The sequence below is a fragment of the Sander lucioperca genome, chromosome 10 (genome assembly GCF_008315115.2).
Source record: "Sander lucioperca isolate FBNREF2018 chromosome 10, SLUC_FBN_1.2, whole genome shotgun sequence".
Classification (NCBI taxonomy): domain Eukaryota; kingdom Metazoa; phylum Chordata; class Actinopteri; order Perciformes; family Percidae; genus Sander; species Sander lucioperca.
The window spans coordinates 37,620,840-37,692,928 of NC_050182.1; the positions used below are offsets into that span (position 1 = coordinate 37,620,840).

Sequence of the window (72,089 nt, forward strand, 5' to 3'; positions counted from 1 at the left end):
GTACATGTCATCAGGACGGACTAGAAGAGTTGGTCCGTGTGCAGTAGTGACCATTTTGAATTGTATGTACATGTTAATCATTGTGTGCAGTGTTCTGTGTCTCCATTTTTAAATAGTTATGTTTGTTTTATCTCTGCATTTATTTATTTTATGTTAGTTTTAATTTGTGCTGCTGCCTATCTTGGCCAGAATACTCTAAAAAAGAGATTTTTATTTTTATTTTTATTTACTCCTGGTTAAATGAAGTTTAATTAAAATAAAATAAATAAAAGTGGCCATTATGCATAATGAGAACATTTGCTATGGGCACCACTTTTCATACCTGACATTTTGCTAAATATACTAATTTATTTTGCTTAACTAAATTTTGAATACAGGGCATGAGTATGTTCCACTTGTATTTCCTTTCTGTAAAGGATTTGAAAACTTGATATAAATATATATATATATATATATATATATATATATATATATATATATATATATATATATATATATATATATATATAAGATAAAGGTATGTTTACATACAGCTCTATGCCTAGGAGTGATTTTTGTATGTTTTGCATCAACTTCTAACTTAATTATCCCAAAGGCAATTTGATCTGCAGCAGGCATCAAATCACATCAAGGATACAATCATAAAATATTGCTGTCAATACAGCAATGAATACAGAAAAATTCCACACCACAAATGAATACAAGGTACTCTTGTCACACTGAACCAGAAGCTAAAAATCAAGCTGAAAACGTTACAAAAGGCATGGTAAATAAATACATCTTAAGTGCTGTACTCTGAGATGTATGGAAGAGGATTAGGGCCACATGTGAAAAAACATTTTCTGACTTTAAACTCAGAACTCAAATACAATTTTTCACATGTGGCCCTTATCCTCTTCCGTAAAGATGTAAGGTGACCAGATCAAAAAAATCTTTTTTGAAATTTGTATTTTACTCATATTTCTTCTTCATGACTAATGGATGACATTAACTTTCACTTGACAAATCTTCCAGCAAAGTATCTTAACTGTTACCATTTTACAGCACTGGTCATGGCCTGTGGATCAGAGTCTCCGTTATAAAAAAGCCACATGTGGATTTGCGAAGTAGGCAAGGAGCAATTCTGCAGTAAGACATTAGCGCCCGACTCTCTGAGTGGCAAGACATTGACAGTGACAGTAGCCATGTCAAGGAGCTGAGGAGAGGCAGTTATGAGTGTGAGAACTGTTGTTGATTGTTGAAGGGCAGACGACGCCCTGGTGGTCCGTTCGGACATTTTGAGAACGGCAGAGAAGTGTGGTGTCAATGACAGAGTGATGTCTCTATCCACACTCAAGAATTTGTCAAGTTCGTCACCCAAAAAAGGAACGTGCAGTAGCAAGCAGGGCCTGTCATTTCAATGTCAGTCGCCACACGCGCACGCACGCACACACACGCACGCACACACACACACACACACACACACACACACACTCACGCAGCTGTGTAGCCAGGCTAGCAGAGAGGGCAAAGACTAATGGAGTATGTCAATGTGATTTTCCTCCATTTCTTTATTTACTCTGAAAGTGATTGTGGTTTAAATATTTCTTTCGCACACCAACTGCATGCTTGTCAAGCTTGTCCAGTGTTACCGCATATTCATGAATGCATATGTGGATATGTTTGGTATTTTAAAATGCAACAGGTGTATAAGTGTACACTTGCTTGCATGTGTGTGTGTGTGTGTGTGTGTGTGTGGGTCAATGCAAATGACTCCTGGCTCCTAACCCCTCCACCGTCCCAGTAATGCAGACAGGCAGTCTAAAGGCGGCCCTGTGTCCCGTGTCAGGGGGCCAGCTCCTCACTATGACCTTTTTAACACCTCCAGGACCCCTGCAAGCATCTGGCCAAAAGTCACTTTCTACAGCTTGCAGGAGCATGATCGCACTGAGCAAGTAACGGAAGTCATTTCAGGGCTGGCAACCTCAGTTTGGTCTCACATTTCTCTTTTTTCACTAGCCAGAGTGCCATAACATTTAAAAATTGCGCATAGTGTGTGAAATATGTGTAGTATTGTGGCTGTATATTGGATATTGTAAACATGACATATAGGGTAATAGGTGTTACTGTAAACACAATCACCACCACTTCACATGGAGAGGTATTCAATTCAATTTCATTTATAGTGTCAAATCATAACTTAAGATATCTTAGGACACTTTATTGATAGAGTAGGTCTAGACCACACTCTATAATTTACAGAGACCCAACAATTCCCCCTAATGCAAGCATTTGGTGCAACAGCGGCAAGGAAAAACTTCCTTTTAATAGGCAGAAACCTCGGACAGACCCGGGCTCTTGGTGGGCGGCTGTCTGCCTCGACTATTTGGGGAGAGAGCAAAAGAGAATAAGAGAGATGCACAAATTATACCTAACTACAATAAGTAAAGAAATATGACTCATAATAATTATAACTGTGGGTAAATGCAGTGAGAGACAGGGACATAAGATGCAGCAAAGGCCCTCCAGCCAGAACTGAACCCAGGACGTTGCAGCCACATGGCATGTGTCCCAACCACTCGGCCATCAGACACCCCCCATATACTTAGATTTTGATTTAATCATACAGTGGCCAAAAGAGCTCAACAACTGCAATGACAACAACAGTAGCACTTATAGTACCAATACAGATAATAGAACTATAATAATAATAATAGTAGCAGTAGTGGGTGTTGAGCAGGACCACAGCAGCAGCCGCAGCCACTATCCAGGTGCCAACCATGGTGCCACCACAATCCAAGAAATTTTGCGAGGCGAGAAAGCACAAGGACTCTGTGGATGAAGCTGAATTAGTAACATGCATTAATGGGACATGAATGCACACAAATGGAAAGAGAGAGAGAGAGAGAGAGAGAGAGAGAGAGGAGGAGGAGGGAGGAGCTCAGTGTGCCATAGGAAGTCCCCCAGCAGTTTTAAGCGCACTCTTAAATGTGGAGACGGTGTCTGGCTCCCAAACCAAAAGGAGCCTGATGGCTGAAGGCTCTGGCTCTGTTAGTGATGTGTTCTGGAAAACACAGTCAGGGTTGTGCAGCTCATATCTTGTTTAGGAGGAAGTCAAATATAGTTTAGATAACCAATGAGTAAAAAACGAATGAACTGTTTCCATTATTTGTTACGTCTTAGTAAACATGTTTAATAAAGGATCATAGTATGAGGATTTAAATGTATTGTTAAAACATAAATGCTTTACAGATACCACTCCAAGTAGGATAACTCTACATTCTATACACATAATTCCAGATTATTATCATCATTATAATTTTTGGCTTTTGCTTTTATTGTTGATAGTGATCGTAGAGATATAGACAGGAAATGCAGTGAGAGACAGGGACATGAGATGCAGCAAAGGCCCCCAGCCAGAACTGAACCAAGGACGTTGCAGCCACATGACATGTGTCCCAACCACTCAGCCATCAGACACCCCCCATATAATTAGATTTTGATTTAATCATACAGTGGCCGAAAGAACTCAACACACTGCAACTTAGGAAAACACAAATAAGGAAAAGAAACACAACAGACACTCAAACACTGACTTTTTGACATGCTGCAAGTTGTACTTATGACTGACCAACACCTAAAGTGTTACCAAAACATTTCTGCACAACAATCAAAAAATATCAATTAATAAAAAAAAGAGGACATAACAGACAAGTATCCTTGGGAAGTACTGTAAATTATAGGATAGATTTCAAAAATGTTATTGTTGGTGTATAAAGCACTGAATGGCCATGGACCAAAATATATGCTGGATTTGTTGGTACCCTATCAAGCATCCAGACCCCTCAGGTCGTCTGGGACAGGTTTGTTGAGCATTCCCAGAACTAGGACCAAACAATGTGAAGCTGCATGTAGTTATTATGCTCCTCACCTGTGGAACAAAATCCCTGAAAACCTGAGGCCTGCTAAAACAGTAACCTCATTCAAATCAGGGCTGAAAACTTTATTGTTCACTGCAGCTTTCAGTAATTCAATACACTAGTTTTTTTTAACTATTAATTCTTCTATTTTAAGATTTTAATGTCTATTTTAGTATTGATTTTAGAATATATTTTAATATAACTTTTCTAGAATTTAACTATATTTGTCTTGTTGTAACTGTGCTTTGTTTCTTGAATGTATTTTGATTGTTTATGTTTACAATGTATTTATATGCCTCTGTAAAGCACTTTGAGTTGCCTTGTGTGTGAATTGTGCTATACAAATAAACTTGCCTTGCCTTGCCTTGGTGGGCGGGCATCTGCCGTGGTTGAGACACAGAGACACTGATACAGATATACAGATCTAGAGAAATTTATACTAATTATAGCAGTTGGTATGATGAACAGTGGCAATTATAGAACAATAAAGATAATGGAACTATGACTAGAAGTAATAGCGCTAGCGACTTCCGAGCTGTTTCTGGTTAAACAGAAACGTCTCCAAGAGGTTTTAAAGGTCTATCTCTGAAGGGATCCTTTCCATAATGTTGTCAGACACTTAGAATATTAATCTGAGCCTGTCATTGGCAAAACAAGCACTTTTGTGAAGGTAAATACAAACTGGAATTTACTGTATACAGTTACAGTAAAATAAAACACAAAAAAACTATGCTGCATCCTCTCTTCTGTTTCGGTCTGGCCACAGCACCTCATCCACATCACAAGCAATGTTTTCCCTGGCCAAGCAGCGGAGGAAACATCGCCTAGCATGGCAAATCCAGCCATGAAAAGCATCAACTGCTATATCTCCACATGCGTCTTCCATAGCTTGGAGAAGGGGTATACGCGTTTGTGGATTTCGGTCATACATTTTCCATCTCCAGGCAGAAAAAAAATCCTCAATAGGATTGAGGAATGGAGAATATGGAGGGAGATAAACAACTAAAAAGCGTGGGTGGGCAGTGAACCAGTTATGAACCAGAGCAGCCCGGTGGAAACTTACGTTGTCGTACCTGAGCTGCTCTGGGCCGTCTATCTGATCTGGTGGAATGAGTGTGTTGTGTAGGGTGTCCAGAAATGTGATCAGATGGGCAGTGTTGTAGGGGCCAAGGGTAGCATGGTGATGGATGACGCCTTGGTGGGTAATCGCTGCACACCTCCGCGCTGGCCAGGGACTTCAACATGGCACACTGGTCGATGATATTCCTTCCCCTCCTTCATCTTTTTGTGAGGTTGAATCCAACCTTATCAATGAAGATGAACTTGTGCTCCACTGCAGCCACCTCTACCTCCAGGGCTCTCTGAAACACACATGACAATATCAGAAATAGACATGGAGTGGTCACTATTGTGAAGCACAATCATTATGATTACAATACTGAAATATGTATAATTTATACAGTGTTGAGAGTATGCATAGTTGTGGGATTGTATAGGACTCACTTGCACATAGTATTTGCATTTCTTTGACTCTTTCTGAATTGCGTTCAAATGGCACCTGTAGACCTGCTTCATCCTCAGATTATTTCTGCGCAAGACACGGTCCAGTGTTGATAAGCTTACCCTATCAATATTTTGAAATATCTCATTGTTTTCTATTATTTTTCTTTGTATTTGCTGTTATGCCGTTATTTTCTAGGATCATTCATGATTTCAGTTTCCTGTTCAGGAGACAGAAGACGTTCCCGACCACCTTGTGTTGGTAATCTTTCAGTTCTGCCAAACAAAAAAAAAAAATAAAATACTGTAAATACTGTGTAGCAATACAAAGTAGGAATACATTTCTCAAATACTTGAAACATTATTTTTACAGTCCTACAGAACAGTCCACAGGCAATACTGTACTACTGTACTCATTGAGTACTGTATTGATATGCAGTACTGCAATTTTCTAGTGAGAGTAGATTTCTTACCTATTCTTATTTCGGAAAGTCCAGATGATGGATGCTACAGTGTACCTGCTCAAATTTGGCTGTACTCTTTGCCCAGCCTCCCTCATTGTTAGACTATGGTTGACCACATGGTCGACCAAAGTGGCTCGGATCTCATCAGAGATTACGGTCCTTGGCCTTCCTCGTCATTGTCCTCGTCCTCCCTGTCCTCCTCTTACTCTCACTCTTCTGGCTCTGGCTCTGCCTCTGTTTCCAATGTTGGCATCCATTGCTCCAAAACAGAAGAGCTCACCTGTTGCCCTTTTATGCTAAAGCTCTGATTGCTAATTGTAAAACTGTGTGACAGGTGTTTACCCATGTGATGAGTCAGTGTGCATAGTAGGGCAATCTAACTTTAGAATTTGAATGACAGTGTGTTCCTTGTGAAAACAAGAGATTTTCTTCATGAAAATTGTGCCAAATGCAGAGAATTGTGTGTAGTGTTTTGAAAAAAGTGTGTTTTAGAACTTAAAAAAAAATTTGAGTGTAAAGCAGGAATTGTGCTTGTAGTTTAGCAGAATTGGTTCAGGGGGTTGGTGCATGAGTTACATGTTGTGGTCATTGTGTCTCAAGTACCAGTATTTGTGTGTAAACAATTGAGAAAAACTGTAATACTGGACCAATGTGAAAGGTTGTTGTTCCCATCAGTCACTTAGACACAAAAACATAAGAAAATAGGGCCCAGGTTGAAAAAAACAGTAGTTACCCTTTAACCATACCATTGTCATGCATAGATCTCGTAAATAGTGATAATTATGAAATTAAAAAAAAGTCATCATAAAACATTATCATTCAGCAAGGATTCACAGAATCATCCAATAGCAACGTAAAAGTGTTTGGTAAATCCTAAACCATACGCAACTAGAGAATAACTGAAAAAATATCTGCGCAGCAACTACCCAGGTACAGTTTCGTAATTCCGTTTGTAGTAGACAGTGGATGCAAACTAAAGCCGGCAGAAACATCTTGACATTTCCCTTCAGCTAGAGAGTGGACCCGCATACTCTGGCTATGATGGTTTACGACAGAAAAAAAACATCTGTTTTTCTGGATTTTGTGGTTTCTATGAACATGCAACATTTGCACTGTGAACTGAGTGTAGGTGGGTTCACCTTCCACTGAACTGCTTTTGTTTTTGGGGGCATGAAGATCTATAAACCTAATAATAGCAAAAGAAAAAAAGGTTTAAAGACTTTTTTTTCCAACCTGTGCCCGTACAGCAGAGTGTGCGTGTGTGTGTGTGTGTGTGTGTGTGTGTGTGTGTGTGTGTGTGTGTGTGTGTGTGTGTGTGTGTGTGTGTGTGAGTCTGTGGGGGGGGGGACATGCTCCCTGTGGTTTCAGAGTTTCGCAGGTCGTGGAGAGGTTGTGTCCAGGGAGCTGCTGCAGGTCTTGTTAGCACAATGAGCAGCAGTCAGGGACAGTATTTGTGCAGGTGGAAGCCCCTGCTGTCAGAGCACACATAAATCTGCCAGGGGTGGGAGTCCATGTGTAACCTGCACCTCAGCCAGGACAGACATGTTTACTGCCACAGAATAGCACAGCTACTGACCACACTGTGTCGGAGGTCGGACTTAGGTTAAACTGTTTGCATGAACCTCTGATTAACCTGTTACTTTCTTTAGTCACCAGACAGGCTGTTCTCATGAACTATTCATACATATAGCTACGAAAAGTAATGCACTGTAATTCCTATGTATTCCACATATTTATTACTGTATGCACCACAGTAATCTATATCGACAAAGTTTTATTTAAGGGATTTGTTCAGGTGCCGCCGGAAATTCCGCCGGATGTCCCTAATTTCAGCTGGATGTCCCTCACCTAGCGCTTTCATGAGGACTATGGTTAACTGCTAGCTAACTGATCTGAGATCTGAGGAGCTAGCTAGACTATCTGTCCAATCTGAGTTTTCTGTTGCACAACTAAAACAACTTTTGAACGTACACGTTTCACCAAAACTAGTTCCTTCCCAAGGCAGGAGCACCTTACTCCGTCAGGTGTTTAGCGCTGCCCAAGGCAAGCATGTTTTTCTCCCATCCCGGAATGCTGTGGGGACTAGCCAGACCCTCCTCTGCAGCGCTGTGGAGGAAGGTCTGGCAATGCCAGACTAGCACCCCAATGACTACCACTCTATAAGAGCACGGATATCTGCGTAGGGAGAAGGTTGGGGTGGATGGGTAAGTCCTAAAACACAGGGCTTTCAAGCGGTGTTGCGGAGTTTGTGTTGGTTTGGATTAAAACACCGGTCCCCTTGAGTAGTACTCCCGGGACACAAACAGCCTTTGCCCTTAACTTCTTCCGGAACACAAACTCTGCTTGAAAGCCATGCATCATTATTTCTACCTCCATAATACATTTTGAGTGAATATCCTCAAAGTTGATTGAACTGACTTTAATCAGCTTTTCTGTTAAGTCAGCTTGAGTTCAGGGTTTGAGTCAGAGTTTGTTAAACCTGCGTGTGGATATATATATATATACATAGACAAATCACACCCTGTATATATATTTATATATATTAATTCTTTTTATCCCCGGTTGGGACAAAATATATCCCCCCCTCAAAGTGATCAATGTTACTTCACCAATAGACCATATATATACACATATGTAAGGTGAACAATCTACACTGCGATAGAACAATAAATCAGAGCTGGTTGTATTTAGCGGCTACAGAGCTCTGGGACGCCAGCTACCATCGGCAGTTGTTTAGGGGCCAACAGGTGACTGTGAGCCGGCTACAGGCACCACCAGATGACGGCCCTTTCAGGGGCCGTGGCAGTGGAGTTTAGCGATGACAGTTAAGTTTAGGTACCAAAACGACTCGTTAAATTTAAGAAAAAGATCAGATTTGGATTAAAACAACCCCGAGGAGCGAACAAGCGTTTCCTGGGTGAAAGTATTTTTGTTTTCGCTGCAAAGTGAACTCCGCTCTCCTGCTTGTAGGCGCTGTGTTTTATGGTGACACCACGTTGTGCTATTTCATTATTAGATTATTTACCATTGGATACTGAAGTTCATAAATAAGTGTTTTGGCATGGCTATATATATATATTTAAAGAACACAGGAGCAGTGGTGAAAGAGCCTGAGTTGGAATGAGTCGATGAGTTAACATGTTAAGTTTTATTCACCGTAGTCTACTCTAGAATTTCTTTAATGGATGATAAAGTGCTCACATTACATTTTTAAAATGCAGGTGGAAGAAGCTGAAGATAAAACACAAAAATATCAAACACATAAGGCATTTTGCTGTAATCTCATACTCCGCTTCAGTAACATAGGTTTGGGAGATTTGCAATCGAAAAGGCACCTTGGTTAAAAGTGTACAATGATAGTCATTAATACAACCCAGTTTTTACATGTATAGCTCCTTCTGAAAAAGTAATGAGTGTAATGTAGTTGGCCTGGATTCCTTTAAATTGGAAAATTAAAGCAGTGCTCAGAGGAAATGTCCACAACAATGTTTGACAGAATAATGTGCGGAGTGTAATTACTGAGGCACACATTCAAGCTGTATTTTAAAACCTATTAACACAGTTCCTGTTCACTGACCACTCAAACATCTACTAATGACAGTGTTGAGTGGTGGCTTCTGGGAACAGTTTAACATTTAACTGTCTGTGTGTCATTGTTGTGCTTTATTAAGGAAAATGTTTAGTGAGTGTTTCCATTATTTAGCTACCACTAGGCCTTAGGGGAATAACTTCAGCGTGTGTTTTTGTGTGTGTTCTAGTACTTCTGTTCTTGTGAGAGATGGTTTGAGTTTGACATTCACAGTGCAAAATGTTTTGATGATCCACACACCTGTCACGGTCTTTTTTTTTTTTTTTTTTTGATGAAGCCTTAATACCTCAAAGTTGTGGAAACTAATACTGTGCACTATTTCTTGGGAAGATTATCTTGTTGGTTGACTTCTCCATCAGGTGATAAGAACAGAGACATCGTAAAAAACAAAATGTAGCAATGTAAATGTAGGCTACATTTACATTGCTACACTTGGTTTTTTAAGATGTCCAGGCTACATTTACATTGCTACATTTTGTTTTTTTAAGCGAAGTTCTGAGCCAAAAGCGCTCACATGCACATAAGTGTTTTTAGCTCCAGTAGAAGAGCTAATCTCTGTTTAAACTAACCAAAATATCTCATCAACATTCTGGTATACTGGGCATGTGCGTGCCGGTGTTAACAGGAGGCAGCATACTCAGCCCGTTGCTGGTAGTTGCCATGGTAATGTTAGTAGCTTAGTCTAAGGGAACGAGACGTCATGACCAAATCAGGCGGCAAAACATTGGCGTCAGTGTTGGTGTTGCCAAAGGTGTTGAGACTGCAACACAACCCTGTGGATTCCAAACCAAAACAGGGTCAGAAGTGTTTTCAAATTTCGAGGTTGGAATGCGAGGTGTAAACGTGTGTTTAGCTAGGTGTGTAAACCGTTCTCTTAATACATCCATGGTGTAAACGTAGCTAAAAATATTCGTATTTAAACTAATCAGCTAATGTCTGATTACTCCACATTGTCATTGTTTTGTGATAGTATGTCGAATTAAGTGATGTAAGAGTCATACTATAGCATGTCAAAAAAGTCATAGTAAAGTATATAATGTAAGAGTCAAAGTATAGTTTTAAAAAAGTTATAAAAAGTCATACCATATTATGTCGAAAAAAGTCATGTCAAAAAAGTGAGGAAAAAGTCATAGTATAGCATGTCGATAAAAGTGATAAAAAAAGTCATAGTATAGTATGTTGAAAAAGTCAAATTATAACATGTTGAAAAAAGTGATAAAAAAAAGTCATAGTATAGCATGTAAAAATAGTCACAGTATAGCATGTCGAAAAAAAGTGATAAAAAGTTAATAGTATAGCATGTCGGAAAAATGACAAAAAAGTCAAATTATAGCATGTCAAAAAAGTTATAAAAAAGTCATAGTATAGTATGTCGAAAAAAGTGATGAAAAAGTCATAGTATAGCATGTCGAAAATAGTCACAGTATAGCATGTCCAAAAAAATGACAAAAAAGTCATAGTATAGCATGTCGAAAAAAGTGATTAAAAAGCCATGGTATAGTGTGTCGAAAAAAGCGATAAAAAGTCTTAGTATAGCATATCGATAAATGTGATAAAAACGTCATAACATAGCATGTCGAAAAAAGTCATAAAAAGTCTTAGTATAGTATGTCGAAAAAGTGAAATTATAGCATGTTAAAAAAAAGTGATTAAAAAGTCACAGTATAGCATGTCAAAACAAGTGATGAAAAAGACACAGTATAGCATGTCAAAAATAGTTATTGTATAGCACGTCAAAAAATGTCAAAAAAAGTGATAAAAAGGCAAAGTATAGTATGTCGGAAAAAATGACAAAAAAGTCATAGTATAGTATGTCGAAAAAAGTGATAAAAAGCCATACTATAGTCTGTTGAAAAAAGTGATAAAAAGTCATTGTAAAGAATGTCAAAAATAGTCACAGTATAGCATGTCGAAAAAAGTGATAAAATAGTAATAGTATAGTAAGTCGAAAAAGTCAAATTATAGCATGTCGAAAATAATCACAGTATAGCATATCGAAAAAAAAGTGATTAAAAGGTCATAGTATAACATGTCGAAAAAAATGACAAAAAAGCCATAGTATAGCATGTCGATAAATGTGATAAAAACGTCATAATATAGTATGTCGAAAAAAGTCATAGAATAGTATGTCGAAAAAGTGAAATTATAGCATGTTGAAAAAAGTGATTAAAAAGTCACAGTATAGCATGTCAAAACAAGTGATGAAAAAGACATAGTATAGCATGTCAAAATAGTTATTGTATAGCACGTCAAAAAACGTCATAAAAAGTCATAGTATAGAATGTCGAAAAAAGTGATAAAAAGGCAAAGTATAGTATGTCGAAAAAAGTGATAAAAAAGTCATAGTATAGTATGTCGAAAATAATCACATTATAGCATATTGAAAAAAGTGATTAAAAGGTCATAGTATAACATGTCTAAAAAAGTGATAAAAAGCCATAGTATAGCGTGTCGAAAAAAGTGATAAAAAGTCATAGCATAGTATGTCGAACAAAGTGATAAAAAGTCATGATATAGTATGTTGAAAAAAGTGATAAAAAAGTCATAGTATAGCATGTCAAAAATAGTCATTTTATAGCATGGCCAAAAACGTCATGAAAGTCATAGTATAGTATGTCGAAAAAAGTGATAAAAAAGTCATAGTATAGCATGTCAAAAATAGTCATTTTATAGCATGGCCAAAAACGTCATGAAAGTCATAGTATAGTATGTCGAAAAAAGTTATAAAAAAGTCATAGTATAGCATGTCGAAAAGTCATATTATAGAATGTCGAAAAAAGTGATAAAAAAGTAATTCATTCAAACCTTTATTTAACCAGGATAAAAACTCCTTGAGATTACAAATCTCTTTTAAAAAGTGATTAAAAGGTCATAGTATAACATGTCGAAAAAAAATGACAAAAAAGCCATAGTATATTATGTTGAAAAAAGTGGAATAGTATGTCTAAAAAATGACAAAAAAGTCATAGTATAGCATGTTGAAAAAAGTGATAAAAAGCCATACTATAGTCTGTCGAAAAAAGTGATAAAAAGTCATAGTATAGATTTTCGAAATAAGTGATAAAAAAGTCATAGTATAGTATGTTGAATAAAGTGATGTAAGAGTCATAGTATAGTATGTCAAAAAAAAGTCATAAAAAAGGCTTAGTATAGTATATCAAATGAAGTGACGTAAGAGTCATACTATAGCATGTTGAAAAAAGTGATAGTAAAGTATGTTGAAAAAAGTGATAAAAATGTGATAGTATAGCATGTCGAAAAAAGTGATAAAAAGTCATAGTATAGCCTGATAAAAAAAGTGATAAGAGAAACTAAAAGGAACACAACGGTTCTCTACATCTATTTGTATTCTTCAGTCCTGTATGAAATTAATATACTAATATATTGAATACTCAACCTTATATCTTACAATCATTCTAATATCACTGTAAGCTATCTAACCAAATGGCAGAGTTTATGATTTGGGCATATATGTCTCTTTCACTTAGTGTATCAGACCTCAAAACATACAGGATTTGAACACACAACCTTCTGTCTTCCAATCATTCTCTTATCACTCTAAGCTACGTAACCTGACAGAAGACATGATGATTTTGGCTTATTGGTCACATTAACTTACTGTATTGGACCTAAAAAAAAAGTCTTAGTATGGTAAGTCAAAAAAGTCATAGTATAGCTTGTCGAAAAAAGTGATAAAAAAATAATAGTATAGCATGTCGAAAAAAGTGATAAAAAAAGCCATACCATAGTATGTCGAAAAAGCCATAGTATAGTATGTAGAAAAAAATTATAAAAAGTCAAGGGATAGCATGTCGAATAAAGTCATAGCATAGCATGTCGTTAAAAATGATAATTAAAAAAAAAAGTCATAGTATATTTCGAATAAAGTGATAAAAAAGACATATATATACGTATAGTATGTTGTATAAAGTGATGTAAGAGTCATAGTATAGTATGTCAAAAAAGTCATAAAAAAAATCATAGTATAGTATGTCGAAAAACGTTATAAAAAAAGTCATAGTATAGTATGTCGAAAAAAGTTATAAAAAAGTCATAGTATAGGCCTAGTAGTCAATAAATACAAGATACTAAATGAGCAAATTCAAGTGCAAAATGTTCTGTGCAACTTTCGCGCAAATGTCACTGAAAGTGTAATACTATGGAAGAAGATTAGGGCCACATGTGAAATGTTTTATTTGAGTTCTAAGTTTAAAGTCAGTATTCTGAAAAGAGAAAAAAGGCAGAATTCTGACTTTAATCTCAGAATTCTGACTTTAATCTCAGAATTCTGACTTTTTTAGTTTTCTTGTCATTTGTTTCATTATACTTTAATGTGTTGATCAATAATTTAAATCTGTGACAAAATACAACAGAGATGGATCTGCTTTTAGATGTTTCTTGTACTTCTTGTTTTCTTCTTCAAATATAATTTCTTCTGTTGTTTTTTTTTTTATGTATAAAAATCATCAAGAAGTGTTTGGATAGAATAGACAGCTGTGATCTTTTGTGAAAAAAAGAGCTAACAATTCCAGCCCATGTTGTTGATGTTGTTATAGGTAGAACCTAGAGGAGAAGGTATGGATTACTGACATGCACATATTACTAATACTTGTTGCTCACAGATGTTACTACAAGTATCTATTCCTGGGAAGAGTTGTATGTGTGCTGATTGTGTATGGTGGAGTAAAAGGACAGAGTGGCTGCTTGGCTTGTCCCCATGAGAACCACCTGCTTCAGAGGATGTTAAAGTGTAATCCAGCCTGCCTCTCCACAACCTCACAAAGAAAGCAGTGTGGAGTAATCTCCAGTGCCTAATCTCTAACCTTAATCACTGGGACACTGTGGAGAAAGAAAAAAAAGGCCACAGTCTTTTTGAACAAGCGCCGCCAAATGGTGTGGGCAATTACTCTCCAATTCAGCCACACAAAACAGCCAATTTGTATGTTAAAGGAAGGATGTTGGAGGAGGTACAAAGGGCCAGTTGTAGTTGGACATTAAGATCGGGACGTATGTGGTCTCCTTCAATAGCAATCTGCTGCCTGGTGAATAGTGGTGTTTTGATGGTGTGCCATGTGGTGGGACCATAGACTGTATAAAACTAGGGGGTGACGTAGAGGAGATACAAGGCCTTTTTGGAGGTTTTTGATAGACGCACAGGGGCAGACAGAGCAGGGAGGATGCTGGGATGGGTACATGTAGAGGTCAAAGGTCACAGTAAAGCATGAGGCATGATGGTTTCTTCTTTGTTCCCCATTATCTTCTAAAACACACAACTTGTTCTGGCACACTGCTGTTACACACTCTGCCATGGTGGTCCCACCAGCAGACAGATGGCCAAGAGCCCTTACTGTGGTTCAATCACATACTATTCTTTCTTCTCTGAAATGTGTAACAACATAGAAAGCTGGAGTTACTGCTTGCTTTGCAGATTTTACGTAGAAAAGCTCATAAAATACAACGGATTGCTGAGATTCAATAGCTGAGATCTGGCAACATAGTTACATTGCTTAAAATACATCTTGGATGCACTCACTTTCAGTTTGACCTCCAAATAATGGAGCATTGTAGAGCAGTGAAGTTGTGCTTGCCTTTGCTGACTGGCATCAGCTGCTTGATTCATGCTTCACAAACATTGCCTCATAGATCATCTGTTACCAGCTGACTAGTAATGTCCAGTCATATATATTTTTTCAGGGGAATATTTTGAGTTCTGGTGTTGGGGAGGTTTTATTGGATGTTGGGCTGCTTTTTGGCTGGTTTTGATTGCCCACTGGGCTGGTATTGTCATACAGACCTGGCAACCCTGTCCACCACCCCAACCTCCTCCTTATGTGTTTAACTTTCAGTATTGTTGATTTAACTAAGATTGAATGTTAGTATGTGTTTGTCAAGAGGGCATTAGTTCCAATAGTATCCTCATAACTGCTTTGAGTCTTTGAGTGCTTGCTCAAAGAGCAGAGCCTTTTCTAATAAATCTAATTGTATAACCATTTGATATAAAAGCTCAATGCCTTGGTGGAAATGTAGCAGACCAAAATGTAATTTAGGTAATCTTGCTAAACTGTCAGCTTGTTTACAGTTTGTTGTATCATCTGGCTGCTCATGTTTCTTGCCCTAATCTGACTTTCTATGATGTTACTGTGTTTCCAAATCTCAGCTAATAACTTGGTGAGTACAATGTTATTATAAGTAATAGAAAGGACACAAGTTGTAATAACCTGTATTTATCCTGTAAGCTGTGAGTGCATAATGTCCTTTGCTATAGCCTGAATCATTCCTATTGAGTGCATTAGTGACATTCAGGCTAGCTCGGAACCCTGCGGCCAATGTTTCCAGGTTCCAGTATAGCCAGCAGATATCCGGGCCAAGACTTCCTCCTCCGTGCACCGGTCATTGTTTACAGTCTGATTAGCAACTTGAGACAACTTGGAGTTGGAGTTGAAAGATGACGTCTACAACCGGATTCTTTCTCTGCATATGAATGCAGAAAATGTTCTTTAATCATAAAATGCTTAATTATCGTCAGACAGTAGCCAATGGGTTCAGTGAATGCAGTTTGGCCAATGCGTCTTTTTTGCTCTCCACACAGATTGTTTACCTGCATGCAACCAAAGCCCACTCAAACATAATCGGTTACAAAGTTACAGCAAGTGATATGAGTGGCTGTTGGCTCACCGTGGGTAATAGCGTGAAGTAACTAAAGTATGCATGATGTTACGGTGGCCAAATAAGCACCCATATCAGATAACATTGTTACTGTGTGTCATTCTAACAGAGATCTACTATCTAGTCGCTCCTCCAGTGTAAACATACTTCCACCGAAACACAGTGGAGCCAGATGTTAGCACGTCCTGAGCACGCACGCTGCCGGCCTCGCCTCCGAGTCTCGTAAAGATGCAGCCCACAGTCCAGAAGGGGCTTTTCATACCTCTTCTTGCCCTTAGCCTGGCTTTGATGAGGGGGAATCAGAGATAAAGCTGTCTTTGCCTGGCAAAAACAGAGACACACATGCAGCGGGGAGGAGGAGAAGGAGGGAAGGTGTTCCGTTTCAGGATTCACAGGAATTAGTAGTGAAAGGTTGTGAAAATAACACCGAGGCCCAAGCTGTCCGTGAAATTGTGAACAGAGGGATTAATGGGACTGTAAAAAGAGCATTAAAGCCCAACCCCACCCCCAAACCACTTCACAAAGGTTTGCCTGAGTGTGGGACAACCCGCTCTACAAAGGTCTCTGCTAGAGTGTGTGTGTGTGTGTGTGTGTGTGTGTGTGTGTGTGTGTGTGTGTGTGTGTGTGTGTGGTGGATGGGTAAAACAACACAGGACTTTTACCCCGGAGACCAGGGTTTGTGTCGCTCAATGGTGTTTTTTGCCCCCAACAGCGCCTTCCAGGCAACTAACCCTAACCTTAACCTTAACCCTAAACATAACCATTGCCGGGCTGCCTGGGAGGAGACGTTGGGGGCAAAAAACACCAAAGACGTTTGGCATGTCACTTTTCCTAAACCGAACTGTTGCGTTCTTCTTTTCCTAAACCCAGCTGTCCCGTTATTGTCCCACGTGTCACGGAAACGTACCTTTTATAAGCCTGTCCACGATCTTTTCCTAACTGCGTCAAAAGTCCCAATAGTCCAGACCAAGCACGTTTAGATATGACGCTAAAGGAGACTTTTAGCGTCAATAACAACACCAAAGGCACCTGACCAAGCATCCGTATTTTACGCGATGGGAGTGAGAATGTGTTGATTTTGCAGAGGCACAGGACTTTCAGGGGTTTTCAGGGTTCGTGTCCCGTTCTTCTCCGGCGTGTCACTGAAACGTACATTTTGTAACCCCCATCCACAATCTTTTCCCTTTCTTGTGCCGCATGTCAGTGAAACGTACGTCCCGACAAAGAGCGTCTAAATATGACGCCAAAGGGCTAGACGCGACCCGAGAGCGTCAAATATTGACCCCAAGAGTCCCGAGCATACGCTTCTACATATGACGCTAAAGGAGACTTTTTGCATCAATAACAAATGCCAAAGCCACCTAAGGGTTGCTTTTGACACGATGGGAGTGATCTTGATTAGGGAACCATGCTATTTTTAGGAACAAAAGCGAGCTGTACCCAGCATGCCGCTGGCAGTGTGACAGGTAATAGTCCTCTCTCAACACACTTCACAGTGTGTACATAACACACTACTAATAAATAAATATGTCTCATAGAACTAGAGCTCGCACCAAACACTTTACTTCCTTGGGTCCTCAGTAATACACCCACCAAGTAATTTGATTGTTGATAAAATCAAAGTACAGACACATACAGATATACAGACATAGACTCCTTTCAGTTAGATGATGTTCATGAAAAAAACAAAAAACATGGTATTGTAACTATGTTTGAATAACTGACTTATAAAAAACAAACAGTCAAAAGACAAAATATGTTTTGAAACGTAATTGAGAATGCAACTTAGTTGTATGGGAATATCATTTTTAGAAGACAGGGCTGAACCGAGAGCACACTTCCTAATAAAAACTAAGTCTTTACAACGAAAAGCACCAAAATGAAACAAAACAGTGATGTAGGACAGTAGCCACAGTGTGAGTGTAGCAAGATAATAATGGCCCACTCCTAGTTCCCATCCACCTATGAGTAGCAGTAAACCATGAGGGATCTAATGCTGTGCATCAGAAACACATCACCAAAGATGGATATGAAATATGAAAAAAAGACAGCAGAGCAGCACAAAAGATAAGGCTCTTCAAATTCACAATAACAATAATTAATCGCTTTTGTAGTTGTTTTGGAATAAACTGATATGCTTCCAGTAGACACAGGATGGATAAAATGTCGCCAAAATTGAGAATAAAACAAAGAAAAGAGGATGAATCTAAAGGATAAACTAGGAATATTTAAGTGTTAAGTAAATGGAAATGGAAAGGATTAAAGGTGAACACTAAAAAACACAATACTCCTGTGTTTTCCTGCACTATCATGCTGTACCTGCATGTGTTCTGCATTCTCGGAAGTATTGCAGTCTGGTCAACAATGCAGTGTTTGTGTTGTTTAACCTTTTTTTTTTCAGCACGTGCATGAAGCGCTTCTGTTTTCATGCAGTGACATTTTCTGACATTTGAGCATATGGACATACATCTCAAACGGGATGGGAATACCTAGTGTGGAATGAGAATGGAGATAATCCCAAAAACTAACACTGAAGTCTGTTGTCTGCTTTTCAGGGATCAATACCACAGACATGCTGCTCTTTCCACAGCTGAGCTCCAGGTATACAGACACAAAGAAGGTTTAAATGCAGACAGAACGCCAACCCAAAGATCTAACTCAGAATCTGATTGCTCAGACACATGGCCTTTCCCTCATGATATATTGTCCCTGGAAGTGTATTATTCAACTTTTGTTTTTGTTAAAGAAGGAAAAGACAATCACAATACTCAACACTATCAAATCGCAATACTTCTAGAATCACAATAAATCGGCACCCCATGTATCGTGAAAGAATCAAATCTGGACAAAAGCATATCGCCCCAGCTCTACTATCTCTCTTTGATTTTTATTAGTGTGTATGTTGTTATATTAAATTATGAGCAGGGCATTATAAATTCCTGTTAAATCCTATATGGATTAAACAGACACTTTTACTTTTAAGAGTACAGGTGAAAACCTATGTAGTTATCCTTTCTACTTTTCATATTTTCAGTGTTTTTAATATATTTATATATATATATATGAGTGAATACAGTTTAATGTTGAATTTGTACATCTTTCTATTTATTTTACATACTGTATGTGTTGCCTACCCGCTATCTTCACTTCCTCCTGTCGTTCTAGACTGTGATGTTAAGTTACTTTATATTCAAGTGTAAAATGAATGTGTTGATGTTTTCATGTTTTGCAGCGAAAGAACATGAACCGAAGGAAACATGTGGAGTGAAACCTTCTTCTCTTCTTTTCCAACACAGGCGTAACTAATAGCGGTATTAACTATTGGCTTGAACGAAGCCATCTTTAATGTTATTAGTTCCACCAATGATTTCTCTTCTATGACAAGTCGCACACACACTGTGGCAGTGTAGAAGGTCTGTCATTCATTGGGAACATTAAAGAAACAAAAATGCTTTGATGCTGCCAGGCTGTCGAGACTCAGGGTAGTACGATTGATTTAGAGAGTAAAACGGCATGTACGAGATGGACAGACTTTTGACAGTGAAGAAAAGAAAAACTGGTGATGCACAATCAAGCTAACAAACCCAAAATATCTTACTCTCAAGTTCACTATCGAAAGAGCGAGACAGCGAGCTTTGTGTCTTTTCTGTGTAGAAACTGGCAGGTTCAAGTTCAACTTGCAATTTTCAGTTGCAAAAAAAGAAACTAATGAGAAACACATGAAAACAAACATGCATGTCATGTTCCTGATAATGTTACTTAGCAAATATACAGCTGGGCTTCCTTTGGATTTTTCACTTTTAACACATTACTGTCAGTCTAAATTATAAGTCTGCGTTTTTTGTTAAACCCTGTGACTTTAGAAAGTCTCGAATTGTGTTTGTGTGTGTGTGTGTGTGTGTGTGTGTGTGTGTGTGTGTGTGTGTGTGTGTGTGTGTGTGTGTGTGTGTGTGTGTGTGTGTGTGTGTGTGTGCGTGTGTGTGTGCGTGTGTGTGTGTGTGTGTGTGTGCGTGTGATCTGTTCCTTGAAGTATTGGTGGGAAACAAGTTGATTCCCAGGTCTGTAGGACCTTAGGAAAGGCATGTCCTAATTCTTCACGTTTTTGTCATAAGTCCCGACACATGTCATGAAAACATGTATTTGTGTGTGTGTGTGTGTGTGTGTGTGTGTGTGTGTGTGTGTGTGTGTGTGTGTGTGTGTGTGTGTGTGTGTGTGCGTGTGTGTGTGCGTGTGTGTGCGTGCGTGTGCGTGCGTGTTTGTGTGTGTGTGTGTGTGTGTGTGTGTGTGTGTGTGTGTGTGTGTGTGTGTGTGTGTGCGCGTGCGCCTGCGTGCCTGCGTGCCTGCGTGCCTGCGTGCATGCGTGTGTGTGTGCGTGCGTGCATGTGGTTGCGTGTGTGTGCACATCCTACCAGAACATTCTTTGGACCAACAGCAGGCCCCTCACCTGTCTGGGCTCGGCTACAATGACGAGCTCAGGTTTCCGCAGTGGGCATGCTCCAAAGCTCAGTCGTTAACAGCACGAGATTAGCCAACCTGCATTTGTGCTTCCTGTTGTTTCTGCAGGAGAGAACTCTGGAAAGACCAAAATGTCTAACTTCTGTTGCTCTCAGCGACTGTAGAATATCCAGTAATGTAACAGTATGTACAAAAAGTGAATGCATTTATTAGAAGGGCATACTGTATGTTGGTGGATGTTGGTTACACACTCAGAATGAACTAAAGAGACAACAAATTCTGACATACAGAGTTCATGTTGTTAACAAGTTCTCCCTGTAAAAGGATTACATGGTGGTTATGGCTGATTTTTGTCCCTAATCCCAATTTGAGTGATTAATTATTGATTATTTGATTGATAGCATCATAGTAATATCCGATATTCATAAAACTTTATATACATAAAGTGGTACAGTGCACACTTACAAATATATCATCAAATGCACAAGCTATTTGTTAAAAAATAATGTCTTTGTAGTGTGTTCAGCTCAACACTGATAGATTGACAAATTGTTATGGTAAATTTGCAATTAATGAGCCGAACTGTGGAAAGTAAAATCATTTGTACATGCTCAGCTTGTGACTGTGCCATTTGTTGGTTGGTTGTTTAGTGAGTGAACATTAATATCATGAAAAATCTCGTTAGAGACTATTTTACTTATATACTAGACCAGAGATCTTCAACAAGGGGGTCCGGGGCCCCTAGGGGGTCCTCAGAGTTACTGAAGGGGGGCCACTAAATTGGCCTAACATGAATCCAACATATTATTAGCATATGTAAATCTGCCTTTCTCATAATAGGCTTACTGGCCCATAGGTAAGTCACTAGTCATTAAGGCCATCCACAGTTAATTCAAAGGATTCACTGTGCCACATGTATGTTTAACATCAAAACATGATTTGTAAAATCATGCCAACAATTATTATTTGAATAGCTTAGTATTGTATGAAACATAATGTATCTATAAAGGCTTTAGGCTGCCCTACAGGTTATTGTAGGCCAGGTTCATTTTATTTTATATAATTTTGTTTTCATTGAAGACCCCTGTACTAGACTTATACTGTCAGGAAGCTCAACTCCCTCCCCTCATTCCCTCCCCTCTGCCTCCAAGAACTCTATCAGGAACACTTCCTTTTATATTGCACATTTCAATATCTTTATCTTTAATTTTCTATACTGTTTGCCTTACATTTGCACTATTTAGAATATATTACTGTATTGCACATATTACTTATCTTTTTTAATTATAAATATTATTTATCTTTCTTTATTTTGTTTGTACATATTACTTATATTTTTTATTTTATATATTACTTATCTTTTTTTATCTTTATTTAAATATATTTCTTATCTTTTATATTATACTTGTTGTACATGTCCTTATTGCACCGTGGGTCAGAGAGAAAAGTATTTGTAATTGCTCTGTATGTCTGGCACATATTGCAGAATTGACAATGAAGTTGACTTGACTTGACTTATTATTATGCAGCGGTCACACCACAAAAAGGCATTTGCTCGTCCATGTGAACCTGTTGAGGAGTAGTCTATAGTGCCGCCGGAAATTATGCCGGATCACGCTCTTTTTCTCCCGGATGTCCATTACCTTCTGCTTTCTTTGTGTTGGCATTCTAAACTCCGGTGGATTTTTTTTTTTTTATGATCAATTTTTTATTATTTTTATATTTTTGAACACACAACATATAGAACAAACAAATACAATCGAATAGGAACCAAAACCCTCACCCACCCCCCACCCTCTGCGGTCTCGAGGAAAAAAAAACAATCCTCCTCCAATTTTTGTGGCACTGAGGTCACCAGGACCGATACCTGTGCTGCTGCGTTTCTCCATAGGTCTGTAGTCGATGACCCGGCTCTGTCAATCCTTGCTGTAGAGAGCTCAAGCACAAACATGTCCAGGAAGTACGCCAACCACTGTTCTATACAAAGTGCGTGGGGGGGGGGGGAGCCAGCGCTGAGCTATCATCTCCCTGGTTGCGGTTGAGCCGGCCAGCCAAATTTTCCTTTGTCTCCCAAGCAGGTGCAATCCACTCCGGTGGATTTCTGAGGACTATGGTTAACTGCTCCTCAGATCTCTGCAGGGTAAATCCAGACAGCTAGCTAGACTATCTGTCCAATCGGAGTTTTCTCTCGCACGACTACTACATTTGAACGTACACATGTTCCACCAAAACAAGTTCCTTCCCGAAGCTATTTAGCAGAGGCACCGTGACTCTGTCCTGTGCTTAGTGCCGCCCAAGACGATTGTGATTGGTTTAAAGAAATGCCAATGAACCTGAACACCTGGACACAAGGTCTGGCAATGCGAGACTAGTTGGGGGGGTGACAGTGACTATTCGCAGGGCTAGTGGTAAACTGCTGTATCTGGCCAGCTAACCGTTAGCTCAGTCACAATAGCTCCCAGAGATTCTGTTTATTTATCTCTCGACTGTTGCGTTTATTTCCCTCCGGTGTCCTGTTCGCCATTTCACATCATTCCACTAAATAAAAACGTACTTACATCACTAATCTTTTTTGAGAATTCCGCTACCTGTGATTTGTCATCAAGAAATAACTCATAAATTCCCAGTAAAAAAGAACTAATCATTGCCTACTGATTCGTTAACATGGTATCTCGAGGTCTGTTCTCTAGTAACTCGTCATTATCTATAGTCCTCGATTGAGTTATTCAGGAACAAGTTATCAGCTATGCATCTCTATGCCCTGGTATCTATTCAGCATTGTTTGTACCATAAGTGTTATAAGATGTTGATACCTAAATACTACAACACTACAACTTTGACATAGTATAAATGAGATTTAAAAGAAACAGGAGAACAATTAACACAGGGACACAGGATTAGAACTTTTTTTTTCACTTTAAATTTAGACATGTAAAGTATTGCTGTATGCATGTTTGAGTTTAAGTTTAAACTTTAGTTACAGTTTTTGCCGATTGCTTACACACTGAAAACAAAGGTATTACACAATTATCAAATCCAGATGTGCACCACTATAAGCACAATGTCAGCTTTACACTTTTTGCAAAACAATACACAGTAATTAGCAAAACACTAAACACACGTCTATACATTAGACACAGAAGTATATCATGATGTCACTTCCTTGCAATTCCAAAGCACTGACTGTCAAATGACCACACCTATGAGCCAATCTGTGAAACACAGCCATCAGGTGCGTAAACACTTGATTGCTTAATTGCTTAAACCAATCAGGTTTAAGCACTATAAAAATGCAGCAGGTAAGTCTAGTACTTTTTGTTCATCATTTATTTTGTTTGTTGTTGTTTTTTTCTGTAATTGTAGCCTATACTGGATACATTATTTTATGTGTGTCTGTTGTTTGCTGAGCTAACAGTGTCATGCACACTACTGTAGTAGCATGAAAACTGGGACATGTTTTGTTCATAGACAGTTAAAGAAATGGACAAAGCGACGTCGTAGACTTCCACGGAGACCAGTGAAGGATATTAGAAGCACTTTTCCGGTGATGGCTGAGCGTTGGTGCGCAGCCTCAAACTGAGCTTGACGACGTAGATGTGACGTGAGCAACCTGTCTGAAAGTTGTAAGTCTTCTGGTAGCTGTGCCGAGAGAAATCTCAATCATTCAATCTTGCAGAGACAGGAGAGCGTCAGTAGGAGCTGTCCATGAGTGTAGGAGCAGGAGCAACTTTTGGTAAATATTCTGATTAATTATTTTGTCATTTTGACTGTATGCCTCTACGTCCCCCCGATTGCCTGCGAACTTCTCCTGACTATACGGTAATTTATCTACTGTGCGACAGAAAGTTGCGTGCTTATGACACAATTGTTAGCCTATTTTTATAAAAACGTCTGCTACGGAGCCATAACGTGAGATACAAGGTAATGGAGCCTTTTATACATTGTTGTGTTTCTTTAGAAATAAACAATGGATAAATAGAGTCTTTAAACGCTTCAGATGTAAAGTTATTCACTGTCAAAGTGGCGCCAAAATGAATGGCAGTCAATGGAATGCTAACGGGAGCTGATGGCTTGTTAGCCTATGAACCTCCCCAGGGGTACGCTTTTCGGATGCTAGCTTACCCCCTTGGTTTTGTTGTGATTCTCCATGTTGACATGTTGACTGATTTGAGTATGGAGAGAAATAAATGATATTTTCCTCAGTCTGCAGCATTGGTCTTGTGTAGTGTTTGGTGAACTGATTGTATATTTGCACTTTCTCTGTGTACTTCATTTACAGTACTCTAATCACTGAGAAGTAGAATTGCTAAAAGTGTTTTAGGTTAGCAACAGCAGTGTATAACTGGTTCACACAGAACTAAGTCATTTGAAACTTGTGTAATTAGTGTATATTTTTTGCAAGTGAGTGTTTAATTTTGCAAAGGGTCTGAGGTGTTCTGCTGATTGGGTGTGTGGTTGTGCTAATTGTGTGTAGTGTTCTGAAAAACCGGTCCCTTTTTTCAAAATAGTGCTCAAGCAATCGGAAAAAAACTGTAAATTGGTTTGGGTCACGGTTAAATGAGAAAAATGTTTGCTGAAAACGATTACTCAAAGTCTCTGCTTTGAGGTTGGGGATTGAACTGGGGGTCACCGGAGTTCAAGGCAGAAGTGTCTGTCCATCACCCCCTCCGGACCTCCACACTCTTACTTTCCACCATGTTATTTGGAAGTCAAATAACACTACTGCCTGACTCTGTCTAATCCAGTCCTGCTTGGGAAACCTATTGTGTGTGTGTGCCTGCGTATGTGTGCGTGCCTGCGTGTGTGTGTGTGTGTGTGTGTGTGTGTGTGTGTGTGTGTGTGTGTGTGTGTGTGCGTGTGCATGCGTGTGTGTGTGTGTGTGTGTGTGTGTGTGTGTGTGCATTTGTGCGTGTGTGTGCGCCTGCGCTTGCCATAACTGCGTGTGTGTGTGTGCATGTGTGCGTGTTTGCCTGTGTGTGTGTGTGTGTGTGTGTGTGTGTGTGCCTGCCTGCATGTGTGCTTGCGTGTGTGCTTGAGTGTGTGTGTGTGTGTGTGTGTGTGTTAAGCTGAAAAGCATCTGTAAATAATTTGTCAGTGAGATGTCCTGGATGTATGGACATGAATGGGGAGCCACGGAGAAAGGCTCGCAAAACAAATGAGTGCAGAAGTTAACCTCATGGAGCCACCATTAGACATGCACTGCTACCTCTAACTGCAGAGAGGCTGGAGGGGGGGACTTCTATCAGGAAACACTCAGACAAGTTAATCCAATCAGAACAACCAATCGTTGTTACCAAGCGTTGTTGTAAATGCAGATTAAATAGAGCAACAGCCCTCCGGCTCAAGTGTTTCTGTCCTTAACAGAGTCAGAGAGCTCTCGTTTATTGGGTTACTGGAGGCTTTACAAGACATAAACGCCTGTTTTAAAGGGTCAGCCTCACAAATACTTTTTACTTGTACAGTCTTTAAGATATCTGCCTATAGAGACTTCATCCTCCACCAAATGTAATGGTGGTGAACTGCTACTAGCTGCCCTCTCTTAGTGGAATGTAATGTGTCATGTTATGCCGACCTTACACCAGACTACTTTTCAAGTGATTCCATTGTCGCAGACTACTTTCCAATATCGGAATGAAATCCTGAGAGTCTTGCTAGAGTTGGGGTGCTCCGTCGTCTTAATCGTTTGGTGTAAGGTGGTCATAAAACTCAGTCCCAGCTGTCTTAAGACAGGTAGTGGTAGTGAAGTTAAATCATGTGAACATTGTCAACCACCAATGGGTGCTCTCCTTCCAGCACCAAACAGGAAGCAACAACAGCTAGAGCCAGTGTTGTTTATGGTTGCAATGGCGGCTCACTAAACGCTAAAGAGGGAAAGTTGCTGATTTTCAACCCTTCTGAAGCGCATCATCCATCGGGAGTTTTACCGGCGGGTAAACGCAGACATCCGGGTACTGGAGACATTCATCTGCATGTACGGCAGAACAGAAAATCTGAAAACTTTCCCTTAAGTTGCCAGCGAACGCTAGCGGTAGCTAGCTTCCTAGTTGTAGTCTTGCAATGTGTGACCCTGCAAGATCTCCAGTCTTTACATATTATGACAGTGTTTAATGTTAGATGCGAGATGATTGTCTTTAGATGTGAGATGGTGTCCGACTTTAGTCTTTTCAAAGTCTGTGCAAAGTCTTCTAGTGTATGGTAGGCATTAGCTAGCTAAAGATGACAGATGTGTGTGCAGTAAAAGAGTTTTGGAAGTCAGGGATGAATGGATGGAAAAAGTTATCACATTACTGGAGTGTGTTACTGGGTAAAGTACTGCCCAACAGTGTTTGATTGATTGGTGTTTTTTGGTTTTTACTGAAGTGCCTATTCTATACTTGTGTTATTACATAATCATCAATTGCTATGCTTTAAGGGGAGACACTAAGGTTACCAAACTGCAAGCTGAACAGGTATACATTCTCTTTCAATCAAACGGGGGAGGGGGCTTGAATGCACTGAGTTTAAGTATTGGTAATATTTTAAGTACTCACCATTATGATTGGTGAAGGGTGTACAATATCTGGCAGGGCATTTGTGCAATGTTTTTTTTCATTTGATACTGCAATACATAAATTACATGGGTTGGATATATGTGTATTATGAGGGGGTGGAGGTGTACTTAGGTTCTCTTTCTTCTTCTGTGAGGAGGTAGGTAGGGGGGTCTTGTGTGAGGTTTATTGAATGTTTATTGAATGCATTTTGCATGAGATAATTGTATGTTTATGTTCTAGTTATGCTTATTGTGTGTTTATGTGCAGATGTCCCCATTTTTCTTCTCTCGTCTGCCCAAGACAAATTTCTCCTATAGGAGACAATAAAGGCTTATCTAATCTTATCTTGTCTTATCTACAGTAATGCAAAAACATAATTTTTCAATGTTGAGGTTTTTGGCTATTTAGCTTCAATAACAGGTCTTCTTCAGACTAGTGGGAAAAAAAACATCCAAAATACACCTTTAGGTGTTTATTTTACTACACGCTGTCTATTTGTATTGTAGATTTCTCCTAAATTCACCAAAACGTAACATTACATATTGTCTAATTTATACATTTCAACATTGCATTTCAGAAAACTACAAATGCAATAAAACTACAAATTATACAAAATATAGTCTTAATGTCAGTAATCAACTGGGGAGGTTTCATGGTGATATCTAAGTTAAAATATTTTCCCTATTCACCTGTAGTGTCTCCCTGGTAAGGAAATGAATAATCAATTTTACAATAAAATGTAATACAATATAACAAATTAAAATACTTTTTTTTTTTTAAATACAAATAGAAAACATAACAAACAACCATAAAAACCCCTCGACTAACTAAAAGGCTGCTTGAAGAGCAGAGTCTTCAGTTGCTTTTTAAAAGATTTGACAGAATTCACACAAAGTAGAAATAAAATAATATAAAAGGGAGGCAAGTCATTCCACAGCCTAGGAGCCACTGTTTGGAATGATCAATCCCCTCTAGGTTTAAAATGAGTGCGGGGAACCACTAATAGCCTCTGACATAATGACCTCAGACTACAGGTGGGAGTATGAAGCTGTATCAAGTCAGAGATGTAGGGAGGAACTTGACCGTGCAGGGCTCTAAAAGTAAGGACCAGGATTTTAAATTGAATTCTATACTGGACTGGTAACCGGTGAAGTGATGCTAAAACAGGTTGTGATGTGTGCTCTTCTGTTAATGTGAGTTAAAAGCCTTGCAGCAGAGTTCTGAACAGCCTGGAGACGGTAAAGCTCCTTCTTACTCAAACAGGTAAAGAGACTGTTACAGTAAAAAACGAAATGAAAGCATGAATGATCATCTCCAACTCACCCTTAGACACTAGTGTTCTTAAGTCTTTAAGTGTTTAGTGTTTAAGACTTGAATGTTTAGTTGAGGACTTGTTAACTTTGATTCTGGCTTTAGCAATATTTATATATATATATATATATATATATATATATATTTGAACGTACACGTTTCACCAAAACAAGTTCCTTCCCGAGGCTATTTTGGAAAGGCACCGTTGCTCCGTCCAGTGCTTAGCGCCGCCAGGAGCACAAGCGCCGGAGCACAGGAGCAATCCCCTAAATGAATGGTCGTCGATAGACTAGTGTAGCATCAACATGATTTTGAAGCTGTTCTTTTAAGGTAAAATAGTTACATAATGTAGCTTTAATACATTTTGTTTTTAGATGCGAATGACAGATATTTTGTATTCATAATAAAAGGCTGATATGTGCACGTCATTCATTATACTGGCCTGAGCCCTACCCAGCCTGCCTTGCTGTTGACATTGCCACTTGCTTCTTTGCGGGGTTTCTTAGCAACAGTGTTTGTACCGAATGGGTTATATCAGCCTCGTTGACAGTGAGTGAAAAACCCGTTGAGAGGACAGAAGCTGATAAAAGAAGAGCTAAAGTGAGGAATAACGACCAGGATGAAAGGCTTTTAGTATGGAGGTAAAAGGCAAGGCCTGGGAGAGTCCCGCAGCATTGCACGCCGAGATGACTAAAGCAAACAGCAGACGTCCATCAGGCTGAGAGAAGACCGGCCCTCATCTCTGACCTCCACACGCCCACAATCTACAGGCTTAATTGGAGATTCTGCCGTATCGCTTTCCATCAGCGCTCTTTATTTGCCGGTGCAGCCACACGTAACCTGTGCAAATTTTAGTGTGCTTACAGCAACAAAAAAAAAAAAAAAAAAAAAAAGATATCTAAAATCCATCAAATTGAATCATAACCTCAAAGCTCATAACAGCTGTAATGAAAATTCATACCGCTACGCTCTACAAAAGAAGCATGTGTAAATTTCACGGTGATGACTGTGAAATGTGTTTGTAATAAACCTGTTTAACATCTTGAGTGTTTTACAATTAATATATTCCTTTACAAAAACATGAATGTAAATTCATATTTGAAATGGTTTTCCACACATGACAAACCTAATACGCATACCTATATGCCAAGTTACCACTGATGATTTCATATATGATTTCTTACATTCTTTCTTTCTTTATTTTTATTTCGAACAAAAGAAATAATAAAATAAAATATAACAACACAATATCTATAAAGTGTTAAAACTAACATGTTCAGTCTGTCCGAAAGGGAGCGGGATGAAGCCGAAGCTTATTTTTCTCACCCCTCATTCAACTTTAAATAGTTCCTGTATATATTATGTATTTTGTATAATGTATGTGTCGTATATTTTATATTCCTCATGTGAAAACTGTTTTACATGCTGTATGCTTTTTGGTACAGAATTGTTGGACTTCCAGCTCACTAAAAATGTGATTTTGTTGTGAATGAACAGCCATTTTTGAATGTTTTATTAAAAACATTGGAAGTAAAAAAATAAATGACCCATCTCTGCAAAACTGTTTTATTTTGTCCTCTTTTAGACTTTGCTTCAGTCAAAAACACACTCAATATACAAGCAGACTGGATTTGATTGCAGCTATATTTCAAAATCATAAAGAACCATTTTACTCAATAAATACAGGTTTTTTTCTGCCCGGCATGTGCTGAAATGTGGTGGGATTTTCTTTTCTGAGCATATTTACAGTACACCATAAATAACTTTTCGGGCTTTGTCAAAATGAAAAGAAATCCAAACTTGTATAAATATAGGTTCATCTAAGGACTGAGGAGGACATGGAGAAAAAAATCCAAGAGAAAAACTTGAATCCTTTTGTACAAACATGCCTACATGACAATAATTAACAGTTGCTTCAGGGATCCGTAAGTAATGAATGCAATCAAGCTGGCATTCCAACGGGTTTAATTGCATATGGTCTGTCAGTCTTACAGTCAATCAGACACGATTACTACAGATATCAGGATGGAAAACAACACAATATGTCCCATATATTCTGTCATTTCCTTGGATGATAGTTTCTGGTTTAAAAAAAGAAAGAAAGAATGCTGTCGAATGAAATCAGGTAATTTTATTGTCTTGCCAATCAGCTACTATGATACTGTGTCCTGTGTCACCCATTCAAATATCCATTCAGGTTCTAAGTGTACAATTTATCATGAACCCATAAGAGTCACCTGCCGTTTTCTTTACTGCATTTACTTTCCTGAAATATACCAAAACTGTTCTGAAAGAAAAAAGAAACATCTAGAGAATGGCTTTGCATATTAGTCTGTGAAGTTTAAAATGACATAGTGTACGCTTTTATTTCTCCTCATCCAAATGCATTAAAAAAAACATGGAGACCTCTTCACAAAATCTCCATCGCTTAGGCTATGTTCACACTTGGCGTCTTTTTTGACAAGAAAAAGTTGACTAGGTCGCTTTTGTAGTAAAAAAAAAAGCTGGCAGCATTTTGTTTCCATAAAGCAGCAGAGAGCGTCTTTTGTTGCTATAACAACAGCTACTGCTACAGTATCCTAGCTAAAGCTATGTGGAGCGGTGCTAACGTTAGATAAAACTAAGCGGTGGAGCGAGCTAGACAAAGAACAGATAGAGAGAGCGGTGCTGCTAACGTTCAATAAAACAAAGTGAGTTCCCGGTCATACCGTATAAGCGTATAACTCGCTGTGCTCCGAATCCATTTTTCTCTTGTTGTTATGGAAATGACAGGTCTGGCTACTCCGCTTGTCATTGGTCGGCTGTCAAAAAAGCGCTTGACGTAGGGCGTTTTTTTTTTTCCAGAAAAGTTGAACTTTTTCCAACTTCAAAAAGGTGCTCCAAGCTGCAAAAAAGAAGTCGGTGGTGGCGTTTAAAAAAACCTTTTGAAAACACGGTTTTCTCCATAGGATTATAATGTAAAACAGACGCTGGCTGCTTAAAAAAAAGACGCCAAGTGTGAACATAGCCTTATAGTGCAAAAGGTTACACACACTGGGACGGATGTTAAAGCAGAATTCCAGCCATTTTCTACCCAGCCGTTTTCCATTTTTCCATCATACTGATTGATTTTGATCAAAGTATTGTTCATTGTTTCACTCAAGTGTGACTTACACTACGTCTTACTTTCCCCCTTTTAAACGTAAAGCCTATTAACACTCAATCTATAATGAGACATTGGCAGAAAAAATGATGTTCTGTACTACACAGTACAGTTTTGCTGTAGCATCCATTTTTTTGTTTGCCTTACAGCTGTGACAGAAGTCACGGAGGAATGTTAACCGAAGCATTGAGAACTTTGTAAGTGTACAGACAGTTTATTAAAAAGATAGATTATAAAGACAGTCGCGTTCTCGTATACAGGTGGCCGCCGTCTTGGTAGCTACTGTCTTTCTAAACTATCTTTTTAATAAACTGTCTGTACACTTACAGAGTTCTCAATGCTTCGGTTAACATTTAGGGACCCTCATTATGCTACCGTTGAAGTGTGGTGATATTTGGAGCCTTTTTAGTGGTAGAAATAGCGAATTGTTTTTACTTTCCCTGTGCCACGAATACTAGCGTTGTAAGCTAATCAGCAACCCGTGCTAGCGTCTTTCAAGCTAGAAACCCATTTGATTAGCATGAAAACATGTCCCAGAGAGCGACAGAGTGGGTACACATCTGTTAATAACCCCTAGGTTCGTTGTGCGCCGGAATTGTCCTTTAAGTTTGTTTCCATCCACGTTTTTATGTACATTTTGGAGACAGTTCTCCCAGTAACGCATCAGCATCAGTTGCCCTTTCAAACTGACTGAGTCAACGTGTTTATTACTGTATTGTTACCATAACGATAAAAGTCTACTAAACCTTAATAAAGACGTCATTGAAAACCAAACAAAGAGGGTCCCCTTACCTTAAAACAGTACTAATTCTCATCCAAACCATGATCTTTATCTGTACGTTAAGCACAGAGACGTTTAGGAGCTGTAGTAGGAGCTGAAAAATGAATAAAAAGATGTGTGTAATGTTGTAATTGATTGGTGAATGGAATTTATAAAATTGATATTCAAAAGTATCGATCAGGAACAGGTATCGAAGATATGGTATTGGTAACGGTACCGGTGTTACGTGCCGTGTTTTGTTGTTCTCTACTCATGTGTGTTTAAAACCTTGCTCTTTAATTTACATTTTGCGATTCATGCGTCTTCCTTTTAGGAGACCGCTTTGAGTTTCGTGAGTTTAACAATAACTCATTTGATTCATCTTGAAATGTTTTCACCTTTCCCTTGGTTTTCCCTCAGGCCTTATTTAATTGTTACCGCCCTCCGCTCCTAGACACAGTAGGGACGTAACGATCAGTATTGAACATTTTTGAATGCTACCCAGCCCTAAATGTAGCTCTATGTATAATGGAGCAACAATTTGAAGAAAGTGATCGGTATGATGGAAAAACAGGATCCAGAATAACGATGGCTTAATGTTGTAGCTCAGGCTGTGTGACCTGGGTGTCCTGCGTGTGTTAGATGAGCGTTAGCTGCCACTGCTGATAATCACAGAGGTGCCTTTATGTCCCGGGGTCTGCTCTGATGGCATGCGGAGGTGAGGGGTCACATCGTAGTGGGCGGGGCCCGTGCTTGCCGAGGTGCAGTAGCCCCGCAGGCTCTCTTGGTCATAGAGGTGCTCCAGAGCGTAGCCTGTCAGGGAGTAGGCTTTATGCTTGTCCAAGTAGGGCCGCGGGTGGGTGTGGGACGGGTAGAGGGCCGGGGCCGAGGCGGGTGAAGCCGAGCACGGACCCGGCCGCACAAACGGATGGTGTAATGGCAAAGAGAAGGGGGACAGGTCTGTTTGGAGGTAGTCTTTGGGCTTGTGGAGGCGCTCGGGACCTGGACTGCTGAGCCTGGACAGGGGGGCGGGACTGGGCGCAGGGCTGATGGCCTGACTCAAACCTCGACACACCACCGTCTGCAGCGGTAGCGGCCCTTGAGTATACTCGGGAGTGAAGCATGGACCGGGGCCCTTGGGCAGCCCATTGGCCGGCCCCAGCGGGGCATCCGGAGGGCCCTTGCGCAGCTGAAGTCGACTTTCTTCTTCCTTGATCATCTGCTGCGTGGCACGGATCAGCGTCTCGATCTTGCTGGGTTCCTGCGGGCTACAGCGGTAGTGGTCAGCTTGGTAGCGATCCCCCGAGTCACTGGCTGAGCCTCCGTCTGGAGAGCTGACCACGCTGTCCTCGTCCCAGTGGCCCCGGCCTGCAGGAGGACACAATGAAAGCAGTCAATGCAGAGGAAAACAAGATCCAATACTTTAATGCCATTTCAACATGGTCGATAAGTGTTTGGTGAGCTCACACAAAACAAGAGCAACAAGAACCCTATACCTCGCATACAGTGTAGTACATGTTCAAAAACACTTTATCTTTCTCGTACTGCCCATGGCTGCTGCACCTGTATTCACCCTATGTCTCAGACGCTCTGTTTGAGCGCCTGGCTCTTTTAAGCCCCCCCTCTCGAAAAAGCCCAGTCCGCTCTGATTGGCCAGCAGTCCGCATCTTGCTCCTGTTGTTGTCGCCGTACAGCCAGTGTCCGGCTTCAACTAATACAGCCGGACTCTGAACACCAATAAAGGCTCATGAACCAAATATGACACAACTGGACACATTTCAGCAGCAGTGTAACCCAAAAACGCAGCTCACGTCACTATAGTAAGCAGTGCACAGCACTTTGTATAGTCAAAAATCGCAGATAAAGGCTTCTGAACCAAATTCTACATAACCTGACATGTTTCAACAGTAGGGAGCCAAGATTACATCTTTCATTGCCGTTAGCATGTAGCTACATGCGACAATGTTAACACCGCAGTAGCTTAAAAAAAATAAATCACTCCAGTCCTACCTACCTGGAGCAGATGACCAATCATAGCCGGCCTTCTATGATTGCTATGAGAGTAGAAAAAACTGTTGAAACCAGAGCGTTCTGAACAGTGTTCTGAACGTTGGAGTGTCAACTTCTAACTTTAAAGAAGAGATTGTTACCCAAGAATTTGCATTCTGAACATTTATAAGTAAAGGAGGGCTACTGGGACTCCTGCAGCCTGCAGGAGTCCACCACTATATAATTTACTTACGTACGTAGCCACGGCGTAGATTTAACACAGAGGCATAAATCGGCCTTTAGTCCTCACCGTTGTAGCTGTGGATGGCTGTGATTTGCGGCACGCTGCTGTCATATCCCTCGTGGTTCTCCAAGGAGCTCTTGCTCAATGGTAGGACGGACCGGGCTGTGCCCCACCACGCGTCCCTGCCAGTCGAAGGTGCTCCGAGAAAATAACGCCCCGCCTCACATCGACCACGCTCACAACTCTGTCCTTGACCATGTGCGTGGAGGTGTGTGTAGCCGTCGCTGGTGGTGTGATGGTGCTCGTCAGACAAGCTGTAGCAGCGCGGGCGGGGATCAGGGAACTGCCTGTACACACAGGACGCGTCCAGGCCTTCGCTCTGCTCCAGCAGCTGAGGGGAGGCTGAGTCAGTGAGGGGGCTGCTGCCCCACGGACTGTCCTGGTCCGACTCAGATCGCTCCGTCTGGAAACTAGGATACTGCAGTGAGAAATGTGGGTAGGGAGAGAAGAAAATATATTAGAAAAAATCCTGAGGCCACATTTGAGATGCTCAGCTTACCATATATATATATATATATATATATATATATATATATATATATATATATATATATATATATATATATATATATTTATTTATTTATTTATTTTTTAATCTATTATTTTCCCTAGAATCTATATTAGATATTTTTATTTATTTATTTTACCAATGATTCACCTCAATATGTTCTGTTGATACGGTACCGCTGACGGCGACTACATCATATCCGTTTCCAGCAAAACAGAACGAAAGCAGAAAATCCATATTATGTACTTCTTTACAAATGAAATAGATGTTGGACTGACTGACTGACATGTGATGTGCATTTTTTTTTTTAGAAAAGAATCAGTTTTTAGAAAGGTCTCATGATATATTGTCTCTAGAAGTGTATTATTGAACTTTTGTTTTTGTTAAAAAAGGAAAAGAAAATCACGATACTTAATACTATCGAATCGCAATACTTCTAGAATCGCAATAAATGAAAATCGCAATACAAATCCAATCGGCACCCACGTATCGTGAAATAATTGAATCAGGACAAAAGCGTATGGTCCCAGTCCTCACTATATTTCTAGATGTTTGACATGGACATCTTATCAACCTTAGGTATAAGCAAACCAAGCAGCATAAGGCGTAATTACAATAATTATAATTTGTCATCATTTAAATAATTAAATAATAATCTATTTATTTAAGCATTGTTATGGTACTTGTTTTAATGTTAGCACTGTTTCTACTTCTACTGGTTCCCTATAGAGCGAGTCATCCTATGACAAAATCAGTCACAATTAAAAAAACAGAGACTCATTTGGGTCCGAGCATTCTGGTTAGCTCTGTATACTCATTGCCTATTAAAAAGGTCCTCAGGAAAAATGCCAGGATGTATGGCAAAATTGCCATAGACATTGCGGGTCATGTGACAGAAATGTGTTTTCCCGTACGTAAACATTACAAAAGAAACAACTGTGCAACAATGAAGAAAGTTTACTGAGCCTCGCAAACACTCTGAAACGAACTAACAAAAAAAAAAAAAAAAAAAAATAAAAAAAGTCCAAAGTGAAGTAAACAACAGAAGTCACAAAGAGACCTATCAGGAAACATCCTGCAGCCTGCAGGAGTCCACCGTTATATAATTTACCTATGTACGTAGCCACGGCGTAGATTTAACACAGAGGCATAAATTGTGTGACGATCAAGGTAGACAAACTTATTGGGAAGAGAAAACAAAGTTAAATTATTATCCAGCATTCATCACATTTTACAGATTACTTTCTGGGTCTACGTTGGTTTACTTTACTTGCAGTAGTTGTCTACATACAGTAAGCTAGACGTCCTTTTTCCCAGCTACATCCTCCAGTTCTTAGATCCTGCGGTGTTTCCAGGTTATATGGGATAAATAAACCCTCCAGCAGACATGATAAGCAGATGCCCAAACCATCTCCACTGACTCTTTCCAATGGAAAAGAGGAAACAGCTCTACTCTGAGCTCCTTTCAGATGCCCCCCGAGATGATGACCACAACCTCCCTACGAGGAAAACTCAATTTGGCTGCTTGTATCTGTAATCTTGATGTTAACAACCTGTCTGAATGCTCGAAATCCTTGCTTTGCCAGACTTTATTGTAGCGACGTTACCTGTCATACGTGTACAATGTTATCATAACCGATAGAAACTACAAAAACAACCCCCAAGTTACAGTACCAGAACAACAGTAACAATCCAGAATTGTCTTTTAAATCAGTGGTGGCCAACCTTTTTCACGTCAAGGACCCCTAAACTGACACAACTGAAACCACGGACCCCCATTTGATAATCCTTTGTCCCAGGGTCCCCCCATCTGATAGGATTTTTAGCTTTCAGATGTTTTATTAGAGAAAGCGTATGAAACCCATGGCTAAAATAGTCAAACATTATGTCCTTGTGTTACATACAGTATTGATGGAATTATAGTGAAAATAAAGTATTCCTCTTTTTGCAGATGACCCCCTGGAACCCCTAAGTTTAGGCACCAAAGCGACTCGTTAAGTTTAGGAAAAGGATTGTGGTTAAAACACTCCCGAGGAACGAACGAGCGTTTCCTGGGTGAAAGTATTTTGTTTTCGCCGCGAACTGAACTCCGCTCTCCGGCACGAAAGTGCTTTATTTTACGTTAACGCCACGTTGTGCTATTTCACTCTGAGATTATTTTCCGTTGAATATTAAATTGTTCATAAATAGCCTAAGTGTCTTGGCATGGCTGGCCGAGTAGCACTATATCTTACTACTACTACTACCATACTAGGTATTGTACAGTAAAGGAGGATTTAATTGTTGCATGTTTTGTTTTGTTTTTCATGATCAAAAAACAATCTTTTTTTCACAATCGCACCCTGAACTTTGAGACCACTGTTTACGTCAGCATCACATCATGTGTGATTTAAAGCTAAATGACCAAAGTCCAGTAACACATACAATCCTCACCTGTGTGTATGGCGAGAGTCTAGCTTTGGTCTTGGGCCGGGATACTCTGCTCTTGGGAGTTCTGCAGTTCTCCGTAAGGCTGCTGGCGGTGCTGCTGCTGTTGTACGGGAAAGAGGCCTTGGATGTGGTCTGGTCCAGAGAAAGCTGGAGGCCCTTATACTCTGTCTCCCTAAAGACACAAGCAGAAATTCCATGTGGTGCATTCACAGTAATATTGTTTATTTTTTGCATTTGCATGTCATAGATTTAATACGGTCTATAATTACACAAGGAGCGATCCCAGTCCCCTGGAAAGGCTGTTTATCAAAGAACACAAACAGCTCATGTGTACCTGCGTGTTTGGTTTTTCTCTTAAAAAACATTAACATCTGTTAAGCAATTAGAGCCTCATGATGGTGCTGAGAGGGCCAGCATGCGGAGAGATGTGTGTTTGCGTTCCTGTGTTCCTGCCGATGTGTGTGAGGATGACTGCTGGGAGGGGTGGGGTGTGCTAAGAGAGCTGGAACGGCTGTTGGGATGCTTGTTTTACCAGAAGGATTGCTGCAAGGCCTGTAACAAACACTCTACAGAGAGAAAGCTGTCCAATCAAATACACTGGCAGATTAAAGGCTATGTCTGGCTAAATCAGGCCCATAGGAGAAGCTTGGATGTCTCACTACTGGGAAATAGGAATTGATTTCTCGCTAAAGTGTTCTACAGATCTCACCATGGATGATGAATCAAGTTTGAGGACAGAAAAACCTGGACAGGGTTTGCTTAAGACAAACAGTGATCCATCATCCACGCACATCTCCCCTCTGTCTCAATCTCTCTCCACACAAACACAGCTAAATATATACATGCAGACACACTTCATAGGATTTGCATCAGTTAAATTACACATGAACTTAATTGTATGTATAGTGTCAAATCATAACAGAAGTTATCTCAGGACACTTTCCATATAGAGCATGTCTGGACCACACTGGCTTTCGTCCATTTGTGATTGACACTAAAATTATTGAGTAGCCTTTTAAATTTAGACTTGAACAAGAGGACAAGGTAATGGTAAAATAAATAAGTTTGGTTTTTATTAGTTATTTGATGCTATAAAAACGGGCTTAAACGTCATGACTGATAACTAGGATTGACTCGCGATTGGTCGGCCGGGTGTATGGGCGGGAGTTTGATACCACGGCTCCACCGCCCGATCACTACTGCGCGGACTCTGGTTCCAACATGACAAGATAGCGGTGCCCGTATCTGAGATATTTTGGCTTCGCTTTTGTACAACGGGAGGAAGTGGAGAAGCGTCGTCCATCTTGTTTTACAGTCTATGATTAAACCTCAGGAAATAGTCCTAGTTAAAAATGTCATCACGATTTCCCAGAGCAAAAGGTCACGTCTTAAATAAATAAAGTGATTATAGTGTGATTTTTGCGAGGATCTGTACCAAACCAAGATGTTTTCTTTAGTCTGTAGGATACGATTTGTAAGCCGGGACGTCTCTGCAGCACCACAATACTTTACATTCAGAATAGGTTGACACATATTTAGCCTTTAACTCATATTGATTTTGGATATTGCACTAGTCCACATTGCGATTTCCATAAAGTTGTGATTAATTGTGCAGCCCTGATGTATACACACATTGTTAAAATTACTACATTTGACAAAACCGCGGTATAGCAATGAAAGTGTTGATATTGGGTACTGATGTTGTGTTCACTTAGATATAGAGGGTTGTAGTGCGTGTGTAAGATAACAGAGTGACGGGTTTGCGCTAAACCAGAACAGAATGAAGCAGCACTGGTTAAACAGACGTTAACTATTGTGAGAGTCAGACAAGTTAAACATGTGGTTACGTGCTTTTGCTGCAGCCATGTCTTTATTCAAAGGATTGCTAAATCACTGCCAGGTTCTTGTAGCAGTGGCAGGTCCACAGACCTAGGACTGGAGGTGCAGAGGTTATCAGAGCTGAACACACAGTGGGAGTTCACATGCAGGTGAAGTGGCCTTATCAGCTGTGTTATCCATGGCTGTATACACTAAAGCTACTGGGGAAACAAACTCTGCTCCAGACTATAACACTCCAGAAAAGCATATCTCCTGCCCACATCCAACTGTCTTTTGTCTTTTGTTCCATGCATTACGCAAAAAGCATACGGCCTCATTTCCACCATCACTGTGTGGCTCAATCCATACAGTAGCTTAAAAAAGATTTACAAAAGCAGAACAAAGAGGGAAATAAGGCTCCATTCCCCTCACAGCAAGCTGGAGCCCATAAATGCCCATCAAGTTTACAGCCTATCAATTAAAAGGCCATAAACACAAAGCCGTTATGGATTTGATGTAGGAGGTAGAGGAAATGTGTGTCAAGCTGTTCTCTGCCTCTGAAGGCAGCCAGCCGCGCTGCTTAATGGAGGGTTTTATGGGCCTTATTCGTTCACGCGCTCCCTTGTGCATATCTGTGAAATATGCACATCAGGGGTAATACAATAATGGGATAATAGGCAAGTAAATGGTATCCCTCACTTACTAATAAGAGTGTGGCTCATGCTCTGCCATGATTACAGTTTGATTTTATAGGAAGGAAGTGAGAAATAGCAGCTTGTAATGAAGATTTTAGTGGTGACCTCGGTGCTGTTGAACTGTTTGCGCAGGATAAAGTAAATGCAATCCCAGCCCAGTCAGATAAGCTTCATCGCCTGCCTCTGTTTATATAATCTGCAGGCAGAGCTGCCAGTCTTAGATAAACTCTACCGGGTGACATAACGCCACCACAGAGAGGACACCACAGGTAACACATGAGCACACTTAGTAACTATGGGCTCAGACATCATGACATACAGTAACTGGCATACAAGAGAGCAGACACAGTGATAGAACAGGATCGTCAACTACCGTCAAAGGCAGAAAGAGCAGGAAAGTTTTCTCGTTTTCCTAAAAGAAATCAAAATCACATTTCCTTTTGTTTCTAACTCAGCCTACAATGACAAAGACCAAAGAAAACAGAATATGACTTGACTTAACTTTCTTCATTGCCAGATTTTGCAAACCAACAAACACGTGTCATATTTCCAATTAACCTCCAGTTAATTGTTTCACAGCAACTGTTTGCGTAAATCTCTAGTACCAACACTCATTATCTTATCAAAGCGGAGAATGACAGCACAACAGAGATGTGAGCCAAACCTCTCTGCCCTGGAGCTGGCAGACACTTCTGTCAACTGTCAGGTGTCCTCCGATTTATATATACCACTACATACAACTTTATGAAGTAATAATCCAGAACATTTTCATGTAATACACGTTCTGTTGTGCTATTCTGTATCAATAACTAATACAAAATACAGTTTCAACCCAAGTGAGTTACGAGAATGTGTCTACAAGTTGCTGATAGGTCATAATGGTTGGATGATTAGTATTGGGTGTTAGTAGTGATCTTCCACCCATCCGTCAATTCTCCTTTACTCAGCATACATCATCTTTAATTATATTAAATATGGGTTCACACCCTGTTTCAGACATGTTTTTCCATTTTATGGAATAACGTGCTGCCCTCACTTTACAGCCAAAGAAGAGTGTGTGTTAAAGTTAAGGCTGACGTTATTCTATTTTTTTTTTATTATGGTCATCAAATCCCATTAAAAGACCAAAACCAACAATTTGTTGGTTCAACTCTCACTACTTCCTGACTTCTCTACCCTGTCTGTGACGCTCAAACCCAAGCCTGTTGGCTCCTACTGAACACATACATATTTGGCCCCATTTTCACCTGGTATTAAAATCGGATCCGAGTGATCGGATCACAAGTGGACAGCTCGAAGCACAGGTAAAAACGCACTCAGGATGCATTGAGGACGCATTGAGATCCGATCATCCAGACCACATTTGGAGGTAGTCTGGGTAGTCTATTTCGACATTTCACTTCCAGGATTGTTCAGGTGCCGCCGGAAATTCTGCCAGATGTCCATTACCTCTTGCTTTCTTTGTGTTGGTGTTCTAAACTCCGGTGGATTTCTGAGGACTATGGTTAACTGCTCCTCAGATCTCTGCAGAGTAAATCCAGACAGCTAGCTAGACTATCTGTCCAATCTGAGTTTTCTGTTGCACGACTAAAACAACCTTTGAACGTACACACGTTCCACCAAAACAAGTTCCTTCCCGAGGCTATTTAGCAGCGGCTCCGTGCGGAGCTTAGCACCGCCCATGACGATTGTGATTGGTTTAAAGAAATGCCAATGAACCAGAGCACGTTTTTTTTCCCATCCCGGAATGCTGTGTAGACTCGCCAGACCCTCCTAGCAGTATTTAAGAATAGCGGCGGATACTCACGTGAGAACATAGTTGACACTGACGATGCAGTGAGGTCGGGATGAGCGGCTGTTGTGTACAATGGTTGCATAACTCTGAACCCAGACCCAGCCACCAGGCTTGGCCAAGAAACGGTAATACTTTGTGGTGACCTGACCTTTCACCAGCACTACAAGACAAAGAGATGGGGAAGAAATCGCAGCAAATGATTACTGCGGGGAAAACAATACAAATCATAGCATATACTAAATACAGCAGCAAATTGCAGCAACATGTAATAAAGGATTAAAATCAGACAAATCTGAAATTGGAACAGTGTATTTTATCTTATGTTATTGTGAATAGATATAAATGAGCTGTTTTATATGAATGCTTGGAATTTCCTAATGATTAAAAACTATCATAAAGTAATAACATAACATGAGTTATGACATAACATAACATAACATGACAAGACACGAAACAACATGACAACATAAAGTAACATAATATAGCAGCCATAACATAAGAAAAGATAATATACTATAACATTGTATAGCCACGTGTACTGTGTCTGTTCTAGATCAGTGTGTGTTTTGTGTGTATGTGTGTGTGTGTGTGTGTGTGTGTGTGTGTGTGTGTGTGGAGACAGACTTTGTAGTAAGGTAAAACAAACCTAACTCACACAAGTGATGAGCACATCGCAGGTGGAAGGAGTCACAGCTGTGGACATGATGATAGAGAGTCTTCTCAATTAGATCCTGAGGCTCGTAGCCTGTCAGCTCTGCAACCCTGAGCAACGCACGCACACACACACACACACACACACACACACACACACACACACACACACACACACACACACACACACACACACAGGGTTAATTAAGCCTTCCCACATTTGCTTGACTTACTACACTCACATACGAACCGCACACACACAAAATATAACATACAAGTATGCAGAAGTAGTCACACCCACCCACACTGTTACATACTGGACAAACACGTTTTAGACAACGACTTTGTGCAAGGGAATACAAACACTGTCATACAGAACGTACCGCGAGTCGAGGAAGATGAGCTTCATGTCCAGGCTGGCCCTGAACATGAACATGTTGCTGTGCAGTTTGATGTCAGTGACAGCGCTGGGTGGCAACGAGTGGCCGACAGCCACCAGCCCCACGTTCTGATAGCAGCCGTCAAACGGAGACATGTCCAGGCTGTACTGACGGATCTTCAGGTAGCCACTACAGTGGATCACCTGGGCCAAGAGTGCACAGAGGGATACAGAAAGTATAAATGTCAATCCGTACATGTTCCATTTGCCCTTGTCCTGTTCAGGGCCACAGGGTCAGGAGGAGTGCAGCATCCACATGTTGTCTCGTGATTAAATACAGTGTTTACGCTATATACATTTCTTAGGGGGGGTTCTGCTTTAATTGTTTATTAGCTCTGTGTAATATCTAAAGCTGCATGGACTCAATGGTAAAACAGAATGTATTCTGATCCAAAGACTCTTTCTGTGAGAGGAAGGACACTGCTTTTAAGAATATTTAAGAATAAAGCAAACGTTAAAACGTTACTGGTGAAAACTTCCACCCCACATCCCCCGGTGGTGGAAAAAAATCCAGGCAGAAACACTGAAATATGTTTAATATTTGTGACTTCTTGTTGACTGTGTCTCCCAGGCCAGTTTAGGGAGCTTTTCTTGTCTTTTTTTGACAATGACAATTCAGCATGTCACCTGTACTCTACCTGAGGCTTCAAACTAACTTTACCGCTTCGTGAATAAACTCAGCCTTCTCATTCATTTTAGGCCACTCTGGTGACACAGCAGGGGAGCCAACGCAGAGGGTTCCGAAAAAAAAACCACAGGGTTGTCTGGCATTAAAAGTTGAACCTGGAACTCAAATTCTGCCTGGCCCCAAAATCATCTGGCAAGGCACTGTGTTGGCCAATCAAACGCGTGCAAGTGGACATCCATGGTAGATTACTTTGTAACGTGAATAGAGTATTTCTAGTGTTTACCTTGCCATCTTCATGAGGAAAAATAAAATAGTTGCAGCCATGATAAGTTTTCAGCATTGTAAAATCCTGTTCCTCCGTATGATAAACCATAGTGCACTGTGTTCTCTACACTACTGCACAACCTTTTTACATTACAGTTTAATTGCGTTTTCTTAGATTGGTTTTCAGTGAGATATTATTGAGTGCAGGCTATATAGGCCTTGTGACTTGCTGCCATTTAGTTACATTTAAAATATAAATAAATGATAATGCTCTTCTGAATTTATTCTTTTTTAAGAACATGTTTTTTTTTTAAAGTTAAAATGAAAAAAGAAAATGTAAAAAAGAACCGATAAGAGTTTCGATAACGAACCAAACTGATAAGGAGTAGAGTTTAGATTTTCGGCCCAAGCCGAGCCCGACCCAAGCCCGACCGGACCTCAGGTCGGGCTCGGGCCGTTATTTTCCGCCACATCCTCGGGCCGGGCCGGGCCCGGGCCAGACCGCGCCTGGGCCGGACCCTTCATCAAGCAATTTTTTTTTATTTTTTGTTTTATCCATTACCTTATTATCCTATTTGGGTGGGGAGATAGCTATGCCATAATCAGAAATATAATATATATACATATATATATATATATATATATATATATATAGGCTATATAAAAGTAACAAATGTGTACAAAAGTTAGGCTGCAGTTACAAAATGCAGCACGTGTCATGCGCGGAGTCTCCTCCTCTCGCACGCATCACACCGGGAGCTTGAAGATGTAAAGAAAAAAAGAAAAACAGGAGAATTAACTTTAAGCAAGTGTGGAGGAAAGTCGGAGGTATGGAAGCAGTTTAAACAAGTCGTGGGCAGTGACAACAATATGTTTTTTTTTTTACGTTTCTTCATTCGGATCCACTTGCGATCCGTTCCATTCTAAACAAACAGCGCAGTTTACAGGCTTCGTCCTTGTTGTATTATTCTAAACAGATTTCTGCAGTTCAAACAACTCTGAATTGTAGTTGAGAACGTCAGTTATAACGGCCCACATATTAAAAAATTGTCGGGTTTAAATCGGGCTCGGGCTCATAATTACAGTTAATGTGTCGGGCCGGGCCGGGCTCGGACACAACGTGCTCGGGCTCGGGCAGGTTCGGGCTTGATTTTTTGGGCCGATCTAAGCTCTAATAAGGAGTAGGTATTGATAAAATCCTAAAGATAAAATTCACAGGAACTAAAGGATTATGTATTAAGTTATGTATTAATTACTATAGCTTTAGATAAAAACAAAACAGTGCTAGTTATAGCTTACAATCCTAAAGAACACTCATATTACAGTAACACCAACATCTCTTACTACCCCCCCCCATTCAGAGCAGTTCAGAACCGCCCCTGGGAACGAGATTAGTGAGAAGGTATTTTGTCATCATTTTGAAAATGGGAATTAGAAAATGTGAACATTTTCAACCTTTAAGCCAACATGTATGTTAATTCCTAAAAAGGTTTGAACATCTACAGCTCCATGACAAGTGAGCAAAATCCATCTGCTGCTGAAGATCTTGTGATACGGTCAAAAGCTCTGGCTAAAGCAACTGTTGTTTCCAAGAAGAAGAAGGATCTCAATCTCCTATGGTGTCCATAAGCCTTGTCAAGCTTGTCCATCCAACACTTTTACCCAGGACAACATGCTATGGATATTACGGTCTCCTGAGCATAACCCCTAAAGATTTTAGTGACCCCCTGACCTTTCAATTAGTCCACCATTTGGCCAAAAAATGCACTTTTATTTGATTTGATTTATTATGTATCTCGAACAATCAACAATGTTGCAAAAGAAAACAAAACTAATTAAAACCACAAAATTAAAACAAACAATCAGAATTTACCGAAGACCAAAAAAAATAAAAAAGGATAAGTTTGAGAAGGAGCAGGCGAAAGCATACAGCTTATTAGGTCCTGCCCCAACTTCACAACATCGTATTATTACAAAACAAAAAGATATGCAAATACAGCATACAATCTTTCAGGTCTTACAATAACTTACAACAATTACAACAATACCTTTACATTACGATTCTATTCCTATGTTTCGGTCTATTCCTTTCTGTATTGGTTATGTATTGATTTCTTTAATCTATTTTTGAACTGAAGAAATGGCAAAATCTGTTGGATTTTTTTTTTTATTTAGCTTGTTGCTATAAAATTCACTTGTTACATTCATGCTCTTTTTTTCAAATACGCCGCACTTTCGCCACATAAATTGCCGATTTCCGCGCATAATATGCGGGGCTTGCATGATTTCATAATCCCCGCATTTTCGTTGCAAAAAAGTCACGTATATCTTAGCAGAAAGTTGAAAAATGTTGCGTTTACTTCACACAAGAGCAGCCATTTTCCACTGTTGCCATGGGAATGTTGACATAATTATGCAACGTGAACATCATCGAAAAGCTGCAAACCCCGCGATGAAGCCATGATGAAACTGCAGTTTTTGCAAGTTCCTGCAATTTCATCGCATAAAATTGCATAAATATCCCGCATATTCCATCGCATTTTTTAAGAAAACGTGCCGCATAATCAAGGAATTTTGCCCGCAAAAATCACAAAAAAATATAGGGTGTCATGAGCAGCGCAGCCTGTAGCTGCCACTAGCAGAGCTTCAGACTTTTAGTCTTGTTAACCTTAAATACAAGGCAGTGTTTCCGCTAGCGTTTTGAACGTCAACAGTCAACACGTTATCTAAGTGAAAACAGCGTGTAGTTTCTTTTTAGCAACAGTTTGCTTTATTTGCAATCGTTTCTCAAAAGCATCATATCACTCATATGTCTTACAATTACATTCCAGGATATAGTGTTAGTGTGTGTCCCTTCTCCGTCCTTTCTCGCACAGAGAGCTTTTGGATCAGAACAATGTTACTACTGTGAGTCCGTTCAGCTTTACAGATATCACACATTCCAGACACATAACACTTTTTGCAATGTGCATCTCACATCACATTTTCACTCGCTATGACCACTACTTGATGGCAAACATTTAGGACAATGACCAGAAATCTATTGGGAGGATCAACCTAAAAATAACATTGGGGAACTGTTTCCTTTTTTTGACCTACAGTACGTCTAAGCATTTATCGCAAATGAATGAAAACAAATTCCCTAAAAATGTACAATATGGTTTCTGAAGTTTGACTTTTAGGAATGTTAGTTGGATTCTTTTTTTTTAATTGATTGATATTACTTGACATTGACCAGAACATGTCATTAGTCATCTTTCAATTTCAAAACATAAAATAAAAGACAGTTAGCCGGCAGTTTAGACCTACCTTGTAGCCTCCACAGGTAAGACCAGCATTTCTTTTAGCGAGGACACATTTCATTCTCAGAAAGAAGGAGCGCTCCATCTCATATTCTGCAGAGAATGAAAATGTAAAAGAAAAAAAAAAAAAAAAAAGTTATTTATGCTGTACGATGAGTCCGGGTCATATATAGTAGAACATGGATCGGTTGTTGATTACCGTGAACAAAGTGTGAATGATAAGGCTGGTGTGCAGTGAGGACGGCTGTCATTTCGTCATGGTCTGCTGGATGGATGTATTCATAAATGCTGTTTCCCGTCAACTCTACCTGTTGAAGTGAACATTCATCTCAGAAGTGTGACACATCAGGGCCAACATACCGGAGGAGATCACACTGAGTTTGTCAAACCAACCTGTGACAGGCCCAAGTGGACTGATGCTGTTTCTGATATGTACATTATTTTCCCATCTGGAGCAACCACAAAAATGAAGCCATCTAATGTCTGAAAGAAACAAGAAAACAAGTTTTATTTTAGATATCAACTAGGGCTGATCGATTAATCGTTTTCAAATCGAAATCGCGATTTGAAAGAATGCAATTAGCTAATCGTGAAGACCGCGATTGATCGAATGTGGAATATTTAGTTGAATATATAGTTGGTTGAACAATATTTATTCCTCTTTTTATTATTATATTAACAGTTTTTTTGTAAGATAAATGCTGGGATAATGTTAAATATCACTTATTGCTGGAAATTGATTCCTATGTTCCTCGCATAAATATATAGAGCAGTTTTGATGGTGTCTCATATTATAATGTTCCATGACATGTTTTATCTGATACACAGACAATATTGAACTTTAGCTATACTTTAAAAAATAATAATCGCAAATCGAACCGTTATAGCAATATCTGGGAGAAAAATCGCACTTCGATTTTTTTTCCTTAAGTCGTTCAGCCCTTATATCAACAAAAGGCCAATAGTAATTTTTCTGTCTTGAGTTAATTTCCAAAAACAACGTGTATACATTAGTGCCTTATTAATATGAACGTGTATCATAAAACTGTACATAACTCTGCAGACAGATTGATTGTTGTAACTATTTTGGAACGGAAACAGCACCGAACAGGACCGCAAGGCCTTGCAAAGAGTGGTTTGTTCGGCTGAGCACACACAGATGGTGCCCTAAGCTGCTAAAAGGGTATCTACACCAGGCGCTGCGCTTTATGATGAATCATGCACAACTTGAAGGAGCTGATGGGATTACATTTCACTGGAATTGTACCTTGTATGATTTTTCATTTGACAAATAAACTCGACTGATTGATGATGAAGTAATGATTTGAAGAAAGATGTGAAATAACAAATAACAATATCATGTAGCTTTAAAGTGCCCATATTATGAAAAAAAAACTTTTTCTGGGATTTGGGGTGTTATTTTGTGTCTCTGGCACATACAAACTTTGAAAAAAAAACATCCATGTTGTTTTGAGTGAGATACGGGTTTCTGAATGTGTGCTGCCTTCAGTCTCCGGGTGAGCTGTTCAAAATCGGCTTTATACGTCACTAGCTGAGACGAGGGGCCTGGGGGGCTAACCGTTAGCATGCTAGCTCGTTCTCAATGGCAAAACACTGCTACAACACACACGAATTCACCCTAATCTACAAAATAAATTGTATAGAACTACTTACATGTCCCTGTTCTGCAGGTATTCCAAACAAAGTTGGAAGTGTGCCCTCGTTTAGAAGAAGTCTCCCGGCTAATCCTGCCTTGTACAGGCCAAAGTTGGAGAAACAGCTAGCTAGCTCATGTAATCCTTAGCTAGCTACTGCGCATGAGCGACTGACAACAGAGATGTTACAGAAGTTGAGAGGTCTCACTCTGTAGCTAAAACAGAGACCTGAACACAGGGTGAAAAGAGGAGCTGCAGCAATGGGCAGTACAACAAAAATATGGGTTTTTCTTTTAAATTAAACCATGTAAACCTATACTGGTACAATCTCAAATTACAATTATGAACCTGAAAATGAGCATAATATAAGCACTTTAAAGGAACAGTTGAATTAGAGACTGAGTCACCAGTTCATACGGTCAATCTAGCTCTAGTCTATATCTACGTCATTCCACTTCCGGGATTGCTCAGTTACAGCCGGAAATTCTGACGGGTGTCCTTCTTTTCTCTTCTCTTCTTTTTTTAACAAGCAGCGTATTTTCATTTCTCATTATATGGCAATAAAAGAGGTGAATGAGAGTCTTAAGAGTCTTAATTTGTTTTCTGTGGGTGTTTTTTATGGGAATGTGGACCTTTCAGATCAATTTGAGGAGTGCCTATGGTTAGCATTTCCCACATTTTATCGTGGCATGCAGTGTGGGACTGGCGCTGGTCTGATCTTGGTTTTGACTGGGTCTCAACCCCTCAAAGTCTTGGTCTTGTCTCAGACTCGGTACACTCTGGTCTTGGTGGTGACTTGGTCTCGGCTTAGGTGGTCTTGACTACATCTCTGGCTGCTAGCCTGCCACCCTGCACCCTGCTCCATTGTGTTGCTGCTGATGTGAGAGAGGCTGCAGGACAGATTGAGGCTCTGTGCGTGACCAGGAATGTCTTCAGCTCATTTCACTCTTAATGCACAAGAATGAAGGCAGCAGGAGGCAGACGGTAGTAAACCACACACACACACACACACACACACACACACACACACACACACACACACACACACACACACGCACACACACGCCACTCGCGCGCGCGCACACGCGCGCACACACACACACACACACACACACACACACACACACACACACACACACACACACACACACACACAGTGTCTGCCTCTGACTGAATAGTAATAATAAAAATATTTCAATGTCTTCTTAGGGTGAATTTAAAAATGTAAAAAAAAAATGTATTCCAATGAACATTTTAAGGGCATTTTAAGTGACATGGTGGTGTCTCAGTCACTTGAAAAACCCAAAATCCACACCTTTTTTCAGGTGCTTTGTAAAGTGTGAGAACTCATAGCTACTGTAGTAAGTACCTGTAAGAGATGGGAGCCTAGCTCCTGGGTGACTCCATCCAAAGTGCTGCGGCTTACATGACCCCAGGACTCCCCAAGGCCTAGTAAACAAATCACACACACACACACACACACACACACACACACACACACACAGAGCAAAAATATGATTAAAAGAAACATGTCAAGTTTTACAATGAAAGCAGATAGGAGGCTTTAATTACAGCAAATGTAATAATGGTAACAACAATGTCTATAGGCTAATATAATATATAAGCAATTTTATTATGTTATCGTTCAGTACACTGTACTTACTGAATATGCTTTCAATCCAAAGAGTGTACACACATGTAACTGCATCATATGATCACAAAAAGGAACTATTGTGATGACAAGAATATAAAGATTGGTCTTTACTTCAAATATAAATTATACATGCTGTATGTAGGCCTACTGTATAAAGACAAATTATATTAACATCCATACTGTACACATCCACATGTTCAACATTTATTTTGTTGCATTTTATATTGTTTACAAATTACAAAAACATTTGACTTGCATATCCTTTTTATTTATGTTGTTAGTCGTTGGTGCTTTTTATATATATTTATATATTTTTTCACATACCCATGTAATAGCCCTGTTTATGCCCTATTATTTGTCCAGCTTGGTTGCCCTTGTTCTTAACTGTTATGTTTATTAATCTAGCTACATTGAGAGCAAATTCCTTGTATGTGCACATACAAGTCATTGTGATTCTAAATGAACTACTAGCCTACTGTTCACACTGTGGGTACAATAGTGTCTGCAGGGAGAAATGTTGGTACATTGATGGGCTTATTGGTTTACAATTAGGGCTGCAAAGGCTCGTGAAACTGCAGCATTGACCATCACGAGTCTAAAATCCACCCAGTGCAAAACAATGTCTTGATCTGACGGCTTGCAGCCTACAGCACTACAAATACACCATACACCTAAAATTAGACTCGGCTTTTTTATCGAATCGTTGCAATTGCAGGAGCGTGAAAATGTATTCATAAACCCTTCACAGCAGTCGTAAAAATAACATGGTCAGATGGTATGAGGCGCAGAGCCACAGCGGACCGAGCAAACAGGAGTCCGTGGATGTGCAGCGGCGACCCCTTTCAAATGCAAATCCCGCTCTGCAGAGTAAACAGGCGGCGTGCAAGGATCACAGCGCCCCGCCGCCTGCCCGCTTCATACGGAGCTAATATGGACTTCACGTTCGCACAAAAAGACACAATCAAATTGCCCCCTTAAAGACACCCACGAGTGAAAAAAATCACTGGCTTCCACTTAGAAAAAAAAGAAAGATAAATAGCCTAAAAATAAAGACAGAGCCTTCAAACACCGCTGTGAGAACACTCATTTACAGTAATACTGGTTCGATAGTTACAATAGTGATTTTATCATTTGGCTCTCAGAGGCGTCTATTAATACTGTTGGTCTCATACACGCTTTAATTAGTTCTCACAAAAGTCCTGTAGGCCCTCTATAATAATAATAATAATAATACTAATAAAGCCTATTATTAGGACTATTGTTATAATTATTTACAACTCTAGGAGAGCTATACAGCTTTTGTTTAAACAAGAGAAACACGGGTCAATCAATTTCATTGAGTTAAATTCACAATCCTTTCTAATCACCAGCAAACAAAATCAAATATGTATTGATATATAGCCTACGTAATTTTGAGGTTCTCGTCTAGATTGGTTAAACACATCCTAAAATAAAAGAAATGAAATGAATTCGGGTACAGGAAGCTCCAAATAACGCAGTTAGGCTACATAAAAAACAAAGTGATAAGCAGCACACAGGGTGACATGTACACGTGCTTCACAGTAGCCTACCGCGGTGTTTAAAAAGAACTACTGAGGCTACAACTAAGGCATAAGGTTTAGCCTACAACTATTTGGTGATATGTCCAGACCTTAATTATTATAGAGGCTCGTTCAAAAAAAGACACGGTGCAGGGTTCGGCTGAGGGCTACAGGCCCGTTTTGGAGAATAAAAGCAGTGTATCGCGCAGTGTGGATACCGGGCTGATGTGTGCGGGAGCCGGCTGCAGGGCTGCGGCCTGCTGCACTTGACCTGCCGCAGGCAACCAACGGCTCAGCTGCGGACCGAACGGAATACAGAGAGCATCTGCTAATAGCCTACAGTAGTCTAAGTGTGGGACTTTTATTGTGAAGTGAGCAGCCTTCCACTTATTATTTTATTTCCATCCAACGTATTGCTTTATTGGGCTATATAAAACACAAGATTGTTAGTCACTAATTATTTCCATTAAGCTACTGCCATTATCTTTCAGACAAGACGTGGGACTCAACTCCAATTTGACACATTATTATAATTATTATTTTTACATGATTTAAGCAGTGGTTCCCAAGCCTTTTTTTGTTGTTGTTGCTTGTAAGCCCTTAAGAAAGTGATGTCTATTCGTGACCCCGTTCATAATGGCCACAGTGTGGACATGAGTGGTAAGCAGATAGCAGTGGCAATCTGAAGGCTTTAGAGGCCTGGAAGTGTCCAGAGTAGCCAATCGCAAGAAAAAATAAAGTAAATAAACAGAATTATGTGTAATAATTCTCCCTAATTTTTTCTCCTTATCACTCCCTCATCTTGTGACCCCTCCGATTTATTTTAAGTAAACCACTGGGGCGGTATTTCTTTTTTTTTTTTTTAATTAAAAAAAAATAAACTTAATCTAAATTGCAAGAAATCCATTCGGAATTAAACTTGTTTAAATAACTAAGTATAAAGGACAAATGAATACATTTAGTAAACCGATCACTGAGAGCATAATGTGATTTTTTTGTTGCATGATTGTTTAACAAATACCACGCTAAAAAAAGTCCGGTCCGGTTTGAATCCTTAAACTAACCTCGACGATTAAACCTCGCTTTTTTCCGTTAACACATTATGACACATAATAAGCCTAATAATAATAATAATAATAATAATAATAATAATAATAATAATAGGCCAAATAAAAATATTATTATGTATTAGATATATATTAAATAATACACTCTTTGGAGTGCGAACAAGTTGCTGAGGGCACGTAAGCAGCAGCGCATTCGTATTTAGGCTATTGAAGAGAAGTATTAAAAAGTCCCAGTGACGTTGGCGGTTTTTAAAGTGTTGAGAACGTAAATCAGCCAATCAGATTGCGCAAACACGCTCCGTGTGGAATAATAAACTAGCTCAGTTGAGCCATTTCATATCTCATTTAGTAGGCTACTCTGCAGTGAGGGGTGAAAGCTGGGAAACCTTGAATTGGGTTGTTGTTGTTTTTTGTCCAACAACATTACACATTGATACCTTGGTCCTCATAACATTACTTTTATTTTGTGTGGACTTCGTGTTTGTGATGTTTGTCACAGTACACTAGATGCAAACGGTTATTTGATCTAGCAGACAGGGAATACAGAAAACCAGATGAAAAGTGATTTTTTTTTTTGCCTCCCTTTCTGATTAAATTTCTTTCAGGGCTCAATATATTGTAGTGTGGGGTATCATGTAATTTAACCCAGAATGGACAACATGGCTGAGGTCAAAGGTTACACACACACACACACACACACACACACACACACACGCAGAAAGAAAAAGTCCTTTGGTACACTCCAAATTAAGAACACTTTAGCTATTCTTCTCCCCACTTATGCAAAACTACTCAGATGGGCTTCTTCATAACTACATCACCACATGCTCGTGGTGGAGTGTATTTGGGTGTGTGTGTGTGGGGGGGGGGGGTTTGGTGTAAAAAGGTGTGAGGAGCCTGAGTGGAGAGGTCCGCCTTTAAAAACAGCAGGGGGGGGGGGTTTAACGTGGGAAAACACAACACGGCCTGTAAAGGACAGAGGAGTACAAGCCTGCAGCGTGCATGAGCAAGATTGTCCCTTAAATTATTCAGAGAGCTCCATAGAATGCTTATGTTGCCACATGTGAAACAGCACAATATGACTATGCCAAATATCTTCCCCTCATGCACGCAATGCAGAAGGCAACTGGTGTTAGTGTGCCACACCGTCCCTGAGAGCAGGCTGTATAACGTTTTTGGTGTTAATTATGCAAAACACAGTCAGGTGCTGTACGTATGTTGTCTTACTAAGCATGCCTTTGCAAAAATAATGTATTTTGGAGGGAAGAAGATGCCAAAGAGTTGTGCCATCACAATATCCTGACTGAAGGAAATCTGAGCTGTCAGCCTTACCATCATTCCAATGATTCCTGACTCTACACCAGATATTTCAAGCTCATGTTGCAGTTTTATTTTTATTTTTATTTTTTTTTATCCTGCGGTTCAATAATAACAGGTTGCTTTCAACAACCCTACTTTTTGCTTTATGCATTCGGTTTAGAAGAATCTGCAGTAACTTTTATGAGATCCAGCGATGTAAATACTAACACAACTGTCGATTTCAAGCTGATTGGATCTGGAACGTAATTCAAATAACATGAATCTGCCTGTCTCGCAGTTTCTTGTGCAAAATAATAACAACATATGCTTACATAACAACGTTTACATTTGGTCAAGGCACTTTTCTTACCTCTTAGCTGATTTCTAACTTAATTGTTTTAAATCATTTCGCTGAAATAGACAGTGATATCTATGTCCCGTATATTGTCTTTACAGTGGTCATTTTCTCACCAGAGGTGGCATTCTCTGTGTTATAGGGCTGGGCGATATGGAGAAAATGAAATATCACAGTATTCTTGACCAAATAACATCAATGTCAATTTGGCGACGATATTGTAGGATTGACAATTGGTGCATTCCCAAAATATCTTCACAATGGGATGTTAGATAAATAATCATCAATAACGTGGATATAATAACTAAGCGGGTAAAGGCAAATAAAACAGATAGGAAGTGTAGTAAGTTGAGAAAATAACTTCACTGTAACGCAGCCTTTAAAACCAGGAAAAGACAACACTTGTGTCATCTTATGATATCCAAAATCTAAGACGATATCTAGTCTCATATATCAATATAATATCGATATATTGCCTCGATCTAATTGTGTAATATCGGACTATTAATAATCAATAAACTGCAGATGACGATGATCTTTTCGCTGTTCAATACAAGGCTGCCGTCACAGCCCCGTGTAGCTGCTTGGCTCTCACAGTGTTAAAACACAGGTCCTTTAGTGTTCCCTTTGTGTTGTCTTTGTCACTGCACCTTCCCTACAACACAGCCTGCTTCACTGTTACAAGGAGCTCCATATGCTGAGCGATCACACGTGAGGATCATACTAATATCCGCGGCTGTGCAGCAGTCACGCAGGATGGAGCCTCATCACAGCTAATCTGCTGCCAGGGGCCGCCAGGGGCCCCCGGAGAGAAAAGCACATCCCTGCCGACTGCACGGGGACACGGACAGACCAACTCAGGGACACAGGAGACTTCTGCTGCTGACTCCATATATGCTCATACACTTCCTTTCATTGCAGAGAATATCATATCAGAAGACTTTATTCTATTTCAATATCACCGCGATAAGACAGATGTTACTCAGGGAGATGTATTTTATTTATTTTATAGGCCTATATATTTTAATAGTATTAGTATTTAGAAGTACGCTAACGCGATCAGGACATTATGTAGACTAATACAGCAAAGCAATTTACTGATGCTGTAAACAATAAATTATGAAAAATGTCTCTTTTTTCCTTAATTTTCAACCATGGGAAAACATTTCCTTGAGAGTAACGCTCACACTAAAGAACAAGATAGGCTAAATAAAAGTCTTCTACTGAGATGCAATTTTTATTTACAGAATTTGTAAAACGATGTAGCCTATTTTTTTGTCAGATATTTTGAAACGAAAATAAAAATGACTGTGAAATTCTTTTTTTATTCCTGTAAAGTTATGAAAATATCTGTTGAGTTACAAACCACCCGGGAAATGGAATTTAGGCCTACCTATCAGGAAAATAAGAGAACGAAACACTTCTAAATACATTATTTAATATCAAGAAAATACTAATAAAAAAGAAAAAATCACGCATTTGCCACAGCATCAAGCAAATAAAATATGACTAGGCCTACTACTTGTACTATTACTATAGCCATAGCCTACTAAAAGTAGCCTATAATAACCACATAATAATAAAAAATAAGAGTGTTGTCTTATCCATGCCCTACTTGTATCTAATTAGGCTGTAGGCCTATACAAAATATTAGTGTTATAACCTAATATTTTGCCTAGTTGATTAATCTATAGTGTTTATAATTATAAAGCTATTATAATTAATGATAGGCTTCATTTAATTTTTTTAATGTCGCCTATTTTTTATTTTTTTTTGGATTTATTTCACTCACACTATTTAAATGCAGCTCTCTTACCTTCAGGAAAGACTATTCTCATTTTCAGGTAGCTTGTTGTCAGTCGGATGATTGAGGCTTTATCCAGCTGGGAGGTGATAGCGGACGGAAGGGGCAATAGTTTAGCCAGTTCATAAAATTCACTATTTTCCTTTTCCCGCCGAGTCCGGGCAGCATTTTTAGATTTCTCCTTCATGTTGCCGACTCTTGTTTCACCGCCTGGCTGCTCTTCCACTCTCGGTCCCGCTGCCGTCAGTCAGTGTCTGTCCAGGTGTCTCATACCATTGAAATGGAGCCGCGACGTCTCCACACATGAACCTAGATTTCTCCCTCTGGTCGGCCTAAAATCCACAGCTGCTGGCGCGTGAACACATTCCCATATTTCCAGGTTTTTCTGGTGGTTGGCGACGAGCAGGGAGCGGCTAATTCCTGGATTTCTGAGGATTATAGTGGCGCTTTGGTCAGCCCATTGGAGGGCTCACCGCACACTTGGATCCATCATAGCCTACCTGATGTTCAGAGGGATTGTGGAACCGCTGGGGACATTAGGCCCTATAGAATGAAACATGTGTAAGATAGTGACTGTATTTATCCTAACGTTATTTGGGTAAGGCATCACTTGTGTTTGTCTATAAAACAGCTATCGAGTCGCTAGCAAACGTAAAACTAATAAGGAAACTTGTTTGAATCTTTCTACAGAAATGTAACTGTATTTTTAACTTCACATTTAGCCTATAACTACAGAGCTATTAGGCCATATGCTTGTTCGCTTACCTCAGCGCAGATAGCCGACAGTTTGCTAAACTGACGCCTGTTGAAAGTGTCCAGGCAGAATCTCCAAAAAGCCCAGCATTCGCATATCTTCCATCCTATGTGACTTTATGGATAGCAGCGATTCCAGAGTCTCCTCGGTGCTGCAGGCTCGAAGACCCGCCTATACAGGCAACTCTGCTCCTATTGGCCGATGTATACCCTGTTCACTTAGCCTATCTATTGGCTACTCTTTATAATGACGCGCTACACGAGGAACGGGGATTGGCTGATGAAAATGTTCACCTCTGGCACAAACTGGATTGAAAAATGCCTGAGTCCGTTCACTCTATGGGAAAAAAAAAAACCTGTATGTAGTGAAGGAAAAGAACTTAAAAAAAAAGAGATGTCCTTAAAAATGTCACTTTCAAAGATTTGTTTTTAATAGGCTATAAACAAAAATAGCCTACCTAATGATGGCTTTAAATCCATCTAACAATCTGTTGAGATTCTCTTTCATTAGTCATATTGGACCATTACGCTACTTTCAGTTTTCACAATTTGTAAAAGTGATGCACCTATAGGCTACATCCAACAAATTTGGCTTTACACTTTTTAGCAACAGGAATTCAGTGTGTTTTAATATTTGGTAGGCTACAAACATGTCATTTTTTACCAGCAGATTCAAACAATTTTCCACAGGAAAGTTAGTCATGGTCTATAATGTGGGGATGTTTGCTGTTAAGAACTGGCACATGTTTTAATAGAGTTTGGCCTACATTATGCATCAATTGTATTCCTGTGGAGGCAGAGGCCTCTTTGGCCTACTGCAGAGAATAGAAGATCACCGTATTTGTGAACACAAATACCTGAAGTGAAAGTTCTGTCACAAAACGATGGTGTTGCGCAATTTTTTTCTGTTTTTGTCACCTTTTTAAGAATTTTTTAGGACAATCTTTTCAAAGTTTGTGTCTCTTTACTGACATTTGTCGCCTTTTGATGTTTTTGACGTTTTTGCCGCTTTCTTCCGAGTGTTTTTGACATTTCTTTCAACGTATTTGTCTCTTTTTTTTTTTTTTAATCTTTTTTTTTTTCAATGTTTTTGTTGTTTTCTTCAATAGGCCTACATGCAGACATGTCCCGGGACCTCCCTAGACAGTTGGAGATCTCAACGCCCCCTCCAATGTTGAACCCAAAGTTACGCCCTTGGTTAAATCGTTTTCATGCTGTTGGAGAGAAAGGACTGTCTCTCCCCCGCTCCGCCGGTGTTGGAGCCAGGCCGGCCGCGGCCGCTCGGCGCTCGCTAATGGGATCCAGCCTGCGGTGAGGAAATCATCCGGGGTGCTGTAGGCGCACGGAGGGGTTGACGCTGGTTTAACCTTCGCTTCAACTCCACATTCACTGCTAATTAGACTGCGACTGTGGAAAATATGACGATCGAAAAATACTCCGTACGATTAAGTCTCCGTGCAGTCAGGAATAACTAAGCCCAGACATCACAGCACGGAGAGTTTAGCCTATTGTTAAAAGGCGTCACTGCTTTTTTTTTTTTTTTTTTTTTCCAAGATAATGTTTTGGGCATTTTAGGTCTTTATTGGTTAGGATAGCTCTGACATGAAAGGGGAGAGAGAGAGAGAGAGAGAGAGAGAGAGAGAGAGAGGGGGGGGGGGATGACATGCAGCAAAGGGCCGCAGGTCGGAACCGAACGCGTGGCCGCTGCAGCGAGGACATAAGCCTCTGTATATGGGCGCGCGCTCTACCAGGTGAGGTACCCATGCGGCCTTCACTGCTCTTTTCTCACCATTTTAAAAGCATACAGGCTACAGAACACATATTCTAGCATATGTTTCAATACAAACTAATATCTAACTTGACACTGAAGGCTAATTGATTTTGGATTAAAATACTTGAACACAGAAAGTTCTGCAGCATCAACACATCAGGCATACACAACAACTAACATACTGAAATGTCTTGAGCAGATAAACTAACATAAATGATAATTATTGTTAAACTACTATTATTGTTCCAGGTTCTCAAATGTTACAGTAGTTTATACAGTATACTGTATATGCCACTTTATAGGGAATAGGGAATAGTGAGTGAGTGAATGAGGGAACGGTTTTGAACACAGCTAATGTCTGTTTAACAACATCTAAGCACATGGATGTTTGGATTCTGGAATGTACAGATGTGTTTGGGTTGCATTCACACAGGGAACACATCTGATGGGAGTTACATTTCTGCTGCTCAAGGTCATAGCCAGGATTTTATTCATCCATTCTCTTAGAAACAAAGGCACAAAACCGCACTCTGGACGTTCAGAGCCAATATAGTCTGTATCGACTACGTTCCACTTCCGGGATCGCTCCGTTACCGCCTGACGTCCCTCTTTTCGGCCAGATGTCTGTCACCTTCATCTTTCTTTGTGTTGGCGTTCTGAACTCTGGTGGATTTATGAGGACTATGGTTAACTGCTCCTCAGATCTCTGCAGAGTAAATCCAGACAGCTAGCTAGACTATCTGTCCAATCTGAGTTTTCTGTTGCACGACTAAAACAACCTTTGAACGTACACATGTTCCACCAAAACAAGTTCCTTCCCGAGGCTATTTTGCAGCGGCACCGTGGCTCCGTCCGGCACTTAGACGATCGTGATTGGTTTAAAGAAAGGCCAATAAACCAGAGCATGTTTTTCTCCCGTCCCGGGAATGCTGTGTGGACTAGCCAGACCCTCTGGCAATGCGAGCCTAGTGCCAACACAGAAGCCATGCTGACATGTCTCAGTAACAACAGCACAGGTGTAAATAATTAAAAGAAAGATGGCTGAATTCCATTTAGCTGCTCCAGTTTCAGGGTCCTGGTGTTGTGCGTGCTGGCTCGCTGTCACACTCACTGTCATGGCTTACTGGGACACTTGGATAGAACAAAGCCGCCGTTAATGTTATTAGTAACACCTGTGCTTTCCCTACAATCACAATACAGCCTACACAGGAAGCAATGCGGCCTTTATGTAGCGAGGCAGACATAAGGGTGTGGAGGCCGGGGAGATACTGTAGATGGGCGTGTAGCCCATCTGACTTTCAGAGACTGAAGTTTGCGTTCTGTCTCAGGCCTAAAATGACAGGCTTGTTTTTATTTCTTTTCAACCATAACCATGATCTCTCAATTCTCACCTCAGAGTGTTTCAGTTGCCTAACCTTAACCACAGTTAGTGAGCCATAAGCATATGCAGCGGGCTACAAAGGTCTGATAAACTCACTTCTTTCTAACTCCACATTTCTTTCATTTTTTTAAGCATAATTTTTTGGGCATTTTAGGTCTTTATTTGGATAGGACAGTTTAGACTTGAAAGGGGAGAGAGAGGGGGGAATGACATGCAGCAAAGGGCCGCAGGTCGGAGTCAAACCCAAGGCCGCTACGTCAAGGAGTAAACCTCTATATGTGGGCGCCCGCTCTACCAGGTGAGCTGACCACGCGCCCGCAACTTCTTCTCTGGGGACTACCAACGTTAAACTTCACAACCGCACTCCTGCTTCTCCAGCTTGACCCCACCTAAAAAGGGTGTAAAATCGCCCATGGGCTCAGGTGACATAATTGAAGATAATAGGCTTGTTCGAGATGAGCCAGACCTGTTAGATCCTTTTTTTTTGTTGGTCAAAAATAAAAAATGATATTGACCTGAGATGTGTCTTCTGTGACTCACATACATAAACTATTGTCCATCTGTTCTGGAAATGTATACATGTACATACCCACAAACTGTGGCTAGATATTTGTAGATTTGTCTTGGATAATATTACCTGTAACTTTGAACTTTTACTGGAAAATGTAATATTTGGTTTTGTCAGATACAATACTATACATGAGCTGAGAATATTTTCTTATCAATCTCATCATATGCTTTGCAAAGTTTTACATTCATAAATGTAAATTTGCCAAAGGAAAACCTCACTTCATTGTATTCAAAATAGAAATGGAACTATACATCAAGACAATTACTTCATCAGAAAACATAAAAGCCATTAAAACTATAAGATTATTCTCCTTATTTAATGTTTACAATTTATTCTCACTTCTTTGCTGACCCCTGGCATGTTTTATGTTTTTTCATTTATTTTGTTTCTTTTTTTGTCTTTCTACTCGTTTGTTTTTATGTATACTTTTTATATTTCTATAATTGCCTAAAAATAAGTATTGTATAACTTTTTCACATATTTGTAATGTATACTATGTTTAAATAAAAATGAGATGAGCCTGGCCTGCGCAGAATCGATCACCGGCGATCGCCGCCCAATGCATGCTGGGTAGACTTGATCCCGACGTGCTCTGACGTCATGCACACATGGGCAACGATGACCCCACGAGATCAAGGCGGTCGCAGGTTTGTGACGCAGGCAGTTGCTCTCCACCGACTGCAAGACCCAGGTGGACCCAGGGGCATGCTGGGAAAAGCCCGCCTCTCAGCTGATCTAACATCTGATTGGTTCAGAATCGACTCAACCTGATGACGTTTTATATAAACTAATTGTTTTTGAATGGAAGGGATTTGAACTGCTATTTGTCAGATTTAAAGGCTTATTCTGTACAGAACACATGTAGTGTGGCTGATAGTGACGTTTAGAAGTCAGAGAGACTAAATCCGTTCAGATTACGGATTATCTACAGTCTGTCGTTTATTAACATCAGCAACAGATCGCTGTAGAGCATTTTGACAGCTACTCTGTCATAATAAAAACAACTGGAGACTATTCAAGCTGATATATGGGTCTGATAACATTGTATTAAATCGGAATCGGACCTAACAGGATGTGAGTGTTTCTTTGACTTCCTGTTCAGTTTGATGGCTGCTGGAAACGACTGTAAACTGTCAGCGACTTTACCCCAGATTTTTGTCACCGCCCCCGGCTGCTGCCGCCTGCTCTCGTCCACTTTACAGGCGAGGCGACGCTCATCTCGAACGAGCTGATTTATCAGATTTTGTGCAGCTCCCTCTGGAGCCACAACATGCTTTATACTGTAGAATCCAAACGGTTCTGTGAGCACACTTCGATGTGGAACATTTGTGGAGTTTCCCTTTGATGTTGCTATGCATGCATATCGTAGGAATGAATAATCTAAGGTATTACAGAATGGATGGACATGATCTGCTCCAGTGTTAACGGAACTAGGATCAAGATGATCAAAGCACCTTTCAGGAAACCCCCAGGACGCTTTACACAAGTACAAGGGGACAAAAAGAAAATAGTACGCTAACATAAATGCAGACTGAAAATAAATAATGCTAAATGCTAAATGCTGGGCAAGAAGGGGGGGCACAGGGTGGCACCGCCCCCCTGAAATATTGATTGACATCAGACACATTTAAAAGTTGCATATAGTCACTTTAAAGGCGTTTCAGGTTGTGTACGCTGCAGTCTGGTTTTGCTGTCTCGTCACATTGCTCTACTACCTCAGTGTCTGAACACAAGTTAACATTTCTAGGGAGATTTATTTGACAAAACAGATGTGACAGTTTAGTGAAGCCCATGTAGTGGGAAGAATCATTTTTTCACACACCTGCACTGAAATCCACTGTGGAAAAACCTCTGCAAAACCAACATACTGTGAGTTTTATCCTTGGATCAATGCTTTTTAAACTAACACACCAAACCCATGTTTTTGTATATTGTTGTCACAGTAGTACAGGCTTCTTGTAGCACTTAACCCTAACACCAAACCGGTGGTAGAAGAAGTACGCAGATCCTTTTTTTAAGTACACGTACTAATACCACACTGTAAAAACACTCTGATACAAGTAAAAGTCCTGCATTGAAAATGCATTGAAAGTATTAAAAGTAAAAGTACTCGATGCAGAAAAATCCTCACATTTTAGAAACTGGAAATGATCCAAATAGTTCTGTCAACTCAGTGTTGTGGACTATATATTGTTGGGTATGATTTATAATTAAACATTACATTTTATAAACTAAATGTGTTTTGTGTGCAAAAATCTTAATGTGTGAAGTAACTAAAAGTGTCAGATTAATGTAGTGGAGTAAAAAGTACATTTTGGGTGCCCAGATAGCTCAGTTGGTAGAGCGGGCGCCCATATATAGAGGTTTACTCCTTGACGCAGCGGGCCCGGGTTCGACTCCGACCTCCTCCCCTTTGCTGCATGTCATTCCCCCCCCTCTCTCTTCCCTTTCATGACTCCAGCTGTCTTGTCAAATAATAACCCCCAAAAAATAAAAAATAAAAAATAGTACATTTCTCTCTGAAATGTGGCGGAGTAGAAGTAGAAAGTGGCATGAAAAGAAAAGACTCAAGTAAAGTACAAGTACCTCAAATGTGTTCTTAAGTACAGTACTTGAGAAAATGTACTTAGTTACATTCCACCGCTGCACAAAACCTACCAATATAGAATAGGTTGGGGTGAGGTGATGTCACCGTTTGAATGATCTAGTCATTTACTGGTACCTTCCTATTTACCCATAAGGCCACAGTGGTTGGTATAAGTTGGTTTAGTTCATGGATGTCTGTGGGGTCTATTTCTCTCTTTTTTTTTCTCAAGGTATTTATTAAAAAGAAAACCCCTAAAACATAAGTTCACCTCTTTTATACATTGCAACGGTTTCTGGTCAGATAGATGAACACTGAGTCACACAATCATAATTGTTGCTGTATTATTCTCCACAGCGTAAAACTTTTCACTGTAAATTTACAGTAATATACTGGCAGCAGCTTCGCCAGTAAACTACTGTTTATTTACAGTAAGCATACCATTTTTAAATTTGCAGGTATTTTACTGTAAATAGACTTACTGTATTATTTGGATTTACAGTAATATACCAGCTGCAGTGTAATTCCCGCCTTTTCCTTTTTTTCCATAGACTGTATATACAGTCTATGTTTTTTTCCCAAGATGCATTGGTATTAACAGTTAATACCTGTAATCTGTAACATGTGCAGATTGTGCTGTGATATTATTTCCTCCCAGAATGCATTGCCATTTACAGTATGATCCTGTGTACCATTAAAACAGTAAGATACTATGAGATTTTAGTTGTAAATTTACATCAAAGGTTTACAGTACAGGGTTTCTGCAGGTTTCACCAGGTCAGATTTAAGAGTTTTTAAGACCATTATAAATGACATTTAAGACCTTTATCACATCATCAACTAAGTCCTGAATTCAGTTTATTTCAAGCCAAGTATCGCTAAACTTGCATGTCCCCATAGCTGAAGAATAAAATCTGTTTTATGTCCGTGGTACAATCTGAAAGAGACCCGCGCCAATCACACGAAAGCTGATTGGCTGCAATATAAGTTGCATGTTGGTCTCATTTGTAGTTGTGAAATTATATTTGGACTACAAAAGAAAGAACTACAACACCACGGAATTAAAAAATGAAAAGAATTTAGACCTGTTTAAAATGATTTAAGACCACAACACAATATTTCAGCGAATTTAAGACTTATTAAGGCATAAAATTTTGATTTTGAAATTTCAGACTTTTTAAGACCCCGCGGAAACCCTGTTCTCTGTCGAGTTGAATCTGTAAAGCATGTTGCATTCTGACCACATCTCAATTCTTGATATATTTTTTTCCAGACACAATATCCATCAATATTACAGTCAAGGGTATTCTAAGAGTTTAACGGCAACAGAGACATTTGTGATTTTAATGGACAGGGTGGAAACACTGAATATGGAGAATTGTCATAGATTACACTGCAACTTGTGTATTTTCTATCAGAGAATTTTTTTTTGTGGGATGCTTACCAGACCTTCTCCTCAGTCAACGAGGCGACTTATTTACATAACTCTACCGTAGACTCTGTTACATATTGGATGTTGACTGAAATTGATTTTTTTGAGTAAATGTTGTGGAGACCAGTTTATCCAGACAGACTACAGCGGCATACAAAATGGCAGCAAATGCTCTGCTGGCATAAACCAGCCTTTCTCCCCAAGTTAGAAAAGCCCACCCAAAATTCAACAAACCAAAACTTTCTGAGACTTTGCAACCACAAACCTGTCGGATCATATAATAGTGTCTGTAACACTCTTTCCAGTGGCAGAATCTGGGTGAAGGGGGTTTCAGACACATATCTGGCTAACGGCCCACTTTACACAACAACTGGCTGGGTGTAAACGTACAGGTGTATAAGTGGACAGGGTTTAAACTTCTGCCTCAAGCTCTTTTCCTTTTATTCTTCACACAACTACTTCTGTGAGTTTGTGTGTGCACAACAAAGTGCGAGACCATTAATGTCTGGGTATCAGTCAAAAAATGTCGATACTGATACCAATGCCGTGACTTTGATACCGGTTCCTGAACGATACCTATTTTATGATATCCATTTTATCAGGCTGTGTATTGGCAAGAATCTGGCGATACAATACGTATCACAATGCATGTGTCACGATTCAATATATTGCAATATATTTTGATACTGTGTGTAAGGCAGTATAATTTAGAAAAACTAATATTTAAAAAAAGACATGATGTGCATAAAAGTCGAAGAAGTTTACTTTAGGTAAACAATTCAGTACACAGCCAGTTTGGGATTGTGGTTCACAGGTTCTTAGTGAGCAAACTTTTATATGTTAAAGTAGGCCAAAGTTCAGTCATAGCTACACTGTTAGCTTCTAGCAAAAAGTCAGGCACTGTTAGGCAAGGACACCAGTGGTACTACTAAAAACATATTTTTCGATATTGTGTTTTTGATTTGATTTTTTCTTACAACCCTAATTTTAACATTACTCTTTACGGCACAAATCCTTTCATTTATTTTTCTGCTCCTACTACGTGAGCCCGTCTCTCTGTGCATTAGAGTTTTTCCTGTGTGTCTCCATGACGTGTTTTGCTAGACAGCCAATCACCAGCATTATTAGATCTTAGTATTATCATGCTGCATGCCTATTGGCTCACTGCATACAGACTAAAGCTTTTTTATCTTAGATGTGGTTGGATGACCTTGTTCATCTGAAGAATAGCGAGGCCTCTGTGTGTCCAGCTTTCATAGGATTTTCAGATACTGACGACGGGTTGTGTCCTCCAACTTTTGCAAAAAGAAAGCTTTATTTCACAGCCACATGTGGAATGTGACAGCCTTGTTCAATCGATGGTTAAATCAAGAAAATGAGAAAATAAAATATCTTAAAGGGTAACTACAGTTTTTTTTTCAGCCTGGACCCTATTTTCCTATGTTTTTGTGTCTAAGTGACTGATGGGAACAACAATCTTTGACATTGGTCCAGTATTAACTAAGATCGCTGCAGTCGGCAGCAATGAAACAAGCCTCAATGTAAGTTAATGGGGCAATTGTCCAGCTTGTATTTACCTTCACAAAAGTGCTTGTTTTTCCACTGACAGGCTCAGATTAATATTCTAAAGTGTCTGACAACATTATGGAAAGAATCCCTTCAGAGATAGGCCTTTTTAAAACCTCTTTGAGACCTTTCTGTTTAACCAGAAACATCTCTGAAGTCGCCAGCGCTAAACCCACCAGACTCCATTTAAAAAAGCAATACTTTTAGCGTGTATATAGCCAACATATTTTCACATGTAAATCAGTAAACTGTGTTTATTTCAACCAAAACTAGAGTTGTGATGGTTGGAAAAGTGGAAAGACGACCCAAAACAGCTTTTCATAGTTTTATTTTGTTTCTGTCGACTTTGAATGAAGTGTATTTTACGATGCTTAAATATTTTTTTATTTACATGGAGTCTGGTGGGTTTAGTGAACGCAATTTCGCGGATGTTTTTATGTTTAAAAAAGGATCTTACTCTTGAATAGAAAGGTCGACCTCCTTAGAAATCCTTTCCATGATTTCAGACACTTAGAATATTAATCTGAGCCTGTCAGTGGCAAAACCAGCACTTTTGTAAAGGTAAATACAAGCTGGACAATTTCCCCATTAACTTACATTGTAGCTTGTTTCGCCGCTGCCGACTGCAGCGATCTTAGTTAATACTGGACCATTGTCAAAGATTGTTGTTCCCATCAGTCACTTAGACACAGAAACAGAGGAAAATAGGGTCCGGGCTGAAAAAAATGGTAGTTACCCTTTCAGTGAACAAAAACTTTTCTCTTTGAAATAATCACTAGATATTCTTCTAGATCGCCCATTTCACACTGATATTAAATCATCAGAGAAATCCAAATTAGAAGAGACACAAAACATTTTCCTGCACTAACAGCAGCTTCAAATGACCAGAATGCAATGCAGTCACAATACAGATGTTTTAACTAAGAAGTGAAGGTCACTGCCACTGACTACGTTTACATGCACACTATATTTCACTATTATTCCGAATATGATAATATTAAGAATTTGATACAGGTCATGTAAACAGCATATTCCATTTAGATATTCCGAATAAGGCCTTTTTCAGAATATAGCATTTTCCGATTAAGACGTGGGATATTCCGGTATTATTCAGGTTTTAGAAGCATTCTTTGGACATGTATACAGTGCATTCGGAATATGTGTCTCAATCACAGTTTTCACCCCAGTTTACGGCCTCTTGCCTGTTCACGGCTTAGCTGTGCGTTGCTATGGTTGCTGTACACAAACCAACCAGCCAACCGTTTGCAGGGCTGTGGTAGATATGCATGGCCAAAAGAAAAACCCACATCTCTGGTTGGAAGGACAAACAGCTACTTTTTAAACGTTATGAAAGACTTGGATATGAACAGGTTTTTGGATATGCGCAAACACCGTTACGCTGATGTTTTCATGTTTTGTTAAAGGACTGAAAGAGGGAGGCTGTGTTTGCAAGTGCTCCCCCAGGAGTAAAACTTTGAAAAAAATCCTGTTTTGCACGGCTGCACGTAAACAGAAATATTAGTGGAATATTAATTTTGATAAGCCATCTGAACAGCTTAGTTGGAATATTGTCTTTTTTGGAATACGGGCCAAAACCAGAATAATAGTGCATGTAAACGTAGTCAATATTAGAAATGACTAACTAAGCAGAAGTAGATAAGAGAAGCTGATACAAAGTGGGTGGAGCAAAATAAAAAGTAAAGTGGAATGCACCGATCATTACAAATCAGTGACACTGACAGCAGTTTGAGGATGGCAGGTAGAAATCCTTTAATACAATCACTTGTGTTTCAGATTCATCCCACTCATCTGTTGATCAACGACTTTTTCGGTCAGTGTTCCTCTTGAGGGACAGCTGAGTCGTTGAGTCGGACACCTCGGAGTTGACCTGAGCAGAGATGCTGGCGGGTGTTACATTCAGGTGGATGTCGTACTGCTGGTCCAGACCCAGATAGCTGTCACTCATCAGGTACAGTGTGTAGATGCACCTGAAACCACAAGGCACATGGATCAGCAGTTAGAACATAACGCTAGAAACACACTGCACGCTGAAGCGCCGCGAATAGCTGCAAAGCGCCGTGAAGTTGAGCTATTTTCCAATCAATCCGTCCGGCTGCGATCGGGCGGGGAGCGGCCATCGTTTTGGCGTCTCCTGTGTTTGCGCCGCGATCCGCGGGTTTATGGTGAATTTGGCTGTCTTGACTTCTCAGCTGCGTCTACAGCGAGACATGGATCAGGCCCACGGACAGAGAGACCGATAGGTAGGTAACTATGGTAGCCATACAGTTAAGCTTAAGGAGTCACTGTGCCTTCCGGATGTATGTTTAACGTTAAAACATGATGCATAAATAACACTTCTTTTCATCCATTCGGCCCAGTTTAATATACAACTTAATTGTATGCAATATATGCGCTAGGGGGTCCCTACTCTGTCTCTCTTTTAGCTAAGGGGTCCCTGGCCTAAAAGAGGTTGAAGACCCCTGGTTTAAAGGATAAGTCTGGTGATATTCTGTATTTTTCCTATCGTAAATAGGTTCCATTTGACTCAATCCCACACACAGTACGCAGTCCTGCTGCCTCAAATACCACTTAAGCACCAAAGAGTAACGTTTTTACCAAACGCTCCCGATGCCAGCTGTTATTTTATTTTGTTTTATTATACTCTATTATTTGTGAGCCATTTTAAAGATGTACATCTTCAGTAGGAACCGTTGGGCTTCGGGCTGCGAACCACAGACGGGGTAGAGAAGTAAAATAAAATGGAGTGATGGACTGACACATTGTTGTGGTCTTTTCATAGTTTCTATCACAATGAGGCTGGGCATCTGAAACTAGCTGGAAGAAAACAATCTTCCATATTCTGGTGAAATGACATCTTAAAAGTCAATAATATTTTAATGAGTTCTTGGACCAGTAGGGGCCATGCCTTCTCTGAAATTGTTAAATACAGTAAATGTGGAAATGTTTGACCATAAAGCTGTGACAACTATGTTTCTGCTACTAATCCAGAGCGTTTGTCGGTCGATGCTGTTCAACTGAGGTGTTTCCTTTCAATCGCTGTAAATGGAGGGAATGGGGAAAGCTTGTGTTTATGTCGGGCTTAGTCTTTATCGACGACATTCCCCTTTCGGTAACATTCAGGTGCTGCCAGAAATTGCGCGGGATGCCCCTCTTTTAAGGTCGGATGTCTGCTACCTTCCGCCTTTTTTGTGTTGTAATTTTAAACTCTGGTGGATTTCTGAGGACTATGGTCAACTGCTCCTCAGATCTCTGCAGCAACAACTATTGAACGTACACGTTCCACCAAAACAAGTTCCTTCCCGAGGCTATTTTGCAGAGGCACCGTCACTGTTTCCAGGGCTTCGCGCCGCCCAAGATGACTGTGATTGGTTTAAAGAAATGCCAATAAACCAGAGCACGTTTTTCTCCCATCCCAGAATGCTGTGTGGACTAGCCACACCCTCCTCTACAGCGCTGTGGAGGAAGGCCTGGCAATGCGAGACTATGTCTGGCTTTATTCCTCTTTCTACCCATTCTTACTTCCCAGTCTTCTCCGGTGTATAGAAGGCCACAGACACAGCGGTGCGGTGGCGCACGTATCCGACCCGTTTGACAGCCAGCAGCTCCCTGCGATCCACCTCTCCCATGACCAGGAACCAGCCTTCATCCTTGGCCTTGGGGAACCTTGGTGCCTGGGCCTTACTGTCCTGCTTCCTCTGAAATAAGAGACACATAGTGTACAGTACCACTGTGCTACATAGGCGTACATACTCAGCATATCAAGTTTATTTCATTATGAGATCTCAGCTGAGGTGGCCTTTAGGTGATATCTGGACAACACAATTCTAAGATATGATCAACTTTGTTAATAGCTGACAGGGAAATTCAACAGAAACTATGTTATGCTATGCTACACAAAATAGTACAGCTGATAAAGCCATCTGATTTATTATAAAAAGTCAGTTTGTGCTGTTTTTAGAGCTGTAACTCTTCCATGTTTTTGCTGTACATTTAATTGTCTCAGAAATAATTGTGATTAATAATACAATTGCCTCTTTCAGTCAAATTTTAAAATATGTGTTAATGTATTACTTTTTTAAACAAATTCAAGTTTTGAATGAATCCCAGAATACATCTTTTGGGTTTATCACTGTCATGTGACCCAGATGATGTAATAACACAAATACACAGCCTATGAAGTAAACTATGCCTCTTTATTATAATAAAACATTTTTCTAACTGTATTTTTTTTTCTAATAATAAAGTACATTTAATTTCAGAACATGACTTTTGATCGTTAAGTACAGTAAATATTAGATACTTTAAGACTTTTACTCAAGTAATATTCTAAAAGGTGACTTTAACTGGGGATCCTTGTACTTTTACTCAGGTATTGCTTTCAAGTACTTTATACAAGGGTATTGTGCATACTGACCCTCTGCTGGCCCAGGTTGATGCGTCTCAGTGACACCTGCAGGACGTACTCCTGGTCAGCGTGGACATCCAGCCAGCGGCGCTCTGCCTTCGGGTTGGTTCCTGCTGCAGGCAGGGGCCGCTCCGTCTCCTCCTGGCTCTCCTCCCACCAGCCCTTCACACTCATCTCAACCTCCAGCACCGGGAGATGACTCAGGAAGGACCATGCCTGAACGGGGGGGGGGGGAGAGAGAGAGAGAGAGAGAGAGAGAGAGAGAGAGAGAGAGAGAGAGAGAGAGAGAGAGATAATGGTTTGGTGGGCATTCACACCAAGAAAAGCGATCCGGCAGATTTGCCACAGGGTGGTGCGGTATGGGGAGTGTCAATGAAACGGCCCATTTGTGTGACGTGTTTTAAAACTTTCTTGTGGCAGAGATAGAGGCAGTGATGTTTCTTGTTTACTGTATGGAACTCTCACACCGCCTCAAACCACACTGTTGGGTCGCGTTTCTCCAAAAGTTGAATCTGTCATTTTTTTCGGGTCCCCCTGCGGCCCCCACCGCCACAGCTTTAACGCACTGCCCCCTTTCAAAATGAATGCATGCGTTTTTCACCGGACTGTCTGACGACTGCCTGAGTGTGTGTGAATGCAGCCTTACACCCCATCCCCCCACCCCCTCACCCACTTTGCACAGGCAGCCTACCCATTCTCCAAAAACCCCGCTGCAAGCTGAAAACGATGATGAACGATGAAACTGCATTTCCTCATGTGACATGAAAGTGGTGCTCAGAAAGGAAGTACAGAAGTGTGAAAAAAAAACAGAGAGTTGAGTGTTTGAAGAGGGATCTGTGTTAGATGGTCAGATCTGTCAGCTACTGTACAGTAAGTCTGCTGTTTGATAAAAGCTTGATTTTTATCAGACACAGACACTGTTCCCTGGTCTTAGGTGCCTCTTAAGTGTTTTTTTATGGAGAATTTAACATTTGGCTCAACACAAAAGCCCCACTATGAGGATGACATAAGACAAAAGTGATAGGAAAAAACAGTGGTGGAAGAGGGTGTGTGTGTGTGTGTGTGTGTGTGTGTGTGTGTGTGCGTGCGTG

At 40.0% G+C, this 72,089-nt stretch overlaps 2 protein-coding genes across 5 annotated transcripts in view; both read right to left on the reverse strand.

Annotated features, from left to right (window-relative positions):
* Positions 1–32,485: 32,485 nt before the first annotated feature.
* Positions 32,486–57,469, reverse strand: sim1a (SIM bHLH transcription factor 1a). 2 transcript variants are annotated; one of them, XM_031278388.2, is made up of 12 exons: positions 57,280–57,469; positions 56,527–57,057; positions 50,164–50,243; positions 47,533–47,622; positions 47,339–47,447; positions 47,147–47,232; positions 42,890–43,089; positions 42,511–42,617; positions 41,868–42,015; positions 37,551–37,719; positions 34,616–35,027; positions 32,486–33,684 (listed from the first exon to the last, which is right to left on the reverse strand). In XM_031278388.2, exons 2-12 carry the CDS (start codon positions 56,699–56,701, stop codon positions 32,966–32,968), a joined length of 2,295 nt encoding a protein of 764 aa, XP_031134248.1. In that variant the 5' UTR covers positions 56,702–57,057; positions 57,280–57,469; the 3' UTR covers positions 32,486–32,965. The 2 variants fall into 2 exon arrangements, with proteins under 2 accessions (XP_031134248.1, XP_031134250.1); XM_031278390.2 differs by lacking the exon at positions 57,280–57,469 and having other exon boundaries at positions 56,527–57,078.
* A 10,683-nt stretch (positions 57,470–68,152) lies between these two features.
* The window catches only part of ascc3 (activating signal cointegrator 1 complex subunit 3), a 208,505-nt gene continuing 204,568 nt past the window's right edge, over positions 68,153–72,089 (reverse strand). For all 3 annotated transcript variants that reach the window (XM_031278220.2, XM_031278219.2, XM_031278221.2), the window contains exons 40-42: positions 71,008–71,214; positions 70,113–70,288; positions 68,153–68,560 (exon numbers count right to left, since the gene is read on the reverse strand). In XM_031278220.2, coding sequence (XP_031134080.1) covers positions 68,389–68,560; positions 70,113–70,288; positions 71,008–71,214 — 555 coding nt within the window. In that variant the 3' untranslated portion in view covers positions 68,153–68,388. The remainder of the gene's footprint in view (positions 68,561–70,112; positions 70,289–71,007; positions 71,215–72,089) is intronic.

What these genes read in the sequence shown, in the direction of transcription:
- sim1a (XM_031278388.2), bottom strand. Translation starts at nt 56,701, where the DNA reads ATGAAGGAGAAATCTAAAAATGCTGCCCGGACTCGGCGGGAAAAGGAA. An exon ending in GAGAATAGTCTTTCCTGAAG is followed by an intron (nt 50,244 to 56,526) that starts GTAAGAGAGCTG and finishes TTTGTTTACTAG; the next exon opens with GCCTTGGGGAGTCCTGGGGT. An exon ending in CTCATCTTCCTCGACTCGCG is followed by an intron (nt 42,618 to 42,889) that starts GTACGTTCTGTA and finishes TGCGTTGCTCAG; the next exon opens with GGTTGCAGAGCTGACAGGCT.